The 72,089-nt window shown below is 37.4% G+C and overlaps 2 protein-coding genes and 1 pseudogene across 2 annotated transcripts; all 3 read right to left on the minus strand.

Moving 5' to 3' along the window:
• Positions 1-9,641: 9,641 nt before the first annotated feature.
• LOC127690047 (olfactory receptor 8B3-like) lies at positions 9,642-10,586 on the minus strand. Its single transcript, XM_052189607.1, has one exon. The coding sequence runs from the start codon at positions 10,584-10,586 to the stop codon at positions 9,642-9,644; it is 945 nt and encodes a 314-aa protein (XP_052045567.1).
• A 10,390-nt stretch (positions 10,587-20,976) lies between these two features.
• Positions 20,977-21,921, minus strand: LOC127689774 (olfactory receptor 8B3-like; annotated as a pseudogene).
• A 5,031-nt stretch (positions 21,922-26,952) lies between these two features.
• Positions 26,953-27,930, minus strand: LOC127689775 (olfactory receptor 147-like). The gene has a single exon (XM_052189376.1). It carries the CDS (start codon positions 27,928-27,930, stop codon positions 26,953-26,955), a length of 978 nt encoding a protein of 325 aa, XP_052045336.1.
• Between the last annotated feature and the right edge of the window lie 44,159 nt (positions 27,931-72,089).

Consider the following 72,089-nt stretch of genomic DNA (forward strand, 5'->3'; position numbering starts at 1 on the left):
CTCTCTTTCCCTCTCTCTCTCTGTGTGTGTAAAATCTGGCTGTGGGTCTCTGCATGGTCTGGGATCTATTGTAGAAAATCTTTCTGATAATAACTGGATAAAGCACTGATTTATGAGCATACTAGAATATCTTTAGGTAGCATTTAATTGAGTTTTCCCAGTCATATGGACAATAGCAAGTTGAGGGTTTTGTGATAGGTTTGCTATCCACAACAAGGTTTCTCTTTCCATAGCTTACAGAGTATCTGTTCTACCAAAGAGACTAGAATACAGGGGTGAAACCTTCATGTCTGCACCAGCTAAACCTCTCTATGTTCAATGACCAGTGTATCTGTCATGTATACTAGCATCAGCCTGAATTGCTTAGGGATTTCCCTGGACCTCCTCTGCCAACAACTAAAATGACTATAATCCACACACCCCCCACACACATACACACTGGAAGTGCTTCCTGGCAACAGCAGATAGGCAGTTCAGACCCTGTATTCTCTATTACTAGGAGTCCACACTATGGTCACCCTTGTAGATTCCAGGAAGTTTCCACTGCATTAAGTTTTCTCACTGTCCCTGTAATGCCCCAAATTCCAGCTGTCCCCCCCCCCGAATACTTTCTCTTTCCATCCCTCACCCACTAACTTAATCCCTCTAGCTCCTGTCCCCACCCACTTCCAGTCCTTTCACAAAATCTATTCTATTTCCCTTTCCCAAGGTGACACATACTTAAGTACTATACTTCTCTTTACCTAACATCTATGGGTCTGTGTATTGTAGCTTCATTGACTTTACAGCTAAAATCCACTTCTAATCTCATACATACCATGCTTGTCTTTCTGGGTCTGGGTAGCACATTCAAAATTATCTTTTCTACTTCTATTTATTTGTCTGCAAATTTCATTATACATACACTGCTGAGTAATACTTCACTGTATAAATGTACAATATTTTTGGAGGATTACTAGGCTCCTTGCTTCCTGTATCTGGCTATTATAAATAGAAATGTTATGAGCAAAGTTGAAATGGTGTTATTGAACAATGAAGCATCCTTTGTGTATTTTTCTAGGAATGGTATAGCTGAGTCATGAGGTAGATTAATTCCCAATTTTCTGTAGTTCTACTATATTGATGTCCATGTGGTTGTAGGTGTTTGCATTCCCACCGAAAATGCAGGCGTGTTTCCCTTGCTCCAAATCTTCAGCAGCATTAACTCTCCCTCCTGTTATTGATCTTAGGCATTATGAAAGGATTAATACATAACCTCAGAATCATTTTGATTTGCATTTCCCTATTGGCTAAGGATGTTTAACATTTTTTAAGTGTTTCTCAGTTATTTGAGAGTGCTCTGTTGAGAATTATGTTTAGAACTGTACCACATTTTTACTTATTTGTCAATGCTTAGTTCCTTGAGTTCTTTATATATTTGGGTTAGCCTTCTGTCATATTTGGTGTATTTCAAAATCTTTTCCCATTGTCTGGGCTGCTGTTTTGTCATTTGCCTTACAGAAATTTCACAGTTTCATGTGGTCCCTTTGTTGATTTCAGTTCTTAGTGCCTGTGTGATCTGAGTTCTGTTCAGGAAGTTGTCTCTTCTGTCAATGAGTTGAATCTAATTTTCTCTTCTCTTCATTTCAGTGTATCTGGCTTTAGGTTGTGGCTTTGTTTGGGATGATAGATATGCATCAATTTGCATTCTGATATATGTTAATATCTAGTTATACAACACCATTTGTTGATGATGCTTTTATTTTTCCATTGTGTGTTTTTTGATTCTTTGTCAAAAATCAAGTGTTTATAGGTATGTGGTTTTATTTCCAGTTCTTCAATTTGATGCCATTTATCAACGTGTCTGCTTTCACACCAGTAGCATGTAGTGTTTTGGTTGCTTATTTTTTTGTTATTATTATAATTCTTACCTTTGCTCTGAGGTTCAGCTGGAAATACAGCATTGTGATATATCCAGATGTTCATTTGTTGCACAGAAGATTTGTAGGTATTCTAGGAGTTATTGTTTTTTCATGTGAAGTTGAGCATTATTCTTTAAACGTCTCTTAAAAAACTGTGTTGGACTTTTGATGAGGATAACAATGAATCTGTAGATTGCTTTTGGTAGGATAACTATTTTTACTATGTTAATACAAACTGTCCCTGAATACATGGGATATTAAATTTATTTTTTCTTTTCTCTCTTTTATTTTTTTTTTATTTTTGGTGTTTTGAATTTGGTTTTCTTGAGACAGGGTTTCTCTGTATAGCCCTGGATGTCCTGGAACTCACTCTGTAGATCAGGCAGGCTTCAAACTCAGAAATCCACCTGCCTCTGCCTCCCAGAGGGCTGGGATTACAGCTGTGCAACACCACCACCTGGCAATTTATTTTTTCAAAGACTTAAAATTTTTGATTATACAAGTCTTTCATATTGATTAGAATTACCTCCAAGATATTTTCTATTATTTGTGGTTATTATAAAGAGTGCTGTTTCCCTGTATTCTTTCTCAATTGTTTGGTTATTTACATATAGGAAGAGTAGTGATTTAGTTTTGTTTCCAGCTACTTTGCTGAAATGTTTATCAGTTGTAGGAGTTCTCTGGTAGAATTTTGAAGGTAACTTCTACTATCATATCATCCTCAAAGAATGATATTTTGTACTTTTTGGTTAATAGTCACTAATCAGTGAGTATATACCACATATTTCCTTTTGAGTAAAGGTTACTTCAATCAGGATGTTTTTCTACTTTCATCAATTAGCCTACAATATTTACAATGTCCTCATTTTAATTGCTGAATAGTATTACATTTTTTAAATGAACCACACTTTCTGTATCCATTCTTTGTTTGAGAGAAATCTGGGTTGTTTCTATCTTCTGGCTATTACAAATTAGGCTCCTATGGACATAATGGAGCAAGGCATCTTTTGGGTGTATGCCCAAGGGTGGTATAGCTGGTTCTTCATGTAGAATTATTTCCAAATTGATGAGAGGATGCTACAGTCCTACTTCGAAGGGAAAAAGAAAATAATCACCACGGGAGACAGAGGGAAGGAGGGACCTGCTTGGAAGAGGGGAAGGGAAGATAAAAAGAGGAACAGGATCAGGTACAGTGGGAAGAGGAGAGAAGCACAGAACATCATAATGAATGGAAATGGAAATATTCAGTCTTGGTGTGTGTGTGTGTGTGTGTGTGTGTGTGTGTGTGTGTGTGTGTGTGTGTGTGTGTGTGTAAGGGCCCTCTAGAAAGTAACAGAGACCCAGAAGGTGAGAGATTCTCAGGACTCAATGGGGAGTAAACTTAGCCAAAATGCCCAACAGTGGGGAGGAGGAACTATGAGTCTACCTCTAGTAGAAAGGGCCTCAAGTTGGGGATCAGGTTTACTAACCCACAGTCAAAATTTCTGATCCAAAACTGTACCTATCTAAAAGAACTTCAGAGACAAACATAGAGAAGTGACCAAACACAGCTAGCATCGCTGTCCTATGAGAGTCTCTACCAGCAGCTGACTGATATAGGTACAGACACCTACACCCAAACATTGGACTGAAGCCTGGGACCCCTATGTTTGAGTTAGGAGAAAGACTGAAGAAGCTGTAAGGGTGGGCAACCCCATAGGAAGATTAGTAGTCTCAACAAACCAGGACACCTGGGAGGGCCCATAGACTGACCCATCAACCCAGCAGCATACAATTGAGGACCTGGCATGCACATATATTGGAGAGGACTTCCTTTTCTGTAGTCACTTGGAGATTCACCTAATTTTGGAGAGATTTGAGAACCCATGGAAAGGAGAGGAAGCCTGGGGGAGGAGCACCCTCTTGGAGGCAAGAGGAAGGAGAAGTGGGATGAGGATGTCTCTATGTAGTCCTGATTATCTTGGAACTTCCTACATAGACTCGACTTGAACTCACAGAAATGTACCTGTCTGCTTCCCAATTGCTGGGATGAAAGTTGTAGACAACCAAGTCTTATTTAAAAAAAAAAGAAAGCAAGAAATCATGAAAGCAAGAAAGCAAGCAAGCAAGCATAAAGCAAGAAAGCAAGAAAGCAAGAAAGCAAGAAAGCAAGAAAGCAAGAAAGCAAGAAAGCAAGAAAGCAAGAAAGCAAGAAAGCAAGAAAGCAAGAAAGAAAGAAAGAAAGAAAGAAAGAAAGAAAGAAAGAAAGAAAGAAAGAAAGAAAGAAAGAAAGAAAAAGAAAAGAAAAATAAGAAAAAGAAAAAGACAATGATAATTTTATGTATTCCTTTCAAATTTGCATTCCCCTTGATGTCTTTCAGTTGTCCTATTGCTCTAGGTATGACTTCAAATACTATCTTGAGTAGATATGGAGAGAGTGGACAGCTTTGTCTTGTTTCTGATTATAGTAGAATTATTTTGAGTTTCTCTTCATTTAATTTGATGCTGGTTATAGGCCTACTGTAAATTGTTGATTTTGTTAAATTTAGGTATGTCTTTTGTATTTCTACTTTCTCCAGAACATTTTACTAAAGGGTGCTGAATTTTGTCAAATGCCTTGTCTGTATCTATTGAGATTATCAAGTTTGTTTTTCTTTCAGTTTGTTTCTATGGTAGATCACATTTACTGATTTTTCCCATATTGAACTAAACCTGCATCTCTGAAATGAAGCCTACTTGGTAACAACTATTATTTTGCATCTAATTTGATAAGAAAATGTTGTCTGAAATTATTATTACTTATTAAGTCTTTAGATAGTATACCAGCATACCTGTGACCTTATAAAAGGAATTAGGTAATGTTTCTTCTGTTTGTATTTTGTAGTACAATTTGAAGAGTATAGGCACTAACTCTTCTTTGGATATGTGGTAGAATCTTGTGTTAAAACCATCCAGCTCGGGGCTTTCTTTGTTTGCAAGATTGTTATTGACCCTTTTTGTTTCACTGATATTTATAGGTCTATTTATATAGTTTTTCTGATTTTGATTTAGTGTTGGTAAGTGGTACCTATTGAGAAAATTATCCACTTCGTTGAGATTTCCCAACTTGGTAGAATGCAGGCTTATAAAGTATGTTCTTATAATTCTCTAGATATGCTTGGTATTGCATTTTTATGTCACCATTGATGTTTCTTATTTAATTAATTTGGATGTTCTCTTTTAGGCGTTATAGTTATTTTGAATCAGGGTTTGTTTAACTGTTTGGTTTTTCTCAAAGAAACAACTCTCTGATTTTCTGATTTTTCTTGTATTGTTCTTTTATTTATTTCAAACCTTAATTTGATTATTTCTTGCTAACTACTCCATTTGAGAGTGTACTTATTTCTTTCTGCTCTAGGTCTCCCAGGTGTGCTGTAAAGTTGCTAATAGGAGGGCTCTCCAATGTATTGTTCTTACTGTTATGTAGGAATTTGGTGCTACAGACTTTCCTCTTAACACTGCTTTCATTGTGTCCCATTAGTTTCCCTATGTTGTGATTCATTTCCACAGAATCTTAGAAACTTCTTTGTGTCTTTACCAATTTTTCTTTTAGTAGAGACTTGTTTAGTGTTCACGAGTTTGTAAGCATTGTGCTGTTTCTGTTGATATACAGCTTTAATCCATGGTGTTTTTATAGGATGATACCCATGATTATTTTTGTATATATTGAGATTTGTCTGGGCAAATTGTCAATTTTGCGAAGAGTTCTGTGAAGTACTGAAAAGATTTGGATTTTGTTTTCTGTTTTTTGGTTTTTTGTGTTTTATTTTTCTATTTTTTTACACTCCAGATTTTATACCTGCCCCCACTCTCCACCCTCTGACTGTTCCACATCCCATACCTCCTTACCAACACCCTGTCTCCACCCACTACCTCCCATCCAACCAGACCTCTAAACTTCCTGGGCAGAAGTTGTGTTATGTTTGGGTGGGTATAGTGTTCTGGAAATATCTGTTAGGTTCATTTGGTTTATACTGCCAATTAGCTCCAGCATTTCTTTGTTTAGATTTTGTCTGGATGATTTGTCAGTTGGTTAGATGGGGTATTGAAGTATCTCACAATGAATATATGAGGGTCTATTTGTGATTTAAACTGTAGTAGTGTTTTGTTTGGTTTTTTTTTTGGTTTTTTTTTTTTTTTTTGGCAAGTTGGGTAGCCTTGTGTTTTGGAGCATATATATTAAGACTAAAATGTTATCTTGATAATTTTTTCTTGGATGAATATGTAGTGTCCTTTCACATCATTTTTGATTAATTTTGATTTGCAATCTATTTTGTTAGATATTAAAATGGCCACACCAACTTGCCTCATACGTCCATTTAATTGAAATACATTTTTCTACCCTTTACTCCAAGGTAGTATTTAATGTTGATGTTGATTTGTATTTATCGTTTCTTTCCACACAGTGCTATATCCATCCCCCCCATTTCTCCTACCCATCCACTCTTTTGTTTCTCTTAGAAAAAAGGCCAGCCTTGATGGATATTGACCAGCCTGGGCATATCCCATTGTAGGTCGAATGTTTGTGGATGGGTTGGTGTCTCAGTTGTTCTACCAGAAATCTTGCCTGGTTACAGGAGATGGTCAGACAATGCATGCTCTATATCACCCATCACTAGAAGTCAATGATCATCCTTTTAGGTTCCTGGAAGAATCTATTTTTCTCAGTTTCTGTCCCATCCCAGAGTTCCCCACCCATTTCAGTTGACTTCCCCAGTACTCTCTCCATCCATCCTCCACAAATGTGATATTCATTGTATTCTTATACTGGCATTTAGGCATATTGTTCAGGGTGATTACAGGTCTAGGTGTTGAATTATGGGTTTGTTGTGGATGAGTTTGTGTACTTTTGCTTCATTTATGTTTTATTTTGGATTCTCAGAGAGTGTGTTATTTAAGTGTCACCAGCTTTAATGACCTGCTTGAGTGGGAAATTCACAGGTAGAATGCTTGTCAGTATTGTTGGATGGGAAAGGGAATTTCGAAGGGGGATGATCTAAAGGATCCACAGGAGATATGGACAAAGGAGATGAAAAAGCTGCAACTGGTAATCTCTGGCAGTGCTAAGGATGGGTATGGGGGGAGGGGATTAAGGCCATAAAATGGGTGCCTTAATAGGGGTTTTGTTGCTCTTAGGAGACACCAGGACCAAGGCAAATCCTACAAAGGACATTTCATTGGGGCTGGCTTACAGTTTCAGGGGTTCAATCCATTAACACCATGGTGGGGGGGGGGAATCATGACATCCTGCAAGCAGACATGGTACAGGAAGAGCCAAGAGTTCTATATCTTGATCCAACAGCACCCAGGAGGAGAGATTATGGTCTGTGGGAAGCTAGCATGAAGGTCTCTTTCCCCTGGGTCAAGATTGAGCACAGGAGTCTTCCAAAACATATCTATACACTTTTTTCAAGGAGTCCACATATACTCCACCAAGACCACACCTCTTAATAGTGCAAATTCCATTATCCAAGCATATTCAAACTACCACCCTGGATAAGATCTGAAGGCAGCCTAACAGGTCTTTGACAGGTGTTTTTTTGTGGTAAAGCAGAGAGTACCTGCTGATATTGCATATGTAGCAAGGATGGCCTTGTTGGACATCAAAGGGAGGAGAGGCCCTTGGTCCTGAGAAGGATCGATGCCCCAATATAGGGGAATGCTAGGACAAGGAAGCAGTAGTGGGTGGGTTGGTGAGCAGGAGGAGGGGGGATGAGAGTAGATATTTTCAGAGGGGAAACCAGGAAAGTAGATAACATTTAAAATGTAAATAAAGAAAATGTCTAAAAAATTTAAAAAAATATTAAACATTTCTATTGGTTGTACAATTTTTGTTTGATTCATTAGAACTTTGGACACAGTTTTATTGTCTCTATAAAAAGAAATCAATATTTCTCATGCTAATTTAGTAACAGTTGTTGGTTTTTCTTGCCCAATGAATGTGTCTAGAACTTACAGTTATATCTTGAATAGAAATTTCAAAAGATTGCCAATGTAATGATTAACACAGTGTTGAATGAGCTCTTTTCCTTTGTCCTTATTTTATGCAATTTTCTTATTTTGTCTTAATATTTTGATTTCCTTTTAGTATATCATTGTCAGAATTACTACTGTTCATTTATAGCATACTTTATTCATCACATTGAAAGATACATTTTATCAATTGATCATTTATTGTTAAACTGTCACACTAAGTCTATATGGACAAGACTAAACATAAAATATTTACTCTTACTCTTTTTGCATATGTGTGTGTGTGTACGTGCGTGTCTTTATGAATGTGTGGTCTACTTGTTTTTTTTACATTTGTGGTATATATTTGTGTGTGTGTGTGTGTGTGTATGTGTGTGTGTACTCAGGCACATATGTGTAAATGCATCCATATTCATAAAATATATAGAAAGGGGCTACATCCATTTTCTGTGCTTCAGTGTGTAAAATACTTCTTAACTAAAGTCTCGATGACCATATGATATTTATTCCTTGGCTTAGCTGTCCTCATGCTATTTGACAAAACAAATATGGCCTTTCTTTATATCCCAATAAAACAAACTTCATTACTGAAAACACTACTCATGTATAGTCAGAGTTGATGTGAAGGATAATCTGAGATTAATAAGCAAGGAAAATATTTACAATCATCAGTAGAAGAAAGTTAAAATTTACATAGAAATATGATTTTCAGAATACCTTCAGTGATTCTTTGAAGGAAAGGACTCTTATTTACTCAATATGTGTCTTCTTGGCCACTAGTCTAATGGTGGGTTTTTTGTTTGTTTGTTTGTTTGTTTGTTTTGTTTTTCATTTTTTGTTTTTTTGGGGTTTTTGTTTTTGTTTTTGTTTTTTGTTTTGTTTTTGGCTCTCTTTCTGTCCCAGATCTTCTTTTCTTGAAGTACTAGACCCTTAAAGCATTCAAATTATTCCATTTTTAAGTTTGTAGAATTCAACATCCCTGCTAGAAAAACAAAAAACAAAAGCATCATTCCAAAATAAAGTGACCACTTCTATACCCCAAGACATGTGTCCTTCACAGACAAACAATAATAAGATTTAAAAGATCAAACCTTCATATTTTCTAAACAATACCAATACCAGCATACAAAATGGTATGTGAATCAATGATAAGATTGAAACTTGCAACAATTACAAAATTATATACTTTTAATTAAGCTATTGATAATGAATGATTTGAATCTATCACATTGGCAATTGAAATGAATAAATATGTTGCTATACAATGGAAGACTTAAAAACAGGACAGAAATCACCTATTCAAATTACACATTCAAAAGTATACATTCAAAATGAGAAACTCACATCCACTAGAAACTGGCTCCTAGCCTTATTTCATTTGATATCTTGAAGATCTATTCAAGATTATTAAAGGAATAAAGATAAGTTTGCAATGACTGGACAGAAATATGTAAGCTGTTTCAGTCAAATTTTTAAATAAAAAACAGTAGAAAATGGTAGAAGTGACAAAATATAAAGAAAACAAACTCTGGGCATTATAATCCCAAACCTAGAAGATCCTATTTATGTTATAAAAGAAGAGAGAAAGCTATATAAAATTACAATAAGGGTTTCTGAATGTTCAAAACTGTAACTAAGTAGAATAGTTACTGGAAAAAATACTACATAAAATTTTGCATTTAAATATTGCTGATAAGTAGAAACTATCTTTGTGTCCAAACTAAGATGCATACAGACAACACCATACAGTCAAAAGTTCCTCTTCCTCAGGGTTTTCCTTAGGGCAACTTTAATGTCTTTGTTTCTCAAGCTATACAGTAAGGGATTCATCATGGGTATCACATTAGTATAAAAGACAGAAGAGATTTTTCCTTCATCCATAGACCCATCTGAGGAGGGTTGGAAATACATAAATGCCCCTGAACCAAAGAACAGAAAAGCAGCAATGATGTATGAGCTACAGGTGCTGAAAGCTTTGGACTTGCCCTCAGAAGAACGAATTTGAAAGATGCTGGAGAGAATAAAACCATAGGAAATAAATATTGTTGAAATGGGAACAATGATATTGATACTAGAAACAACAAACACTACAAGCTTATTGATATATGTGGTTGTACAGGAGAGCTGGAGCAAAGGAGGAATATCACAGAAGTAGTGGTTGATTTTGTTGGCATCACAGAAGTTCAGTCTCATTATGCAAACAGTGTGAGCTACAGACTCAGAAAATGCATTCAAGTAGGATCTAAGCATTAGATTCAAACATAGTTTAGAAGACATGACAAGATTATACAACAGTGGTTTACAGATGGCCACATAGCGATCATAGGCCATTGAAGTCAACACATAACACTCAGAAATAACAAAAAAAAAAAAAAAAAAAAAAAAGAAATAGAGTTGGGTCATACATTCCATGTAAGAAATTATGTTTTTCCTTGTTATAAGATTCATCAGCATTTGTGGAGTAAACACAGAAGAGAAGCAGAGGTCTACAAAGGACAAGTTAAAGAGAAAAAAGTACATAGGGGTGTGAAGGTGAGAGTTCAGCACAGTTAGAATTATCAAAAACAAATTTCCCAATGCAGTGACAAGATACATTGCTAGAAACACAAAGAACAGGGGCATTTGTAGATAAGGCTTGCCAGTTAATCCTACCAGAATGAATTCAGTCACCAAAGAAACATTTACTGAGTCCATTCTTCTCTAAGAGAATCTGTGGACAGAGAAAATAGAGCTGTATTAAACAATAATACACACACAATCCTGGCTTCTTCTCACCTATAAAGTGTATGTTCTCAATGTTTCTTCTAGTCATGACTATGTATACAGAATCAGCAGGTGAAGATTCAAATAAATTATCTTAAATCTCATATCAAATGGTACCAATTTTAGTGCTACTTATAAAAATTAAAAGAGAAAATGCACTAAAAAGATTCATTCTTCCCCCACTTGCAGTCTTCCTTCAATAAAGCCTTCACAGAACAATGAAAGCTGGAAGGTATAGTGTTGATTGCTACTGCATGTTCACACTTGCTGTAGTATAAATGAAAACCATATCCTTAATCTGAAACTGAAAGAATGGGTTATGGAAAGAAAGTCTCCTGCTACTATATAACAAAATGATGAATCTGAAAGACTTGAGTTCTGACCACAAAAGAGAACTACACTAGAGATGTTGCAACTCCAGTTAGAACTAACACCTCTTAAAATGCTTTGATCCCACTGTAGGCTCTCTTCTAAAGAATATTTCATTGGAGTCTCATTTTGCGCAGAAAAGGAAATAAACTCTCTGAATTTTTTCATACATTATGAAATACTTCAGACTGATGAGTTGTGAGGACACCAGAGGAGTTGGGGAGAGAGAAAATTATAATCCCAATATATTAATTGAAAAATATACATTTCCAAAATTAAAAATAAGAAACAAATATTCATTTTAAAAAAGTGAGAGAAACAGAGAGACAAAGAGAAAAAGAGAGACAAAGAGAGGCAGATAGACAGAGAGGCAGAGAGGCAGAAAGGCAGAAAGACAGAGAGTTTGTACACCTGTAATTCAGAATATTCACAATATTCAATCCAAATATTTGACGTCTCTTACTTTCTCATTTATCCATATTTGTCTGGAAAAATATTTCAAATTCAAAGATCCTTCAATTCAAGAAAGATATGGATATGCACAAGACTTAGTTTTTTTGGACCAATTTCTGAACTGTAGAACATTATTTGTGACTAAAGCTTTGAATCTTTCCTGGAAGAAGAGAAAAGAGACCTTAAAGTGTGGAATGTGTGCTTGTAAGCTGGGTTAGGAGATTGTCTTTTCTTCATAGGAGAGCATTTAGATTGAAGAAGTAGCTGAGGAAATTCTATTATACCTTTGATATTGATACTTATTCCCTGAGGGATCCACAATTATAGTCACAGTTTCCAATCACTCTAGAGAACCTGCATCCCCAGTGTAGATATATTAATTCTTGTCTTCCCAATTATCTTGAGTTCAGATGGGAAATCTAAGTTTATGGTTCTTCCTCTCTTGTATCCTCATGTTAATGAATTGCCCATGTTCCTGCTCTCGACTCATTAAATTCTAGTCTGAGTAATTTAGCATGTTTTAGTAAGTCACATCAGTGCTCTGCTACAAGAAATATCATACATACTATTTTAAAAAATACTTCTGAACATGGATATCACAAGCAAGGGGGACATCTCCAAAAACCTCACTACTAAAATGAGAGCTGAAGACAACTGAAGAATTCTGGTAGTGCAGCAAATATTCTTATTTAATAGAAGAAACATTGGATATCAAGCATCAGTGCTGAGCCATGAAGTCACGCAAAGATGTAACATTATATGGACAGAGAGTTTGTTTTTAATCCATTTATAATGACATATTAACATATATATCTCCACAATTAAGCAAAAAGAAGCTATGAATGTTACAGAGAGCAAGCACTTGTATGCATTGGAAAGGTTGGAGGCTAGAAAAGACAACTGGAAAATTATGCAATTGAATATTAAATAAAAATTAAAACAGATTAAAATAAATAGGTAAAACTCTTAAACAGTTTTAAGATAATAAATTAGAACACAACTGCATCATCTTCCCAGTTCCCCTTCCTTACCCCACCCAAACCCTCCCATAGTCACCAACTAATGATCGACTCCCTTTCTATTATTTTTACTGCTGATCTCACACACACACACACACACACACACACACACAACACATATATGTAAAAATATGTAAATTAATCAAGTTAAGGAAAACACCATGGTGCTTTTTGGTTGTTAAGTTTTATATCCACAATGCATTTATATATGTATATGATATGAATGTTGGTTACAGAGAGGGCCTATAAACACTGTGGTGCTGAGATCAAATGAGATGTAAAAAAATATGCAGGAAATATGCTTAATGAGTCATAGATTTTTTTTATTCGATTTATTTTTTATTTACATTTCAAATGATTTCCCCTTTCCTAGCCCCCCCCACTCCCCAAAAGTCCCTTAAGCCCCCTTCTCTCCCCCAGTCCTCCCACCCACCCCTTCCCACTTCCCCGTTCTGGTTTTGCTGAATACTGCTTCACTGAGTATTTCCAGAACAAGGGGCCAATCTTCCTTTCTTCTTGTACCTCATTTGATGTGTAGATTACGTTTTCGGTATTCCGTGTTTCTAGGTTAGTATCCACTTATTAGTGACTGCATACCATGATTCACCTTTTGAGTCTGGGTTACCTCACTTAGTATGATGCTCTCTAGCTCCATCCATTTGCCTAAGAATTTCATGAATACATTGTTTCTAATGGCTGAATAGTACTCCATTGTGTAGATATACAACATGTTTTGCATCCACTCTTCTCTTGAGGGATACCTGGGTTCTTTCCAGCATCTGGCAATTATAAATAGGGCTGCTATGAACATAGTAGAGCATGTATCCTTATTACATGGTGGGGAATCCTCTGGGGATATGCCCAGGAGTGGTATACCAGGATCTTCTGGAAGTGAGGTGCCCAGTTTTCAGAGGAACCACCAGACTGATTTCCAGAGTGGTTGTAACAATTTGCAACGCCACCAGCAGTGGAGGAGTGTTCCTCTTTCTCCACACCCTCTCCAACACCTGCTGTCTGGTGACTTTTTAATCTTAGCCATTCTGACTGGTGTAAGGTGAAATCTCAGGATTGTTTTGATTTGCATTTCCCTAATGACTAATGAAGTTGAGCATTTTTTAAGATGCTTCCCGCCATCCGAAGTTCTTCAGGTGAGAATTCTTTTTTTAACTCTGTACCCCATTTTTTAATAGGGTTGTTTGGTTTTCTGGAGTCTAACTTCTTGAGTTCTTTATATATGTTGGATATTAGCCCTCTATCTGATGTAGGATTGGTGAAGATCTTTTCCCAAATTGTTGGTTGTTGATTTGTCCTCTTGATGGTGTCCTTTGCCTTACAGAAACTCTGTAATTTTATGAGGTCCCATTTGTCAATTCTTGCTCTTAGAGCACATGCTATTGGTGTTCTGTTCAGAAACATTCTCCCTATACCAATGTCCTCAAGGGTCTTCCCCAGTTTCTTTTCTATTAGCTTCAGAGTGTCTGGCTTTATGTGGAGGTCCTTGATCCATTTGGATTTGAGCTTAGTACAAGGAGACAAGGATGGATCAATTCGCATTCTTCTGCATGCTGACCTCCAGTTGAACCAGCACCATTTGTTGAAAAGGCTATCTTTTTTCCATTGGATGTTTTCAGCCTCTTTGTCAAGGATCAAGTGGCCATAGGTGTGTGGGTTCATTTCTGGATCTTCAATCGTGTTCCGTTGATCCTCCTGCCTGTCACTGTACCAATACCATGCAGGTTTTAACACTATTGCTCTGTAGTATTGCTTGAGGTCAGGGATACTGATTTCCCCAGACTTTCTTTTGTTGCTGAGAATAGTTTTAGCTATCCTGGGTTTTTTGTTATTCCAGATGAATTTGATAATTGCTCTTTCTAACTCTGTGAAGAATTGAGTTGGGATTTTGATGGGTATTGCATTGAATCTGTAGATTACTTTTGGCAAAATGGCCATTTTAACTATATTGATTCTACCGATACATGAGCACAGGAGGTTTTCCTATTTTTTGACGTCTTCTTCCATTTCCTTCTTAAGAGTCTTGAAGTTCTTGTCATACACATCTTTCACATACTTGGTAAGAGTCACCCCAAGATACGTTATACTGCTTGTGGCTATTGTGAAGAGGGTCATTTCCCTAATTTCTTTCTCAGCCTGCTTATCCTTTGAGTATAGGAAGGCCTCTGATTTGCTTGAATTGATTTTATAAACTACCACTTTGCTGAAGTTATTTATCAGCTGTAGGAGCTCTCTAGTGGAGTTTTTTGGGTCACTTAGGTAGAGAATCATATCATCTGCAAATAATGATAGTGTGACTTCTTCCTTTCCAATTTGTATCCCTTTGACCTCCTTATGTTGTCGAATTGCCCGAGCTAGTACCACAAGTACAATATTGAAAAGAAAAGGAGAAAGGGGGCAGCCCTGTCTAGTCCCTGATTTTAGTGGGATTGCTTCAAGTTTCTCTCCATTTAGTTTGATGCTGGCTACCGGTTTGCTGTATATTGCTTTTAGTATGTTTAGGTATGGGCCTTGAATTCCTGTTCTTTCCAAGTCTTTAAGCATGAAAGGATGCTGAATTTTGTCAAATGCTTTTTCAGCATCCAATGAAATGACCATGTGGTTTTTTTCTTTGAGTTTATTTATGTAGTGGATTGCATTGATGGATTTCCATATATTGAACCAACCCTGCATTACCGGGATGAAGCCTACTTGATCATGATGGATGATCGTTTTGATGTGTTCTTGGATTCGGTTGGCAAGAATTTTATTGTGTATTTTTGCATCGATGTTCATAAGGGAAATTGGTCTGAAGTTCTCTTTCTTTGTTGGATCTTTGTGTGGTTTTGGTATCAGTGTAATTGTGGCTTCATAGAAGGAATTGGGTAGTGTTCCTTCTGTTTCTATTTTGTGGAATAATTTGAAGAGTATTGGTGTTAACTCTTCTTTGAAGGTCTGATAGAATTCTGTACTGAAACCATCTGGTCCTGTGCTTTTTTTGGTTGGAAGACTTTATTTGACTCCTTCTATTTCTTTAGGCATTATGAGACTGTTTAGATGATCTATTTGGTCCTGATTTAATTTTGGTATTTGGTATCTGTCAAGGAAATTGTCCATTTCCTCCAAATTCTCCAGTTGTGTTGAGTACAGGTTCTTGTAGTAGGATCTGATGATTTTTTGGATTTCCTCAGTTTCCGTTGTTATATCTCCCTTTTCATTTCTAAGTTTGTTAATTTGGATACTTTCTCTGTGCCCTTTGGTCAGTCTGGCTAAGGGTTTATCTATCTTGTTGATTTTCTCAAAGAACCAGCTCCTGGTTTTGTTGATTCTTTGTATGGTTCTCTTTCTTTCTACTTGATTGATTTCAGCCCTGAGTTTGATGATTTCCTTTCTTCTACTCCTCCTGGGTGAAATAGCTTGTTTTTGTTCCAGGGCTTTCAGGTGTGTCATTAAGCTGGCAAAGTATGCTCTCTCCATTTTCTTTTTGGAGGCACTCAGGGCTATGAGTTTTCCTCTTAGCACTGCTTTCATTGTGTCCCATAGATTTGTGTATGTCGTGTCTTCATTTTCATTGTGTTCTGAAAAGTCTTTAATTTCTTTCTTTATTTCTTCCTTGACCAAGGTATCATTGAGTAGAATATTGTTCAATTTCCACGTGTATGTGGGTTTTCTGTTGTTTTTGTTGCTATTGAAGACCACTTTTACTCCTTAGTGATCTGATAGGAGGCATGGGATTAGTTCGATCTTCTTATAATTGTTGAGATCTGTCTTGTGACCAATTATATGGTCGATTTTGGAGAAGGTGCCATGACGTGCTAAGAAAAAGGTATATTCTTTTGCTTTAGGATAGAATGTTCTATATATATCTGTTAAATCTAATTGGTCCAAAGCTTCAATTAGTTTCATTATGTCCCTGTTTAGATTCTGTTTTCCTGATCGGTCCATTGAGGAAAGTGCAGTGTTGAAGTCACCCACAATTATTGTGTTAGGTGCAAAGTGTGCTTTGAGCTTTAATAAAGTTTCTTTTAAGAAAGAGGGTGCCCTTGCATTTGGAGCATAGATGTTCAGGATTGAGAGTTCTTCTTGTTTTGGGTTACAAGCTTTTTGCTTTTTGCATTTTCTTTAACGGTTGAGTCCATGGTTTCTATGGAATCTTCAGCATCTGAGATTCTTTCTTCTATCTCTTGTATTCTGTTGTTGATATTTGCATCTATGTCCACTGATTTCTTCCCAAGGCTTTCTATCTCCAAAGATGTCTCCCTTTGAGTTTTCTTAGTTGTTTCTACTTCTGATTTTAGATCCTGGATGGTTTTGCTTAGCTCCTTCACTTGCTTGTTTGTGCTTTCCTGTAATTCTTTAAGAGATTTTTGTGTTTCCTCTTTCATGACCTCAGCCTGTTGACCAAAGTTCTCTTGTATTCCTTTAAGTGTTTTTTGTGTTTCCTCATTATTGGCTTTTGTATTCTCCTGGATTTCTTTCAATGATTTTGTGTTTCCCTTGCAAGGGCTTCTAACTTTTGATCCATTTTCTCCTGAATTTCTGTAAGTATGTTCTTCATGTGTTCCTGTACCAGCATTATGACCAGTGATTTTAAATCCAAATCTTGTTTTACTGGTGTGATGGGGTATCCAGGACATGCTGGTAAAGGAGAATTGGGTTCAGATGTTGCCATATTGCCTTGATTTCTGTTAGTTACGTTCCTGCATTTGCCTTTTGCCATCTAGTTCTCACTGGTGTTAGTTGGTCTTGTCAATGCTGGACTCACCAGTGCAAGCTGCGCCTTCCCAGGTGGCCTCTGGTGCACAGCTTACCTCCTGCACTGCCTGTAGACAGGGTGCTGTTGCCCAGGCTGTTCAGACCCTGAAGCAGACACCTGAAGGCTCCTGCTGGGGCCCGCTGGATTCACCAGAGCACACTGACTTCTCCCCGCTGGCCGCCCGGAAGCCCTTCTTGCCTCTTTCAGGACCTGGAGATGTGGTGTTGCCGCCCAGGCTGATCTGGATCCGGAAGCGGAGAGGTCTGAGGGCTACCACTAGAGGCCTCAGGATTGAAGCCTAAGCTCTGTGCCACAGGAATGAGCTGTGCTCTGGGCTCGAGTCATAGATTTTATACACAAGTCTTCCATTGTCTTGTGGTACTATTATGATAAATATATCCAATGCCAAATTTAAAGAGAAATAATCTTGACCTGACGTTATACAACAGCATATATGAAATATTCACATATTAAAACTTCAAACCATTTTATTAAATATAATCATTACAATTATTCAAAACAAGCCTTTCAATATTTTAAAAAAGTACAGATTTACAAAATGTGTATATTTTTATTTGGAATACTTCAGTCAACATGTATACACTTGGAAACATATATTCATAGGATATATTTCAAATTTGTGAGCCCAAACAATGCAAATAAAAGTATATTACTCAGGATAGAGAAGTTTTTCTTTTAATGTGAAGGACATTTTATTTTTTTTTTGTCTCTACAAATTTAATACAAGTGTGACACTTAATATTGACCTTTCTACTGTGAGGTACTATGCATTACAATGATGAAATAGACTGGCAGATCACTTGTCTTTTATGAATCCTTCTTCAAGGAACTCTTTCTGATATTCTTAATTAGTTTTTGGATAAAGCTTGCTCCCTGGCTATTTCCTGAACACTTTGGCTTTAGTTCATCCACCTGAGACTGAATTGAAGTTAAGAGAGAGAATAAGGATACAACTTATGTTGGACTCCACTGATTTTAAATCATATTGGCATACACAAATGAAAGATTTTAAATAGAAAATTAAGAGTCTAAAATTTGTATTATTACCTTAAAAATGCTAACTTCAAAAGCTTTTTTTTCTGCTCCAACCATAACAACAGTTCATCAAATGCTATTGTCTTTAAAGGGGGCACGACTAAGTCTCAAAAATATGACATCTTGTACCCACTTGAAATCCTACATAATACTCTCCTAGAGTTGCAAGTTTAAAGATGATCCATGCAGAAAAATTAACAATTTCAATGTAAACTGATTTGCCTCAATTGAAAAGTATGAGCTATTTTTAAAAATTATAAACCATTGTAGCTATTTATTATCCCCATTTTTTGTAATATGTAAAAATAAGTTATGAAATTTACCGAATTGAGATACTGTGGTCATTATCTTTAAGGATTGTAACATAAAAATCATAGAAGCGTATGGATTATTTGGATACAGTGGCAGCCCAGGGATCTTATTTACTGTATATAGATAGACAGAAAAATGGATCTATAGTCATATACACAAAAAGACAGTTAAATAGATATGAAATATAATTATATCAAAATCTTAATATCTGGTAACTATCAAAGTCAATATTGACTTGTACCCATGAATATCAATGCACACTGTCTTTCCAGTAAATATAAGGTAGTATCTCCATCTTTTGTTACCTGCCAATATTGGTGAGTTTGGCAACTATACAGTGTAAGAAAGGTCAGGTTGTTGAGCCTCTCAGAATGCTCAGTCAACAACTCCCACCATTCTCTGTTGGTATGTGCCTGCCCTACTACAAAGGACACGATCTTTTGTTTGCCTTGTCTTCTTCCTTAACATAGGGAATGTGACATTGGCACATTGCTTTAATTTTTTGTTTATGATGAATATACTCAGTTGTCCTCTGCATAAATTACAAAGGCACATTAACTTTAAGAGTTTCAAAGGTAACAGCTTTTACTAGCACCTTATTCGAATGGAAAATATGCATAAATAGAATATGAAGTACAGCTAGATGAAGGCACAACACAATCTTAACATTTCTACAATTCTTATTCTGTGTAACATGTTTTAACATATAATATTTTTATTTAAGAAGAATGTTAATGAAATCCATGTCTGTTTTCAAATTTTTAATTAGAAAACACACACACACACACATGCTAAATGACAGAAAATTGTTCCTCAAATGATATAGTAAATCTTCAGCAGTGTTGCCTTTTTCTATTGTTCATGTAGTTTCTTATTTTTGCACTAGTAATGTGGTTTTTTGAAAATGAAATTTCAACATCTGTCCTCTTCAGTGCATCCTCTGCTGGAAAGCTTCATACGTCCTTTCATTTCTAATGTGAGACATATGCAAGGATCTTTCAAGACCATCACATATACATCATTTTCTTCACCTGCATGCAATCTATTATAATCTTTGGTCAGAATTTTCATTCTTAGACATGACTAAAGCAGTATAAATTGCACTGTTATTACATGAAGACAAGTTTGCAATGAGTGGGCAGAAATTGGTAAGTTGTTGTAATCATATTATTTTAAATATTTAACAGAATAGCCTAATATAGCTGTCTCCTGAGAGGCTCTGCCAGTGCCTGACAAACACAGAAGTGGATGCTCACAGCCAACCAATGGACTGAACACAGGGTCCCCAATGGAGGAGCTGGAGAAAGGATGCAAGAAGCTGCATCCCCATAAGAGGAACAACAATATTAACCAACCAGTAGTTCCAGAGCTCCCAGGTACTAAACCACCAGCGAAAGAGTATACATGGAGGGACCCATGGCTGCAGCTGCATATGTAGCAGAGGATGGCCTTGACCTTGTCAGACATCAATGAGAGCAGAGCTTCTTGGTCCTGTGAATGCACCATGCAGCAGTGTAGGGGAATACCAGAAGAGGTAAGCAGGAGTGGATGGGTTGTTGAGCATGATGAAGGGGTATAGGATTGGGGTTTTTTGGGGGGGAAACAAGGAAGGGGGATAACATTTGAAATGTAAATAAAGTAAATATCTAATTAAAACAAATGAAAAAAGAAATTTATGAACGTGACAAGGACGGGAGAAGGGAGAATCTCTAGCCAATTAAACTCAAGCATTTAAATTTTCTTTTTATGAAAGAATGAAAAAGCAGACTAGCCTTCATAATTAAAACAAGGTGTTTGCTGGGTGGTGGTGGTGCATGCCTGTAATCCCAGGACTTGGGAGGCAGAGGCAGGCAGATTTCTGAGTTTGAGGCCAGCCTGGTATACAGAGTGAGTTCCAGGACAGTCAGGGCTATACACAGAAACCCTGTCTTGAAAAACCAAAAATAAATAAATAAATAAATAAATAAATAAATAAGTAAATAAATAAATAAATAAATAATTAATATAAAAAGAAAGAAAGAAAGAAAGAAAGAAAGAAAGAAAGAAAGAAAGAAAGAAAGAAAGAAAGAAAGAAAGGAAGAAAGGAAGGAAGGAAGGAAGGAAGGAAGGAAGGAAGGAAGGAAGGAAGGAAGGAAGAAAGAAAGAAAGAAAGAAAGAAAGAAAGAAAGAAAGAAAGAAAGAAAGAAAGAAAGAAAGAAAGAAAAAGAAAAACAAGGGGTTCTGCTTGATCAAAACTGAAAAAACAAAAAAGCAGCAAAAATTTGGCTAAAAAACAAGGTAATAAAAATCTTTCAATGAAATATTACCCATAAAAAGAAACTATCTCTATGCCTAAAAATAGAGTCATACACACAACATTATACAGTCAAAATTTCCTCTTCCTCAGGGCAACTTTAATGTCTTTGTTCCTCAAGCTATAGAGTAGGATTTATCATGGGAATCACATTGGTAAAAAAGACAGAAGATATTTTTCCTTAGTCCATAGACTCAACTGAGGAGGGTTTGAAATACCTGATTGCACCTGAGCCAAAGAACAGAAAAGCAGCAATGATATGTGAGCTGCAGGTGCTGAAAGAAGGTTTTGGACCTGCCCTCAGAAGACCTGATGCAGAAGATGCTGGAGAGGAAAAAAGCATAGATGACAAATAGTGTTGAAGTGGGAACAACAATATTGATGTTGCCAACAATAATAACGACAAACTCATTGACATGTGTGGTCGTACAGGAGAGCTGAAGCAAAGAAGGGATATCACAGATGTAGTAGTTGATGGTGTTGGCATCACAGAAGGTCAATCTAAGCATGCAAGCAGTGTGAGCTGCAGACTCAGAAAATGCAATCAAGTAGGATCCAAGCATTAGGTTCAAACGTAATTTAGAGGACATGACGAGACTGTACAACAGTGGTTTACAGATGGCCACATAGCAATCATAGGCCATTGAAGTCAACACATTAACACTCAGAAACAACAACAACAACAACAACAAAAAAAAAGCAAACAAGAAAAATAGAGTCAGATCATACACTTCATGTAAGAAAATGTGTTCTTTCTTATTATAAAGTTCATCAGCATTTGGAGCGTGAACACAGAAGAGTGACAAAGGTCTACAACGGACAAGTTAAAGAGGAAAAAGTACAGAGGGGTATGAAGGTAAATTTCAGCATACTGAGAATTATCAAAGATAGATTTCCCAAAGCAGTGACCATGTATATTGCTAAAAACACAAAGTACATGGGCATTTGTAGATAAGGCTGGTCTGTTAATCCTACCAAAACAAATTCAGTTACCAAAGAGACATTTACTGAGACCATTCTTTGCTAAGAGAATCTGTCAACACAGAAAATAGAGCTATATTAGAAGATAATCCACACTATGTACTCAATCCTTCACTCTTGTGAAGTGTATGTTGTCAATGCTTCTTCTAGTCATGACTGTATACAGAACCAGCTGGTGCAGGTTCAAATAAATTATCTTAAGTCTCATATCAAATTGTACAAATTCTAATGTTATTTATAAAATATCACAAAATAGAAGAGAAGAATTCTTTATAAAGATTCAGTCTTCTACCTCAAAAAATAGGAAAACCGCCCATGCTCATGGATCGGTAGAAACAATATAGTTAAAATGGCCATTTTGCCTAAAGCACTATACAGATTCAATGCAATACCCATCAAAATCCCAACTCAATTCTTCACAGAGTTAGAAAGAGCAATTATCAAATTCATCTGGAACAACAAAAAACCCAGGATAGCTAAAACTATTCTCAGCAACAAAAGAAAATCTGGGGGAATCAGTATCCCTGACCTCAAGCAATACTACAGAGCAATAGTGTTAAAAACTGCATGGTATTGGTACAGTGACAGGCAGGAGGATCAATGGAACAGGATTGAAGATCCAGAAATGAACCCACACACCTATGGCCACTTGATCCTCGACAAAGTGGCTGAAAACATCCAATGGAAAAAAGATAGCCTTTTCAACAAATGGTGCTGGTTCAATTGGAGGTCAGCATGCAGAAGAATGCGAATTGATCCATCCTTGTCTCCTTGTACTAAGCTCAAATCCAAATGGATCAAGGACCTCCACATAAAGCCAGACACTCTGAAGCTAATAGAAAAGAAACTGGGGAAGACCCTTGAGGACATCAGTACAGGGAGAAAGTTTCTGAACAGAACACCAATAGCGTATGCTCTAAGAGCAAGAATTGACAAATGGGACCTCATAAAATTACAAAGTTTCTGTAAGGCAAAGGACACCATCAAGAGGACAAATCGGCAACCAACACATTGGGAAAAGATCTTCACCAATCCTACATCAGATAGAGGGCTAATATCCAATATATATAAAGAACTCAAGAAGTTAGACTCCAGAAAACCAAACAACCCTATTAAAAATGGGGTACAGAGTTAAACAAAGAATTCTCACCTGAAGAACTTCGGATGGCGGAGAAGCATCTTAAAAAATGCTCAACTTAATTAGTCATTAGGGAAATGCAGATCAAAACAACCCTAAGATTTCATCTTACACCAGTCAGAATGGCTAAGATTAAAAAGTCACCAGACAGCAGGTGTTGGAGAGGGTGTGGAGAAAGAGGAACACTCCTCCACTGCTGGTGGGGTTGCAAATTGGTACAACCACTCTGGAAATCAGTCTCGTGGTTCCTCCGAAAACTGGGCACCTCACTTCCAGAAGATCCTGCTATACCACTCCTGGGCATATACCCAGAAGACTCCCCACCATGTAATAAGGATACATGCTCTACTATGTTCATAGCAGCCCTATTTATAATTGCCAGATGCTGGAAAGAACCCAGGTATCCCTCAACAGAAGAGTGGATGCAAAAAATGTGGTATATCTACACAATGGAGTACTATTCAGCCATTAGAAACAATGAATTCATGAAATTCTTAGGCAAATGGATGGAGCTAGAGAATATCATACTAAGTGAGGTAACCCAGACTCAAAAGGTGAATCATGGTATGCACTCACTAATAAGTGGATATTAACCTAGAAAACTGGAATACCCAAAACATAATCCACACATCAAATGGGGTACAAGAAGAAAGGAGGAGTGGCCCCTGGTTCTGGAAAGACTCAGTGAAACAGTATTCGGCAAAACCAGAACGGGGAAGTGGGAAGGGGTGGGTGGGAGTACAGGGGAAGAGAAGGGGGCTTACGGGACTTTCGGGGAGTGGGGGGGCTAGAAAAGGGAAATCATTTGAAATGTAAATAAATTATATCGAATAAAAAAAAAACAATTCAGTCTTCTCTCACCTCCAGTCTCCCTCCACTAGAGCCCTCAACACAACAATAAAACTAGGAAGCAGATACCTGGAAGGGATACTGTTGATTGCTACTGCACATTCACATTTGATGTAGTAAGAATGAAAACCATATCCTTAATCTGAAATTAAAAGGACATGGAAAGAATGTCTCCTGCCACCATATAACAGAGTGCAACTCCAGTTGGAACCTTCACCTCTTAAAATGCATTGATCCCACTGTAGGCTCTCTTTTGAAGAATATTTTACTTGTGTCTCATTTTGCACAAAAAAGTAAATAAGTTCACTGAATTCCCTCATACATTAATAAATACTTTGGACTGGTAAACTGGCAGGTAGAGAGTACCTCAGAGAAGTTGGTGGAGAGAAAATTCTAATCACAATATGTTTAATAAAAAATATTTTCAAGAAAATAAAAATAAAACATTAAAAATAAAAATAAAAGCAAATATTCATTTAAAAAGGAGAAAAAAGCATAGAGAGAAAGACACAGAGAGAAACAGAAAGAGACAGAGAGAAACAGAAAGAGACAGAGAGAAACAGAAAGAGAAGGACAGAGAGACAGAGAGAGAGAAAGAGAGAAACAGAAAGAGAGAGAGAAAAAGAGAGAGAGCTATAGGTGTACCGGTAATTCAGAAAAATCATAATTTTCAGCCTAAACACTTGAGGTCTTACTTTCCCATTTATCCATGTTTGTTTGTATAAATATTTCAGATTCAAAGACTCAGATCCATCAATTTAAGGAAGGTATAAACAAGACAGTTTTTCTGGACAATTTCTGAATTATACAGCATTATTTGTGATTAAGGCTTCAAGTCTTTCCTGGAAAAAGAGAAAAGGCGCCTTTAACTGTGAGATGTGTGTCCTTCTAAGTAGGGTTCAGACATTATCTAGGCTTTTCTTCAGAGGATAACATTTAAATTGGAGAAGGAGCTGAGGAAATTCTATTGTTTCCTGATATTGATACTTATTTCCTGAGGGACCCACAATTGCACTTATACTTTCCATTCACTCTAGAGAACATCCATCCCCAGTGTAGATAAATAGTCTCTTGCTTCCTTAATTATCCTGAGCTCAGAAAGGAACTCTGAGTTTATGGTACTTCCTTTCTTGTTTCCTCGTGTTAAGTGGATTGCCCAAGGTCTTGCCCCAGACTAATTGAATTCCCTGTAAATTTTAGCATCTTTCAGAAAGTCACCATCAGTGCTCTGCTACCAGAATTATCATAGATGTTTAACAAAATATTTCTAAACAAGGTTGACAAAAGGAAGGGGCAGTGCAACAAATATTGTTTTTTATCCAAGAAACATTGGTTATCAAACATCAGTGGTCAGCCATAAACTCAGGCAAAGATCCAACATTATATGGACAGAGATTTGTGTTATCTTGTTAGGAATATATATATCAATATATATGTAATGATAATTAAGCAAATAGAAGCCTTGTATCTTAGAGAGAGCATGGTCATGTGCATTGGAAAGGTAGAAGACATGAAAGGACAATTGGAAAATTATTTAATTATATTTTTATTAAAAATAAAAAAATTAAAATAAATGAGTAAAAACTCTAAATAGTTTTGAGAAAATGTAAGAGAACACAACTGGATCATCCTCCCAATTCACCTTTATTACCCCAAGCTCTTCCATAGTCACCAACTACCCCTTGTCCTCCTTCTCTTATTCTTATTCCTGCATGCACACATACACAGAATTCACTGTTTCTAAACATAATTTTACCATCTCCACAATTTTTCATTTTGTGTAATATGTAGTATTTAAGAATAATGTTAATGAGATCCTTTTCTATTTTCCCCATTTTTATTTAGAACATGCATACATTTTTTGTCAAATTATGGAATATAGTTCTTCAAATGAAACAGTAAATCTAAAACTAGGGTTTAATTTTATTATTATTCATATACTTGTTTTTTACTGTGCACTAATAAATGTTTTTGAAAATGTGATTTTAAACATCTGTCTTCTTCTGTACATCCTCCATTGGAAAGCATATTTCCTCTAATTGCTAATGTGACAAATATATTAGGCTCAATATATAATTTTTCAACTGCATGCAATGTATTATATTTCTGTTGGTCAGAATTTTCATTCTAGATATAATTAAACCAGCAAAAACTATACTCTTATCATGTCTTTTCTGTATCTGAAGGACGGCAGTCAGTGAGGAATTAAAAATATTGAAAATACTGAATAATAATGATACTAAGTATTGGGAAGACCTCCCAGGAGCTCATCATTCCTAAGCAGACTATAGATTTAATGAAGCTTTCATCTAAGTTTTAATCCAATTCTCTACAAAAATGTAAAACCCATGAACACCATTCCCATATACATACGTATATTAAGTAATTTAAATAAATGTTGGTTAGTGTTTTGGGTAGAAATTATAACTATTCATAAAATGACCTTAAATGAACTTTGGGAGATTTGTCTAATTTACATAAAGAGGTCATTTTTATAAAATAAAAGTACAAAATCTGAAGTGTTAAACATGGTCTTGTGCTGGAATGGTAATCATTCCTTTTAGATATGACTTGTTATATATTAAAAACATAAGTGCACCTGTGTCATAAATATTTGAATTTGACCTGAGGAAAAAAAAGGATCTACATTTCAGAAAACTGCTCAATACAGTTGCCTCCTTTGATGGTGGGCTGAATTTATTCTATAAGAGTTTGTAGTCTATATCCAAAGATAAATTATATATTATATTTTATTGTTAGTTATACTAGAAAATGTTTGTTGTTATTCAAACAAGATACAACTATTTTTATGGGCATAACTTTAACTAATATGTACCTGCAATCCTTAAAATAGAGATTGGAAAATTATAGAAAGTCTAGAGTAATGATATGGCACAGCCTTTGTGTTATACATAATTGTTATAATACAAATATGTAAGAATATCGATAGCAACTTTTAACATAAAAGTAATGCATATTAAAGCCACATGGGTATGAACAAAATATATTCATAGAAACAGCAGTAAAGCTGAAGAATCTTTAAACTTAAATTTTAGTTCTTTATATTATTTGATTTCTACTCAGGGTACGAATCTGCTGTGGACTTTCATTGTAACTTTCTTCAGTGCTATTTTGACATCCTTGTTTCTCAAACTATAGATCAAAGGGTTGAGCATGGGAACCACATTAGTATAGAAAACAGAAGAAACTTTTCCCTGGTCCATAGATCCAGAATGATTAAGATACATGAATGCACCTGACCCAAAAAACAAAGAAATAGCCATGATGTGAGAGCTACAGGTGCTGAAAGCTTTTGATCTTCCTTGTGTGGATTTGATGTTTAGAATGTTGGCAAGGATGAAAACATAGGAAACGAGGATGGTACAGCTGGGGACTGTGATGTTAACACCCACAACTATGAGAACCACAACTTCGTTGACGTAGGTGCTGGTGCAGGAAAGTTGGAGGAGGGGCAGAATGTCACACAAATAAAAGTTGATGACATTGGCATTGCAGAAGGTCAGTCGGAGCATGCAGCCTGTGTGGGCAGAGGCTCCAGCAAATGCCATACCATAAGAAGCAAATGATAACATAGAACAGACCTGAGGGGACATGGTGACCTTATACAGCAGTGGATTACAGATGGCCACATAGCGATCATAGGCCATTGAGGTCAACATGTAGCATTCAGAGATGACAAAAAAGAGAAAGAGAAACAGCTGAGTCATGCACCCCTCATAGGAGATGGAATTCTTCTCAGAGACAAAGTTCATTAGCATTTTGGGACTGGACACAGAAGAGTAGCAAAGATCAATGAAGGAGAGGTTGAAGAGGAAATAGTACATAGGGGTGTGCAGGTGTGGATTGAGGCCAATCAGGGTGATCAAGCCAAAGTTTCCTACAACTGTGACGATGTAGATCAGTAGAAACAGGTAAAAGAGAGGCAGCAGGAGCTCTGGACGATCTGTCAAACCAGCAAGAACAAACTCAGTCACAAAGGAGCCATTTCCAGCCAGCATGCTTATTATTGAAGATCTGGGTAGACAAAAATATTTCATCAGCAGATGTCTTTGTCTTCTGTTTCCAAGATGTTGTTCGTGACAGAGGGGCAAAGAAAATTTAAACTCTCCTTTGTTTCATGGCATTGAAACTTACTGCAACAACACACCTACCTTTAGATCAATATCGCTTCTATCTATGTGATATCTATGCGATTTTTAATGGAAAATAAAGAGACAGAATGACCAAGTTAAGCCCTCTGGCAAACTTCTTCAGGCTATCTTCCAAAGTTTCTAGTTATCTAACATTTCACTTCCTGATTCCTACCCCTGCTTAAGTTATTTACTAAACACCTCAGTTCTATCATAAAAGCCAGAAGAAAAGCATTCATGTAGAAGGGCCGTCCTCTTGTTCTGATTCCCTGAAGGACCAGTCTGTTGGGTTCTAGATGTACTGCTTCAAACTGCTAAGGTATCAGTCATTGGTAATAACTTTGGGGAATATCTGTAACCTCAGATTCACATGTAACCACATGATCTTCTTTTCCACACATTCCCTTAAAACTGTAGTCTAAATTAAAGAGTTAATTCAGAGCCATAAATATGCTTTCAAAGATGTATAAGAGAAAGAAAGGTAAGTGAACATGTCAGGACTGGTTATAGTGTTTATAAATAAATTCATAAATATTATTTTCAACATCTATTCTTATGTAATCTTTCTGTATTTATAGCACACACCAGCGTTTCATGAAAGAGATAATCTCTCCTTTCTGGATGCTGCTATATTGTTGATGTGTCTTCTGGAGCTGCTATACTTGTAATGCTCCCAGAATGAGGATGAACCAAGATAAAAAATGAAAAAATAAGGAAGTACAGTAAAGGCCCTCCTGCAATTTTGACTTATTAAATATCATAGCTGCCATTTCTAATATACATGGATAAATACAGAAGATTGAGACCAGAGAAACTTGCATTTTTTTCTGCTTAATCAACTCAGTGCTGATTCTTCTCGAGACTCACCTTTGCTAATCTTGAAGAACTAATTTTTTGATATGTTAGAGCTAAACCAATGCAACTAAAGAGTCTTGTTTCCTTAATTTGTCAAAGACCTTGCAAACAGGATGTTCCAGGAATCACTACCACAGTAGCTCAAATTTATAGTTAAGAATTTACCAAATGTATCTGAAGGAAAGCAATATACCCAACCTCAGAGCCACCATGTCCTCCAGCACACTGCAATTTTTTGAGGCTTTTTAATCTTTCTGATCTCATTAACTATCCAGAATGCATCTCCCTTCTGACTACCTCTTAGGTAATCAAGTAGAAAGAGAAGAAATAATGATTTGTGCTTATATCCCAATTCATGATAATGGATGTGAACTTCTCACCGGGGATTAAACAGGCCCCAGAGTATGTAAGAATGGAGTCTCCAAAGTCATTCATAAATTTGTACCTAGACTTGTTGACATTAATATTGATTAATTATTATTTGTGTGTATTACTTTATTAAATGAAGTATTATTAGATTATTTTTTATAAAATTTTAATATTTTGAACATCATTAAGTGTTCAATAACAAATTTTGTTTATTTTCTAGGGACAAAAGCTTTCATTCATATATTTTTAATAACAAATGTTACCTATACAGAGTAGTTGGTTTTATATGACATTTTCACATATAAATAGCATATACTCTCATCATACTCATCTTTTTGGTTTTACTTTCTTACCTCCCATCCTATTTTCCTCTTCTGCATAACTAGTAGTTCTCTTTAATGTACCCTCTTGCCATACTCTACATCTGAACAGAAATATCTGATACTTCTTCTTGTGAGAAAGGCTTATTTCACTTAATATATGAAACTTCAGTTCAATCCATTTTCTTACGAAGGACATTTTATTCTAATTTATAACTGAATAAAACCTTGTGTTGTACATATACCTCAATTAGGCTGGCCTCAAATTCATTATTTATTGCAAGTTAGTTTTGAACTCACAGTCCTCCCACATCATTCTTATTCCTTTTCTTTTATTAGAAATTTTCTTCACTTACATTTCAAGTTTTATCATTTGGAACATCCCAACTCCATGCTGCCTCCCCCTTTTTCTATGTGGGTGCTCTGACCCATACCTGCCTCCTGGCCCTGGCATTCTCCTACACCCTGGCATCGAGCCTTCCTAGATCAAGGGTCTCTCCTCCAGTTGATGCTAGACAAGACCATCCTCTGGAACATATGAGGCAGAAGCCAAAGGTCCCTCCATGTGCACTTTTTGGTTGGTGGTTTAGTCCTTGGGAGCTCTGGAGGGTATGGTTGGTTGATACTGTTGCTCTTCCCATGGGGTTGCAACCCCCTTCAGCTCCTTCAGTCTTTTTTTCCAGTTCCACCATAGGGGGACCCCTTGCTCAGGCCAATGGTTGGCTATGAGCATTTGCCTCTGTATTTGTCAGGCTCTGGCAGAGCCTCTCAGAAGACAGCTAAATCGGGCTCCTGTCAGCAAGTACTTCTTTGTCACTACTTTGTTTCAAACCCAATTCCCCAGTAAAAATTTCTCAACTCAATCAACAACAAAACAAGCTATAAGCCTAGAATGGGCAGATCTCTCACTATACTATTATATTTACATCTATATTATCCCATATAACTTGTGGTTTCTCCAGGCCATGAAGCCATAGAGGTTTCTCTAGGTAGCCTCTCCTTCAATCCCTCATAGCTCCTCCCCATCCTCTTGATCCTCTGTAGCTCCTCCCATAAACTCTAAGCTCCTCCCCCTTTCTCCTGCCCAGGCATTGGCTCAAGACTTTATTTGAAAAGTTAAGATGGGGAGAAGGTTCACAAGGCAACTCCTCATCTGCAACCCCTCTGAGGAGTGGAATTAGCATCAAAATACAAACTCAGGGATATCAACAACACTTCTTGGCATCTGCAATAGTCTGGGTTTGGACTGTATATGGGATGGATCTCTAGGTGGAGCAGTCTCTGGATGAACTTTCCTTCAACTTTACTCCATACGTTGTCTCTGAATTTCCTTGGGCATTAGGTTTCACCTTCTAAGAAGAAATATTCAATCCACACTTTTTTCTTCATTCTTCTTGAGTTTCATGTGGTCTGTGAATTGTATCTTGCGTATTCTGAACTTTTGGGCTAATATCCGCTTATCAGTGAGTGTATACTATGTTTTTTCTTTTGTTACTGGTTTACCTCACTCAGGATGATATTTTCTAGTTCCACCATTTGCCTAAGAATTTCATGAAGCCACTGTTTTTCATAACTGATAGTACTCCAGTGTATAAATGTACCACATTTTCTGATTGCATTCCTTTGTTGAAGGACATCTGGTTTTTTTCCAGCTTCTGGCTATTATAAATAAGGCTGCTATGAACATAGTGGAGCAGGTTTCCTTATTATATTTTGGACAATCTTTTCGGTATATACTCAGAAGTGGTATAGCTGGGTCCCCAAGTAATACTATGTCCAATTTTCTGAGGAACCACCAGACTGATTCCCAGAGTGGTATTACCAGCTTGTGATCCCACCAACAATGAAAGAGTGTTCCTCTTTCTCCACATCCTCTCCAGCATTTGCTGTGCCCTGAGTTTTTGATCTTAGCCATTCTGACTGGTGTGAGGTGGAATCTCAGGGTTGTTTTGATTATTATTTCCCTGATGATTAAGGATGTGGAACATTTCTGTAGGTGCCTCTCTGTCATTCAATATTTCTCAATTGACAATTCTTTGTTTACCTCTGTACCCCATTTTATATAGGTTTATTTCATTCTCTGGAGTCTATCTTCTCGAGTTCTTTGTATACATTGGATATCATCACTCTATTGGATATAGAATTGGTAAAGATCTTTTCCCAAGCTGTTAGTTTCTATTCTGTCCTATTAAAACCTTACCAAAGCTTTGCAATTTCATGAGGTTCCATTTGTATATTGTTGACCTTAGAGCATAAGCCATTGCTGTTCTATTTGGGGAATTTTTATCTGTGCCCATTTGTCCCAGATATCTTGTTCTATGTGGAGGTCCTTGATCCACTTGGCCTTGTTCTTTGAACAAGGATGAATTTGTATTCTTCTACCTGTTGACTCCCAGTTGAACCAGCACCATTTGTTGAAAATGTTGTCTGGTTTCCTCTGTTAAAGCTCCTTTGTCAAAGAGAAAGAGATCATAGGTGTGTGGATTCATTTCTGGGTCTTCAGTTCTATTCCATTGATTTACCTGTCAGTCATTGTACCAATACCATATAGTTTTTATCATTATTGCTCAGCAATGTACCTTGAGTTCTGAGGTAGTGATTTCCCCCAGAAGTTCCTTTATTGTTTGGAATAGTTTTTGCTTTCCTGTGTTTTTTGTTATTCCAAATGAATTTGAAAATTTCTCTTTCTAATTCTATGAAAAATTGAGTTGGAATTTTGATGGAATTGCTTTGAATCTGTAGATTTGCTTTTAGAAATATGCCCATTTTTATTCCAGGGATGCAGGGCTGGTTTAATATATGGAAATTCATCAATGTAATCCACTATATAAACAAACTCAAAAAACAAAACAAAAAACAAAATAAAGCAAAAAACCACATGATTATTTTATTAGATACTGAAAAAGCATTTGAGAAAATCCAAAACCCCTTCATAGTATAAGCCTTGGAAAGATCAGGAATTCAAGGACCATACCTAAACATAGTAAAAGCAATATACATCACACCAGTAGTCAACACCAAGCTAAATGGAGAGAAACTTGAAGCAATCCTATTAAAATGAGGGACAAGACAAGGTGGCACAGTCTGTCCCTACTTATTCAATATAGTACTCAATTCATACTCAGAGCAATTCAACAAACAAAGGAGGTCAACAGGATACAAAATTGCAAAGAAAGAAATCAAAATATCACTATGATAGTATACTTAAGAGACTCCAAAAATTTTACCAAAGAACTCTTATAATAAACTCTAACTGCCTGTGGCTAAGGGAACCAAGGTTACCTGGAAGGAAAGCTGGGGATGAAATAGAATGGGTTTGCAAGAGAAATAATGAGCCAAGACAAAGGGTTTTCTGATCAAGGCTAGAAGTTGAATGGAGGGAGGCTCCAAATATACAGATGGGAGATGGGGGAGAGACCCTTCCTCCAAAGGCTGGAAACTTGTCTGCAAAACTGGTTCAGTTGCTCAGCAGGTGTTAGCTACACTGCTCACCAGGTTGCCTGCTTAATTCCCCAAATTGTAGATATGGAAGAACAATAGACTTCACCTTAGTTCTAGAGCTCCACCCTAGGTTGGGGAGATTGGGACTAGCACTGAGGTCTGGAATTCCAGCTCAGAAGGCTGAGAGGGGAGGGCACAATAAACAACTTCAGCAAAATGGCTAGATATAAAATTAACTCAAACATATCAGTAGCCTTCCTCTACTCAAAAGATAAACAGGCTGAGAAAGAAATTAGGGAAATGACACGCTTCACAATAGTCAAAAATAATATAAAAAACCTTAGTCTGACTCTAACCAAGCAAGTGAAAGATCTGTATGACAAGAACTTCAAGTCTCTGAAGAAAAAAATCGAAGAAGATCTCAGAAGATGGAAAGATCTCCCATTCTCGTGGATTGGTTGGATTAATATAGTGAAAATGGCCATCTTGCTACATCTTTAAAGTACTGAAGTGACAAGCATTTACCATCAGACCCTACTCACTCCATTTTCTTGATTGATATTGACATGTACACTGATTAAGAGTCATCTCTCAATCAAAAATGACTTTATGAATGATGTCTCAGTGTAAATCTATATCTTACAAATCCTGACATTGACACTGTAAAACACAGTCTTGGGGTATTTCTGGCTCATTTGAAAATTCAAGTTTTTACATCATTAGAAGTCTTCCTATATTTGTTTTTATTATAACTGCACTAATTCACATTTCCAAAAAGAGAGTAATATTGTTCCTTTTTGCACAGATACTTACCAATGTTATGTTTCTTTTTTGAGGATAATGGCTTTGGTTACAATAAAATGGCCTCTTGGAGTAGTTTTACATTTCCTCATGGCTGAAAACACTATTTTCTCATAATTTTATTGACTATTAGTGTGTCAACTTTTGAAAATTTAAGTTCATGTTGTTTGCTCATCTGATAACTGGATATTTTTTCAGTTGGTTAATGATATTTATTGATTTGTTTATTATTTTATTTATTTACATTCCAAATATTGTCCCCCTTCTAGGTCTCAAAATTGCAAACTCCCATCTCATTCCTGTACTGTTTGCCTCTAAGAGGGTTCCCCCCTCTTCCTCCTCACCCCTCTAGCATCCCTGCACTGTGGCAACAAGGCTCCATAGGAACAAAGGCCACCCTTCCCATTGATGCCAGATAATGTAATCCTCTGAAGCATATGTACCTGGAGCCTTGGATCTGTCCATGTGTACTTCTTAGTTAGTGGCTTAGTCCCTGGGAGCTGTGGTTAGTTGATACTATTGTTCTTCCTTTGGGATTTCAATTCCTTTCCCCTAACTCTTCAGTTGGGGTCCCAGATGGTTGGCTGTGAGTATCTGCATCTATTTTAAGTCAGATGCTGGCAGAGCCTCTCAGAGGACAGAAATACTAGGCTCTTAGACAAGAGTAGTTTTTGGCCTCAGCAATAGTGTAGGCATTTAGTATATGCAAATGGGATCAGTCCCAAGGAACTAAACCATCAACCAAGGGGTACAAATGGTTCCAGGCAAAAGTCATTGTTTTTAATAGCTTAATGCTAATCCATTGTGGAAATAGACCCTATTTTCTTTATCTATTTTTTTCATTTGAGGGACATTTGGGTTGTTTCCAGCTTCTGGCTATTATGAATAAGGCTGCTATGAACGTAGTGAAGCACATGTCCTTGTTATATGTTGCTATCTTTATGCCAAGTAGTGATATAGCTGAATTTTCAGGTAGAAGTATTTTTTAATTTTCTGAGGAAGCCCCAGATTGTTTTGAAGAGTGGTTTTAACAGATTACAATCCCACTAGCAATGGAAGAGTTGTTCCTCTTTCTCCACATCCTCAACAGCATCTGTTTTTGTCTAAGTTTTTGATCTTAGCAATTGTGATTGGTTTAAGGTGTAATCTCATGGTCCTTTAGATTTGCATTTCTCTGATGAGTAAAGATGTTGAATATTTCTTTAGGTGCTCCTCAGCCATTCAAGAGTCCTCAGATAAGAATTCTTTATTACTGTACCCTATTTTTAAAAGGGTTATTTGGTTGTCTGGAGTCTAACTTCTTGAATTCTTTGCATATTTTGGACATTAGCCCTCTATTGGATATAGGATTGGTAAGGATTTTTCCAATCTGTAGAGTGCCTATTTGTCCTGTTGACACTTTTCTTTGCCTTAAAGAAGTTTCTCAATTTTATAAGGTTCATTTATTCAAATGTTTATCTTAGAGCCTGGTGTTCACTTCAAGAAATTTTCCCCTGTACCAATGTGTTTCAGTCTATTTCCCACTTACTCATCTATTAGATTTAGTGTATCTGGATTTATTTGGTAGTTCTTGATCCACATGGACTTGACCCTGGTACAAGGATACAAAAACAGATTAATTTGCCTTCTTCTACATGGAGACTGCCAGTTGAATCATGACCATTTGTTGAAAATGATTTTTTTTTAACCACTGGATGGTTTTGGCTTTTTTGTCAAAGATTAGGTAACTATAGATATTGGGTTTATTTCTGGGTCTTCAATTCTATTCCATGGATGTACCTGTCTGTCTTTGTAGCAATACCATGTGATTTTTATTACTGTTGCGCTGTAATACAGCTTGAAGTCAGGGATGGTGATTACCATAGAAGTTCTTTTATTGTTGAGAATTGTTTCACTATCATGGGTTTTAGTTATTCCAATTTGAGACTTTCTCTTTCTATTTCTGTGACAAACTGAGTTGGAATTGCCCTTCTGCCAGCTTCAGCAGAGTAATCAGACCTTAATTGTTTACCATAGTCAGTCCACCACCAACCTAGTCCACATAGGGTAGAGTCTTCTGAGCCTTGCACCTGCAATTTCCTACAGAAGCAGACTTGCCACTAAGATTGTTTTGCAACAGAACCCAGCTGAAACAAAGGATGGGTCTTTGGGTTTATCCCCATATATACATAAAGCAAAAAATTAAACTTTGAGCTTTGATGAGAACCTTGGTCTTGGCCCCATATTTCTCTCATCTGCTCATCCTATTTCATCCCTAGCCCGGCTTTCAGGTGTGTACCCAGTTCTTCATGTCTACTGGACTGCTCCTGATAGGGATTGCATTGAATCTGTAGATTGCTTTTGGTAAGAAGTTTATTTATTTATTTTTTTACTGTGTTAATTTCGCTGTTCCAGGAGCATAGCAGATCTTTTCATCTTCTGAAATCTGCTTTCTTTCTTCAGAGAGTTGAAGTTCTTGTTATACAAATCTTTTATCTGCTTGGTCAGAGTTAGACCAAGGTATTTATAATATTTATGACTACTGGGGAGGGCATCATTTCCCTATTTTCTTTCTCAGCCTATTTGTTCTTTGTATAGAGGAAGACTACTGATTTGCTTGAGTTAATTTTATATCCAGCCACTTTGCTGAAGGTGTTTATCAGATATAGGTGTTCTTTGGTAAAATGTTTGGGGTCACTTATGTATATTAACATAGCACGTGCAAATAGTGATATTTTGACTTTGTCCTTTCCAATTTGTATCCCTTTGATCTGCTTTTGTTGTCTAATTCCTGTAGCTAGAACCTTGAGTACTATATTGATTAAATAGTGAGAGAGTAGGCAACTTTGTCTTTTCCTTGATTTTAGTGGGATTGCTTCAAGTTTCTCTCCATTTAGTTTGCTGTTGGCTGTTGCTTTGCTATATACTATTTTACCTATATTATGTATACGTATGTGCCTTGAATTCCCTTTCATTCCAAAGCTTTTAACATGAAGGGGTTTTGTATTTGGTCAAAGGCTTTTCCAACTTCTGACCATGCATTTTCTTGTTTGAGTTGGTTTATAAAGTGGATTACTTTGATGGATTTCCTTATACTGAACCATCATTGCATTCCTGGGATGAAGCCTATTTGATCATGGTGAATGATCATTTTGATGTATTTTTGGATTTGCTATGTGAGAATCTTATTGAGCATTTTTATATCAATATCCATAAGGGAAATTGGTCTGAGTTCTCATTGTTGGGTCTTTTTGTAGTTTAGGTATCAGCATAATTCTGGCTTTATAGAATGAATTAAGCAGTCTTCCTCCTTTCTCTATTTTGTGGAATAGTTTGATAAGGTTTGGTCTTAGGTCTTCTTTGAATGTCTAATAGAATTCTTCCCTAAAATCATCTGGTCCTGGGCTTTTTCTGGTTGGGAGACATTTAATGACTGCTTCTATTTCTTTGGGGATTATGAGACTATTTAGATTGTTGATATGATCCAGATTTAACTTTGGTACATGGTATCTATCTAGAAAATCATCTTTTTCACCTAGATATGGCAGTTTTGTTGACTGTGGGTTTTTGTAGTAGGATCTGGGCTTTTTTGTTTGTTTGTTTGGGGGGATTTTTTGTTTGTTTGTTTTTAAATTTCCACAATTTCTGTTGTTATGTCGCTCTTTTCATTTCTGATTTTGTTAATTTCGATACTGACTCCAGGCCCTCTAGTTTGTTTGGGTATCTATCCTGTTGATTTTCTAAAAGAACCAGTTCCTAGTTTTATTGATCTTAAAATGACAAACTTTTCACTTTAGAGTTTTTTTAACTAATTAAGTTTATTTTAATGTTTTTTTTTTTGGTGGGGGGCGGTTATTGCAAAAAGGATTTCTCTTAAATAGAGTTTCTGTTGTGATGAAACACAAAGTAACATGGAGATGAATAAGTATATTTGGTTTATTCTTCTACCTCATTGTTTATGGACACCACAGGGATGCAAACAGGGAAGGAATCTGGAGCCAGACCCTGATGTGCAGGCCATCAAGAATCATTGATTACTGCTTTGCTCTTTATGACTTGCTCAGGTAGGCTTTTATAGAACCCAGTACCACCAACCAAGGAATGGCACTGGTGCCATCAAACACTACAAACTTATGCCTATTTAGTGTTTGACAAAGAAACCAAAAATTTACCATGGGGGAAAAAAAGCATCCTTGATAAATGGTGCTGGTCTACCTGGCTGTCTCTATGTACAAAAACAAAAATAGATCCATATTTGTCACCTTGCACAAAGCTCAATTCCTGGTGCATCAAGGACCTCAACATAAAACCAGATACACTCACTCTAGTGGGAAAGAGCCTTGAACTTATGCACAGGGGGGAATTTCCTCAACAGAACTCCAAATGCTCATACTTTAAGATCAAGAAATGATAAGATGAATTGGATCTCATGAAAATGGAAAGCTTCTGTAAAGCAAAGGACATAGTCAATAAGACAAATCCACAATCTGCAGATTGGGGAAAAATCTTCACTAACCCTACATCTGATAGAGGGCTAATATCCAAAATATATGAAGAACTCAAGAAGCTAACCACTAAAAAAAACAAACAACCCAATCAAAAAATCGGGTATAGAACTAAACCAGGAATTTATAATAGAAGAATTTTGCATGGCTGAGAAAGGCCTAAAGAAATGTTCAAAGTTATTAGTGATCAGAGAAATGCGAATCAAAATAACTCTGAGATTCTACCTTATACCAATCAGAATGGCTAAGATCAAAAACTCAGGTGATAGCATATGTTGGAAAGGATGTGTAGAAACAGGAACACTCCTCCATTGCTGGTGGGATTGCAAACTGGTACAAGGACTTGAAAATCAATCTGGAGGTTCCTCAGGAAATTGAAATTCGTCATACCTAAAGATCCAGCCATGCCACTCTTGGGAATATATGCAAAAGATGTTCCACAGTGCCACAGGGACATGTGTTTCACTATATTCATAGCAGCCTTATTTGTGGTTGCCAGAAGCTGAAACAACTCAGATGTCCCAGAACAGTAGAATGGATACAGAAAATGTGGTTCATTTACACAATGGATTACTAATCAGCCGTTAAGAAAGAAGACATCTTAAGTTTTGCAGGCAAATGGATGGAACTAGAAAATATTATCCTAAATGAGGTAACACAGAACCAAAAATACACATATGGTATGTACTCACTAATAAGAAGATATCCTCCCCCCCCCCAAAAAAAAGTACAGAATACCCACAAAACAGTCCACAAAACTCAGAAAACATCATCAAGCTGAAGGGCCAAGTGAGGATGCCTCAGTCCCACTTGAGAGTGAGAAGAAAGCAGCCACGAGGGAAAGGGAAAGAGGGAACTGTGAGGGAAAGGGGCTGGGAGCTGGGGAGAGGAAAACATGATATAGTATTGGGTAGGAGAAAAGACCTGAAGCCTTGAGGGCCAACAGAAAGAAAGGAATCAGGCAACGTTGGGAGGTAGGAGGTTTGTTTATTTGTCTGTTTGTCTGTCTGTCTGTTTGTTTGGGGGTGCTCCAGAATGTACCAGGGAGTTGGGATGTAAGAGACTCTCAGGACTCAAAGGAAGAGACAATAGATGAAATGCCATACAGTGGGGAGAGGGAACTTATAGAGTCCACCTCCAGCAAAAAGATAGGGCAAAGGAAGGTCCAGTGGCAGGCCCAAAGTAGGATCCAGCTAAAAGGGAGGCCCCAAGGCCTGACACTATTACTGAGGCTCACAAAAAAAGGGACCCATTATGACTGCTCTCCAAAAGACCCAACAAGCAGCTGAAGGAATCTCATGCAGTTATTTGCACCCAACCAATGGACAGAAGTTTCTGACCCCTGAAGTTGAATTAGGGAGAAGCTGAAAGAAGTTGAGGAGGAGGGTGACCCTGTAGGAGGACCACCAGTCCCACTTAACCTGTACTTCTGAGATCTCTCAGATACTGAGTCACCAACCAGGCAGCATACAGTAGCTGTTATGAGGCCCCAACACATATACTGCAGAGGACTGACAGATCTAGGTTCAGTCAGAGAAGATGCACCTAATCATCAAGAGACTGGAGGCCCCAGAGAATTTAGAGTGGAGTATTTGAGGGTGCAAGGCATCCTTCTGGAGACAGGGGGTGGAGACAGTATGGAATGCTATTCAGTGGGAGCATTGACCAGGAGGGAAAAAATCCGGAGTGTTAAAATTAATAATAATAATAATAATAATAATAATAATAATAACACTAATAATAAAGAAAATGCCATACAGCCAGATCTAAAGGAGGAAATTTTTAAAACTGAGGACTGCTCCTTTCAGATAATTCTAGATTGTTCCAACTTGACATAAACTAGCCAACACAGAATTTATTTCTCTTTTGGTTCATTTTTCATTTGTATATAGAAAGACTATTGGTTGTCTCTGATAATTTTGTGTCTTGAAATATTGGTATTCATATCAGCTCTAAAAGGATTCTTGTGAGAATGTAAGGCTATTTATCATTAAATATATAAACAGGTGTAATTAAACTTCTTCATTCATATTTATACTACTTTTATTTCTTTCTTGCCTTATTGCTATTTTTATTAGATATTTGCTTCATTTACATTTCAAATGTTAACCCCTTTCCATGTTACCCCACCAAAAATCCCCTATCCCATCTCCCCTCCCCATCCTCACCCCCTCCCAATTTGCAGACTTGCATTCCTTTCTCTACTCTGGGGAAACGAGCCTTCACAGGACCAATGGCCTCTTTTCTCATTGATGTCTGAAATGGTCATCTTCTGTGACATATGTAGCTGGAGCCATGGGTACTCTTTGGTTCGTGGTTTAGTCCATGGAAGTGCTGGGGGTGCTGGTTGGTACATAAAATTGTTCCTCCTGTGGAGTTGCAAACCTCTTCAGTTCCTGGGGTCCTCTCTCAAGCTGCTCCATTGGGGACCCTATTCTCATTCTATTGGTTGGCTGTGAACCATGGGTGTTTTGATCCACTTTCCCATAAAGGTCAAAGAATTCACAATTTGGTCTTCCTTCATCTTGAGCTTCATGTGGTCTGTGAGTTGCACCTAAGGTATTCTGAGCTTTTGGGCTAATATTCACTTATCAGTGATTACATACTGTGTGTATTCTTTTGTGATTGGATTAACTCACTCAGGATGATAGTTTTCAGCTCCGTCCATTTGCTTAAGAATTTCATGTATTCATTGGTTTTAATAGCTGAGTGGTATTCCATTGCGTAAATGTACCACAATTTCTGTATCCATTCTTCTGTTGAGGGACATCTGGGTTATTTCCAGCTTCTGGCTGTTATAAATAAGGCTGCTATAAACATCGTGGAGTATGTGTCCTTATTACATGTTGGAGCATCTTCTGGGTATATGCCCAGGAGGGGTATAGCTGGATCCTCAGGTAGTGCTATATTCAGTTTTCTTAGGAATTGCCAAACTGATTTCCAGGGTGGTTTTACCCACCTGGGTCTGACTCTAATCAAACAAGTGAAAGGTCTCTATGATAAGAACTTCAAGTCTCTGAAGAAAGAAACTGAAGATCTCACAAAGTGGAAATATCTCCCATGCTCATGGATTGGCAGAACTAATATAGTAAAAATGGCCATCTTGCCAAAAGCAATCTACAGATGCAATGCAAACCCCATCAAAATTCCAACTCAATTCATAGAGTTAGAAAGAAAAAATTACAAATTTATCTGGAATAACAAAAAACTCAGGATAGTGAAAATTATTCTCAACAATAAAAGAACTTCTAGCAGAATCACCACCCTGATCTCAAGCTATACTACAGAGCAATAGTGATTAAAAACTACATAGTATTGGTACAGGGACAGGCACATAGATGAATGGAATAGAATTGAAGACCCTGGAATGAACCCTCACACCTATGACAAAAAGCTAAAACCATCCAGTGCAAAAACAAAAATAAAAACAACAACAACAAAAAACCCCACAGCATTTTCAACAAATGATGCTGCGTCAACTGCAGTCAACACATAGAAGGATGCAAATTGATCCATTCTTAAAGATCAAGTCCAAGTGCATCAAGGACCTCAAGATAAATCCAGATACACTGAATCTAATAGAAGAGAAAGTGGGGAAGAATCTGGAGCACAGGGGCACAGGGGAAAATTTCCTAAACAGAACACCAGTAGCTTATGCTCTAAGATCAAAAACTGACAAATGGTACCTCATAAAATTGCAAAGCTTCTGTAAAGCAAAGGTCACTGTCAATAGGACAAAGGGGCAATCCTACATCTAATTCAGGACTAATATCCAATATATACAAAGAACTCAAGACGTTAGACTCCAGAGAACCAAATAACCATATTAAAAGGCGGTACAGAACTAAACAAACAATTTTCAACTGAAGAATACTGGATGGTACAGAAACACCTAAAGAACTGTTCAACATCCTTAATCATCAGGAAAACACAAATAAAAACAACCCTGAAATTCCACCTCACACCAATCAGAATGGCCAAGATAAAAAACTCAGGGAACAGCAAATGCTGGAGACGATGTGGAGAAAGAGGAACATGCCTTCTTGATATTTTTAAAAATGTTAAGAATTATGCTAAACAATAAGTGAGAGAGTAAACATTCTTATCTCATTAGTAATCTACATGTGAAGGCCTTGAGGTTTTCTCTATTTATCATGCTGCTGGATATAAGCTGATCATATATAGATTTTACTATGTTAAGGCACGGTTTGGCTATTCTTTCTGAGTTCCAACCTTTATTTGGATCACATGCATAACTACCTCCTTTAGGGTAGAATATCTGGTCCAAAGTTACTTGTTTATTTCTTCCGTGGAAGAGATCACCATTTTACCACAAATATTATATAACCATCTATTTGATGCTATGTTTAAACCATTCCTCTCTGTTTCATGATCCAAGTCTTTTTTTCCTACTGACCAAATCATGTCATCTTCTTAATATCTTTCTAACTAAGCTGACTCTTTAATGCTCCTACCTCTGTTCATTCATATTCATAAAGACCTTCTTAAAATTCATATTGCATCCTTATATTGTGCATAGCTGACGGGTTTGTGGAAGAGTAACTAGGAAAGAGGATATCATTTAAAATGTAAATAAATAAAATTATTAATAAAAAAGAGAAAAAAGAAAATACTATTAAAATTTTTAAGAGAGAAATCTTGTAAAAAAAAATATAGTTCCTGCACTGATATATGTATTCTTTTGTTTTGCATTTTTATTCAATATATTTTTTATTTACATTTCAAATGATTTCCCCTTTTGTGGCTCCCCAGTCCCCGAAAGTCCCATAAGCCCTCTTCCCTCCCCTGGTTCTCCCATCCACCCCTTCCCACTTTCCTATTCTGGTTTTGCCCTATACTGCTGCACTGATTCTTTCCAGAACAAGGTCACTCCTCCTTTCTTCTTGTACATCATTTGATGTGTGTATTATGTTTTGGGTATTCCAATTTTCGACTTATTAGTGAGTGTATACCATGATTAATCTTTTGAGACTGGGTTACCTCACTTAGTATGATGTTCTCCAGCTCCATCCATTTGTCTAAAAATTTCATGAATTCATTGTTTCTAATGGCTGAATAGTACTCCATTGTGTATATATACCACATTCTTTGCATCCATTCTTCAGTTGAGGGATACCTGGGTTCTTTTCAGGTTCTGGCTATTATAAATAGGGCTGCTAGGAACATAGTGGAACACGTATCTTTATTACCTGCTGGGGAATCCTCTGGGTATATGCCCAGGAGTGGTATAGCAGGATTCTAGAGTTCTTTCCTACATCTTAAGGGTTGTCCTGAAAATCACAGCGTCACAATATTGCTAGGATCATCAGACCTAATCTTGATTTCTGGAACCATGCTGTTTCTGATTATCATGGTGTCAATAACTTGGCAAGGAGAACATTCCCTGATATTCTTGGCTGGGACATTTACCAAAGGAGGAGCATGAAGTTAAATACGTACATTGTTATATAAACAAGTTTTACACGTACAACAACCATTAGTACTCAAGAAGACTCATGTACTGCTGGCTCTGCTCCAGAGGTGGAAGCAGGTATGTCAGACCATACCTTCCATCACCATGGCAGACCTGGCATATTCTTGGCCTTTTCATAACATTTATCACAGAGGTACATTGTATTTTGTCAAAGCCTTTAGTATTTCTGAAGATAATATTCTAATTTCTGTCTATGATGAATACCTTTATTAATTTTATATGTTCAACCATTTAAGCTTCTTTGGAATAAGACAAACCAAGTTTTTATAAGTAATTATAAAAGTGATTATATAAAAATTATATAAGTAATTTTTATATAATCTTTATTTTATTTTTAAATGGAAAATCAATTCTTCTCTCTACAATACACCATAATCATAGCCTCCTCCTGCCTCCTAGAACTCATGTAACAACATGCTCTCCTAGTTCCACTGAACTCCATTTTCTTTTCAGGAAAGAGCAAGCCTCCAAGAGATGACAGCCAAACAGAAGAAAACATACAATAAGACAAGGTAAAACACTTCATAGAGAGACTGGAAAAGGCAACCCAATAGAAGGAAATGAATCTCAGAGAAATCAGAAAAGAAACACCTACTCCTACTATTAGGAGTCCCACAATAAACTATGCTAACAGCCATAACATATCATACAGACAACTTGGTGCATACATGTGTTGATCCTGTGATTGCTACTTCAGTCTCTGTGAGCCATGGTTAGTTGATTTGGTAGGCCATGTTTTTCTTGTGTCTTGTATCCCCTGTGATTTCAACAGTTCTTTTTTTCCCACTCTCTCTACAGGGTTCCCAGATCTCTAAGGAGGGTGACCAAATGGAGACCTCCAATTTAGAGTATCTCTCTGTATGATATTTTGCTGGAATCTCTGCACTGATCCCCATCTGCTGCTTGAAGAAACCCCTCTTATGATGACTGGACAAAGTCCTGATCTTTGACAATAGTTGAATATTATTAGGAATTATTTCATTGATATTTATTCATTTATTTATTTGATTATTAATTACTTGTTTAATATTTATTTTTATTTATTTAGCCATTCATGTTTGGTTCTACCCTAGGTTACTTGGCTATCCATTTTCTGGTTCCTGGCTATCCAGACAGTGTAGGGCAAAGGTTCTTTCTAGGGGCTTTAGTGATGTGTACTTTAAACATTGATTTGCCATTTCCACAAGTTCTATGCCATCATTGACTCGACATATCTTGTAGGCAAAATAGATTATAAATTAATGTTTTTGTAGTTGGGTTGGTCTTCAGGTTTCTTCCAGTAGCCTGTAGAGTGTTCTTCCATGCCAAAAAGATTAGAATGTAGGTATAAAGTTTCTAAGCCTGCATCAGCTTGACCTCTTTATGTACAATGAGTTGTGTAGAAGTTTTCATTAGCAATGTGCCCCAATGACAGTTTTCAAGGAGTGACTATCTATCCTAACACCAGACTAGATTGTTTTTAGATCTCTACAGGAATTCTTCAGTCATCAACTATTGAGAATTTTAAAAGTTCCAGACACCAAACATCCAGTAAATCTTGAACAATGTAAAAACACCAAATTTAACAGTAATAGGAATAGAAGACTCCCACCTCTACTGCCCAGAAAATATTTTAAATAAAAAATTAGAAGAAAACTCCTAACCAAAAGAAAGAAATGTTAACACATATACAAAAGGCTTACCGAACACAAAATAGATTGGAAAAGAAAAGAAAATCCTGAAGCTACAAAATAATCAAAACTTTTATAGAAAAAAGAAAGAATACTAAAATCTGCAAGGTGGAAAAGTCCAAGTAACATATAAAAGCCAACATATCAGAATTATACCCAATTTCTCAACAGAGATGAAAATACCAGAACATCTTGGGCTGATATCTTGTACTCTTTAAGAAACTACAGAACAGCAGCAGCAGCTGGTCCAGAGGAAGGGCTATCAGCAGTGGAACCAAGGTGACAGGGTCCAGGCAGGCCTTGCGCCCATAACCACTAACCATCGCTTGCCAGCTGGGATGCAAGCAGCAGTGGAATTACAGCGCTTTTCACCACACAGAAGCCACTTCAGACCTCTGCCTCCCACCAGTCAGTTACAAGAGACTCGCCTCCATCTTGGTTCGCAGACGCAAGAGAGATCAGACAGCCTGAGGTACTGAAACATAACCGGAGGCCAACATCTCGGGGGTATAAGCCTGACGGGCATTGGCCTGCACCCAGGCCCTGGGCTGTTCGGGGGGCCATCGGGGTGCCAACCCAGCCAGGAAATTGTTTGCCCGGCCTGGTGTGCACTGCCATTTTGCCTATGGGAAGCCAGAGAGTTCTAGGAGGCAAAGCCAGCTAACAGGCGTAGCCCGAGGCTAACATAGCGGGGGGGGGGGGGTCTAGACACAACAGGCCCTGGACTGCCCCCAAGACCTGGGCTGCTCGGTGGGCCATCTGTGTGCCAACCCGGCCAGGAGTTTGTTAGCCCAGCAGACTCTCCCTGCACTTTCAGGGAGTGCACGCATGCCCCCATCCTGGAAACCTGACAGACCCAATTAACACTTATAGCCTGAGGGGAACTTTGCTCAGAACTTGGTCTGCCAGGCTTTTGCCTAGATTCAGGGCTTGAGCAGCTTGGCCAGCCTTGTGTGCACCAACCCTGTTGGGAGATCAACTGCCAGCAGAGTGATCAGCACTCAGAAAAGGTCCCAGAGCATACACCCTCAGCACTCCCTGAATGAGCAAACAAGCACCATCTGGTTCACAGACACAATCTGGGGCAAAACAAACTAGGGCTGCAAGGGCACCCAAGAGGAGCACAGCACATCAGCAATCAGCAACAAGGGAAACCCAGCCATCCAGCATTGCAGAAATAGCCCTAGAGCGTCTCAGGAGGCTCAAACACCAGCCAGAGACAAGACCAACTAACGCCAGAGAACAAGATGGCAAAGGGCAAATGCAAGAACACTAATAACAGAAATTTAGGCAATATGGCAGCATCTGAACCAAACTCTCCAACATCAGCAAAATCCTGGTTATGCCAACACACCAAAGAAACAAGATTTGGATTTAAAATCACTGGTCATGATGCTGCCTAGAATGCAAAAAGGACATAAATGAATCTCTTAAAGAAATACAGGGGAACATGAATAAGCTAGAAACCTGTATAATGGAAACAAAAAAATCACTTAAAGAAATGCAGGAGAATAAGGCTCAAGAGATAGAAGCCAATAAAGAAGAAACACACACACACACACACACACTCACACACACACACACACACACACACACACAAAAGTTAAAGAAATGCAGGAGAACTTAGGTCAACAGGCAGAAGTCATGAAAGAAGAAACACAAAAATCTCTTAAAGAATTAAAGGAAAACACAAACAAACAAATGATGGAACTGAGCAAAACCATCCTGGATTTAAAAACAGAATTAGAAACAACTAAGAAATCACAAAGGGAGACAACTTTGGAGATAGAAAACCTTGAGAAGAAATCAGGGGCCATAGATGCAAATATTAACAACAAAATACAAGAGATGGAAGAAAGAATCTCAGATGCCGAAGATACCATAGAAACCATTGACTCAACAGTCAAAGAAACTGCAAAATGCAAAAAGCTTGTATCCCAGAACATCCAGGACAACCAGGACACAATGAGAAGACCAAACCTAAGGATTACAGGTATAGATGAGAGAGAATATTTACAACAGAAAGGGCCAGCAAATATTTTCAACAAAATTATGGAAGAAAACTTTCCTGACTTAAAGAGAGAGATGCCCATGAATGTACAAGAAGTCTACAGAACTCCAAACAGACTGGACCTGAGCAGAAATACCTCCCGTCACATAATAATCAAAATCCCAAATGCACTAAACAAAGAAAGAGTATTACAGGCAGGAAGAGAAAAAGGCCAAGTAACATATAAAGGAAGACCTATCAGAATCACTACAGACTTCTCACCAGAGACCATGAAAGCTAGAAGATCCTGGGCAGATCTCATGCAGACTCTAAGAGAACACAAATGTCAGCCAAGACTACTATACCCAGCAAAACTCTCATTCACCATAGATGGAGAAACCAAGATATTCCATGACAAAACCAAATTTACACAATATCTTTCCATAAACCCAGCTCTGCAAAGAATAATAGGTGGAAAACCCCAATACAATGAGGGAAATTATATCCTGGAAAAAAGCAAGATAGTTACCTTCCTTCATCAAACCCAAAAGAAGATAACCAAGTCAAACCCAAAAGAAAATAATCAAATATAAAAATTACATCAAAAACAGCAGGAAGCAACAATCACTATTCCTTAATATCTCTTAACATCAATGGACTCAATTCCCCAATAAAAAGACATACTAACAGACAGGATAAGGAAAAAGGACCCTACATTTTGCTGCATACAGGAGACACACCTCAGTATCAAAGACAAGACTACCTTAGAGTAAAAGGTTGGAAGAAATTTTGCAAGCCAATGATCTTGGGAGTAGCCATTCTAATATCAGATAAAATTGACTTTCTCCCCAAAGTTATCAAGAGACACAGAAGGACACTTCTTGCTAGTCAAAGAAAAAATCCACCAAGAACGTTCAATTCTGAACATCTATGTGCCAAATGCAAGGGCATCCTCATTCATAAAAGAAACTTTACTAACGCTCAAAGCACACATTGCACCTAACACAATAATTGTGGGTGACTTGGACACTCCACTCTCCTTAATGGACCGATCGGGAAAACAGAAATTAAACAGGGAGACAATGAAACTAATTGAAGCTTTGGACCAATTGGATTTTACTGATATTTATAAAACATTTCACCCTAAAGCAAAAGAATATACCTTTTTCTCAGCACCTCATGGTACCTTCTCCAAAATCGACCATATAATTGGTCACAAGACAGACCTCAACAAATATAAAAAGACTGAACTAATCCCATGCCTCCTATCAAATCACTATGGAGTAAGAGTGGTTTTCAATAGCAACAAAAACAACAGAAAGCCCACATACACATGAGGCTGAACAATACTCTACTCAATGACAACTTGGCCAAAGAAGAAATAAAGAAAGAAATCAGAGACTTCCTAGAATTTAATGAAAATGAAGGCACAACATACTCAAATCTTTGGGACACAATGAAAGCAGTGCTAAGAGGAAAACTCATAGCCCTGAGTGCCTCCAAAAAGAAAATGGAGAGAGCATAAACTAGCAGCTTAACAACACACCTGAAAGCCCTGGAACAAAAAGAAGCCAATTCACCCAGGAGGAGTAGAAGACAGGAAATAATCAAACTCAGGGCTGAAATCAATCAAGTGGAGACAAAGAGACCATACAAAAAATCAAGGAATGCAGGAGCTGGTTCTTTGAGAAAATCAACAAGATAGATAAACCCTTAGCCAGACTGGCCAAAGGGCATAGAGAAAGTATTCAAATTGACAAAACTAGAAATAAAAAGGGGGTTATAACAACAGAAACTGATGAAATCCAAAAAAATCATCAGATCCTACTACAAAAGCCTATACTCAACACAACTGGAGAATCTGGAGGAAATGGACAATTTCTTAGACAGATACCAAATACCAAAATTAAATCAGGACCAAATAGATCATCTAAACAGTCCCATAATCCCTAAAGAAATAGAAGCGGTCATAGAAAGTCTTCCAACCAAAAAAAGCACAGTGCAGATGGTTTCAGTGCAGAATTCTATCAGACCTTCAAAGAAGACTTAACACCAATACTCTTCAAATTATTCCACAAAATAGAAACAGAAGGAACACTACCCAGTTCCTTCTATGAAGACACAATTATGCTGATACCAAATCCACACAAAGATCCAACAAAGAAATAGAACTTCAGACCAATTTCCCTTATGAACATCAATGCAAAAATACTCAATAAAATTCTTGCCAACCGAATCCAAGAACACATAAAAATGATCATCTACCATGATCAATTAGGCTTTATCCCAGAGATGCAGGGTTGATTCAATATACGAAAATCTATCAATACAATCCACTACATAAACAAACTCAAAGGAAAAAAAAACACGTGGTCATTTCATTGGATGCTGAAAAAGCATTTGACAAAATTCAGCATCCTTTCATGCTTAAAGTCTTGGAAAGAACAGGAATTCAGTGCCCATACCTAAACATAGTAAAAGCAATATACAGCAATCCAGTAGCCAGCATCAAACTAAATGGAGAGAAACTTGAGGCAATATCACTAAAATCAAGGACTAGACAGGACTGTTCCCTTTCTCCTTATCTTTTCAATATTGTACTTGAGGTACTAGCCAGACAATTAGACAACATAAGGAGGTCAAAGATATACAAATTAGGAAGGAAGAGGTCAAACTATCATTATTTGCATATGATATGATAGTCTACCTAGGTGACCCAAAAAACTCCACTAGAGAACTCCTACAGCTGATAAACAACTTCAGCAAAGTGGCAGGTTATAAAATCAACTCAAGCAAATCAGTAGCCTTCCTATACTCAAAGGATAAGCAGGCTGAGAAAGAAATTATGGGAATGACACACTTCATAATAGCCACAAACAATATACAGTACCTTGGGGCGACTCTTACCAAACGTGAAAGATTTGTATGACAAGAACTTCAAGACTCTGAAGAAGGAAATGGAAGAAGACCTCAAAAAATGGAAAAACCTCCTATGCTCATGGATTGGCAGGATTAATATAGTTACAATGGCCATTCTGCCAAAAGCAATATACAGATTCAAAGCAATACCCATCAAAATCCCAACTCAATTCTTCACAGAGTTAGAAAGAGCAATACTCATATTCATCTGGAATAACAAAAAATCCAAGATAGCTAAACTATTCTCAACCACAAAAGAAATTCTGGGGAATCAGTAACCTTGACTTCAAGCAATACTACAGAGCAATCATGTTAAAAACTGCATGGTATTGGTACAGTGACAGGCAGACGAATCAGTGGAACAGGATTGAAGATCCAGAAATGAACCCACACACCTATGGCCACTTGATCCTCGACAAAAGGGCTGAAAACATCCAATTGAAAAAAGATAGCCTTTTCAAGAAATGGTGCTGGTTCAACTGGAGGTCAGCATGCATGAGAATGTGAATTGATCCAATCTTATCTCCTTGTACTAAGCTCAACTCCAAATGGATCAAGGACCTCCACATAAAGCTAGACACTCTGAAGCTACTAGAAAAGAAACTGGGGAAGACCCTTGAGGACCTCAGTACAGGGGGAAAGTTTCTGAACAGATGACCAATAGCGTATGCTCTAAGATCAAGAATTGACAAATGGGATCTCATAAGACTACAAAATTTCTGTAAGGCAAAGGATACCATCAAAAGGACAAATCGGCAACCAACAAATTGGGAAAGATTCTTCACCAACCCTACATCAGATAGAGGACTAATATCCAATATATATATATAAAGAACTCAAGAAGTTAGACTCCAGAAAACCAAATAACCCTATTAAAAATGGGGTAGAGAGTTAAACAAAGAATTTTTACCTGAAGAACTTTGGATGGCGGAGAAGTATCTTAAAAAATGCTCAACTTCATTAGTCATTAGGGAAATGCAAATCAAAACAACCCTGAGATTTCACCTTACACCAGTCAGAATGGCTAAGATTAAAAAGAGACAGCAGGTGTTGGTGAGGATGTGGAGAAAGAGGAACACTCCTCCACTTCTGGTGTGGTTGCAAATTGGTACAGACACTCTGGAAATCATTCTGGGGGTTCCTCAGAAAACTGGGCACCTCACTTCCGGAAGATCCTGCTATTCCACTCCTGGGCATATACCCAGAGGATTCCCCACCATGTAATAAAGATACATGCTCTACTATGTTCATAGCAGCTCTATTTATAATAGCCAGAAGCTGGAACGAACCCAGATATCCCTCAACAGAAGAGTGGATGCAAAAAATGTGGTATATCTACACAATGGAGTACTATTCAGCCATTAGAAACAATGAATTCATGAAATTCTTAGGCAAATGGATGGAGCTGGAGAACATCATACTAAGTGGGGTAACCCAGACTCAAAAGGTGAATCATGGTATGCACTCACTAATAAGTAGATATTAACCTAGAAAACTGGAATACCCAAAACATAATCCACACATCAAATTAGGTACAAGAAGAAATGAGGAGTGGCCCCTTTTTCTGGAAAGACTCAGTGAAGCAGTATAGGGCAAAACCAGAACAGGGAAGTGGGAAGGGAGTCAGGTGGGAGAACTGGGGGAGGAAAGGGGGCTTATGGGACTTTCGGGGAGTAGGGGGCTAGAAAAGGGAAAATCATTTGGAATGTAAATAAAAAATATATCGAATAAAAAAAAGGGAAGAAAAAGATCCTCATCTTAGCTTACTGGAAGCCTTCAGATGAGGATGTAGAAAAACCTCTCAGCTCTGCCTGCCCCATGCCTACATAGGTGTTTCCATGCTCCCACCTTGATGCAGCCTCAGTTGTTGTTTTTTGCTGAGGACTCAAGGGGTCATGCAAAGGAGCTGAGGATTGGCACCAGGAAGAGAGCCTATGAGAGGTTATTGGTGAAGCCTAGTTGCAGCAGAAGATCTCAGGGTACTAGAGATGCCAGTACCATGGTTTGGAGTCAACCAGAGCTTACATTGCTACAAAGGGCAGACAGAGCTGGAGGAGTGGCACAAGCTCTTTGGTGTATCCCAGAAGATAATGTGTATATCCCAGACATTTAAATAAGAAGCTGTAATATTGTAGTTGCAATGGATACCCCAAGATTTTCAAGGTGTCAGAGCCATAGGGTACCTGCTGAAGAATTCTAACAAGTATTGGAACCTACCCAGGGAAAAATAATGTTGCATTCAACATAGACGAAAAAGGGGTTGAAGATCTGAAGACTGCTTTGACATCAGAGATGCAGAGTTTGGACTCTACCCAGATGGTTTCCTGTCTTGATTTTGGGATTACAGTTAAGCAATTGGATGGGTTTCAGAAGAGACTTTGAACTTTGGACTTTTAACATTGTTGAGACTGCCATAGACTATGGGGACTCTGGGCAGTTGGATTAAATGTACTTTTTATCATGCTATAACTAGATATGGCCCCCATAGACATGTGTTTGACCAAACCTATGGTGGCCATGGGGATGGAATGTGATGGTTTCTATATGCTTAGCCTTGGGAGTAGCACTATTAGGTGTGCCCTTTTTGGAATAGGTGTGTCACTGTGGATATGGGCTTCAGACCTCATCCTAGCTTCCTGGAAGCCAGTCTTCCACTAGCAGCCTTCAGTTGAAGATGTAGAAAACTCTCAGCTCTGTCTGTCCCATGCCTGACTAGACACTACCATACTCAAACCTTGATGATAATGGACCTGCAAGCCAGCCCTGATTAAATGTTGTCCTATAAAAGACTTGCCTTTGTCTTGGTGTCTTCTCACAGCAGTAAAATCCTAATTAATACAGGGCCCTAGAGAATTAAAAAATGCTGAGGTGTTTAAAAAAAAAAGAAACTACAGATGTCAACCAAACTACTAAAACAATCAAAAATTTTTATCACCATAAATGGAGAAAAGATGATGTTCTCCAACAAATTTAAACAATATGTATAAAAAACAGCACTACGGAAGATACTAGAAGGAAAACTCCAAAACAAAGAAATTAACTATACCTCCACTGCCCAAAAAAATAAAACAAAAATCATACTACCATAAATATAACATCAACACCAAAATAACAGGATCTAATAATTATTGGTCATTTATATCTCTCAACACCAATTGACTCAATTCTCCAGCAAACTAACAGAATGGATATGAAAATAGGATCCATCATTCCCCTGAAAAAAAAGCACACTTCAGCAGCAAAGGTAAATACTACCTCATAGTACAGAGCTGGAAAAGGTTTTCCAAACAAACAGACCCAATAAACAAGCTGGAGTATCCATTCTTATGGCTAATATAATAGATTTTCTATCAAAATTAAACAAAAAAGATATAGGAGGACACTTTATTACCATCATAGGAAAAATTCAAGGTGACTTCTCAATTCTGAGAATCTGTGCCCTAAATGTAAAATCACTCAATTAGGTTAAAAAAAAATTCTAAAGCTTAAATCACATGTTGAACCTACACCTTTAGAGTGGGAGATTATAGCATCCAATTCTCACAAATAGGTCATCACAAGAATTAACGAAACTAACAATGATTATAAATCAAAAAGACCTAACAGATATCTACAGAACATTTCACACAAACAAAATAGAGTCTTGGCACCACATTGAATCTTCTTCAAAATTGATCATATACTCGGTTAAAAAGCAAGTTTCATGAGGTGCTGAGAAAAAGGTATATTCTTTTGTTTTAGGATAGAATGTTCTATATATATATCTGTTAAATCTAATTTGTCCAAAGCTTCAATTAGTTTCATTGTGTCCCTGTTTAGTTTCTGTTTTCCTGATCGGTCCATTGAGGAAAGTGCAGTGTTGAAGTCACCCACAATTATTGTGTTAGGTGCAATGTGTGCTTTTAGTATTAATAAAGTTTCTTTTACGAAAGAGGGTGCCCTTGCATTTGGGGCATAGATGTTCAGGATTGACAGTTCTTCTTTTTGTATTTTTCCTTTGACCAGCAAGAAGTGTCCCTCAGGGTCTCTTTTGATGACTTTGGGTTGAAAGTCAATTTTATCTGATATTAAAATGGCTACTCCAGCTTGTTTCCTGAGACCATTTGCTTGTAAAATTGTCTTCCAGCCTTTTACTCTAAGGTAGTGTTTGTCTTTGACCCTGAGGTGTGTTTCCTGTAAGCAGCAAAATGTAGGGTCCTGTTTACGTATCCATTCAGTTAGTCTGTGTCTTTTTATTGGGGCATTAAGTCCATTGATGTTAAGAGATATTAAGGAATAGTGATTGTTACTTCCTATCATTTTTAACGTTATTTTTTAAATTTGAATGCCTAACTTCTTTTGGGTTTGATGAAAGGTTACTATCTTGCTTTTTCCAGGGTGAAGTTTCCCTCCTTGTATTGGTGTTTTCCTCCTATTATCCTTTGTAGTGCTGGGTTTGTGGATAGATATTGGGTAAACTTGGTTTTGTCATGAAATATCTTAGTTTCTCCATCTATGGTGATTGAGAGTTTTGCTGGATATAGTAGTTTTGGTTGGCATTTGTGTTCTCTTAGAGTCTGCATGAGATCTGCCCAGGACCTTCTAGCCTTCATAGTCTCAGGTGAAAAGTCTGCTGTGATTCTGATAGGTCTTCCTTTATATGTTACTTGGCCTTTTTCTCTTACTGCCGTTAGTATTCTTTCTTTGTTTAGAACATTTGGTGTTTTGATTATTATGTGACGGGAAGTATTTCTGTTCTGGTCCAGTCTGTTTGGAGTTCTGTAGGCTTCTTGTATATTCATGGGCATCTCTCTCTTTAGGTTAGGGAAGTTTTCTTCCATAATTTTATTGAAGATATTTGCTGGCCCTTTAAGTTGTAAATCTTCACTCTCATCTATGCCTATAATCCTTAGGTTTGGTCTTCTCATTGTGTTCTGGATTTCCTGGATATTTTGGGTTACAAGCTTTTTGCATTTTGCATTTTCTTTAACTGTTTAGTCCATGGTTTCTATGGAATCTTCAGCATCTGAGATTCTTTCTTCTATCTCTTGTATTCTGTTGTTGATATTTGCATCTCTGTCCCCTGATTTCTTCCCAAGGCTTTCTATCTCCAAAGTTGTCTCCCTTTGAGTTTTCTTAGTTATTTCTACTTCTGATTTTAGATCCTGGATGGTTTTGCTTAGCTCCTTCACTTGCTTGTTTGTGCTTTCCTGTAATTCTTTAAGAGATTTTTGTGTTTCCTCTTTCATGACCTCAGCCTGTTGACCAAAGTTCTCCTGTATTTCTTTAAGAGATTTTTGAATTTCCTCCTTGTTGGCTTTTGTATTTTCCTGGATTTCTTTCAATGATTTTTGTGTTTCCCTTGCAAGGGCTTCTAACTTTTGATCCATTTTCTCCTGAATTTCTTTAAGTATGTCCTTCATGTGTTCCTGTACCAGCATCATGACCAGTGATTTTAAATCCAAATCTTGTTTTACTGGTGTGATGGGGTATCCAGGACATGTTGGTAGAGGAGAATTGGGTTCAGATGTTTCCATATTGCCTTGATTTCTGTTAGTGACGTTCCTGCGTTTGCCTTTTGCCATCTAGTTCTCACTGGTGTTAGTTGGTCTTGTCAATGCTGGACTCACCAGTGCAAGCTGCCCCTTCCCAGGTGGCCTCTGGTGCACAGCCTACTTCCTGCACTGCCTGGAGACAGGGTGCTGCAGCCCAGGCTGCTCAGACACCAAAGCAGGCACCTGAAGGCTCCCGCTGGGGCCTGCTGGACCCATCGCAGCACACCGACTTCTCCCTGCTGGCCACCCGGAAGCCCCTCTTGCCTCTTGCAGGACCTGGAGATGTTGTGTTGCCGCCCAGGCTGATCTGGATCTGGAAGCGGAGAGGTCTGAGGGCTACCACCAGAGGCCTCCGGACTGGAGTCTAAGCTCTGTGGCACAGGACCAAACTGTGCTGTGAGCTCCCAGACTGCCTCTGGGTGCACACCAGGTCTCCCGCACTTCCTGGAGACCAAGTGCTGTGGCCCAGGCTGTTCAGATCCCAAAGCAGGCTCCTGAAGGCTCCTGCTGGGGCCCACTGGATTCACCGGTGTACACCGACTTCTCCCCGCTGGCGGCCCGGAAGCCCCTCTTGCCTCTTCCAGGACCTGGAGATGTGGTATTGCAGCCCAGGCTGATCTAGATCCGGAAGCGGAGAGATCTGAGGGCTCCACTAAATATATTTTTATCTCGGCTTCCCTAGATCCAATTGGGGGACTGGCCTGTGACCACTTTCCTAATACTTCGATGCCTGTGGGCTCTTAATTCTGATTTCTCTGCTTCCATATTATGATGATTCTCTTCCTTTGTCTTCCCTTTGCCCCTTGTCTGGGAATTCTAAAAGTCCTGCCTTTATCTCCCATTTACTCTTAGTACCTTTATTGATTAATCAAAAACCACTTTGGGACTGAGTCCCACAGAGTCTGGACATGTAGATTTCCTTGTGCTTTTGTGACCCTTAGTATGACAAAGTATTATAACCAATCCCTTACATAGAACCTCTAGAAAGATTTAAACCCCTTCAAAGCCTTCTTGTGGAACCCTATTACTTTGAAGTGAGATTTATTCATCTTCCTGGGGAAATATTTTTGGTTAGTATGACTTGATAGTTTCAATATTTACTCTAGTTAGCCTTTTAAAAATTAAGTCTACTGACAATCATTTCTGAATGTGATTTCTAAAATAAATTATCTTAGTAAAATGTGTATATTTAAAACATAGTCCCTGATTCCTACTAGTATGTAAAGCTGTACTTGGGAAATGGAAACCTGAGAAATAGCTCCTTCTCACACGTAAGTAACCCTGTGTGAGACTTATCAAAGCTCGGTGTGACCACATATATTTCCCACAATCATACACACTATGCACCATTCATCCAGTTTTATAGTTTGTTTTGCTAACTGTTCTGTACCACTCTTCCCTGTTTCAGAGAATGAGTGAATTATTAGAAAACCAAATTTTAGAATGTTTTATTCAGAAGTTTCTTTCTCAGCACTCTTCTGAGACAGGGTTATACTGTATAGCCCTGGCTGGCCTGTAATGCAGTATATATAGACCAGGCTTGTTTGAAACTTGCAATGATCTACTGTTTCTGCATTTGCTGATATTAAAGGTGTGTGTTCCATCACATCTGCCTTTTTTGCTTGCTTTGTTTATATTCCTGTTTTTTTTCTGTTAGTTACAAATGTATTTGTGTGAGTTATTCATTCATACAAACACAGTAAATCTGCGACAGTCTTCTCACTGAAGGAGTTAACACACATCCACTGAATAGCCATTCTGAAAATATATTTTATATTAAGGGACTACCACTCTAATAAAATGTTTCCTTTCATAATGCTCAAGCATTAGTGTTGAAGCCGCTCACTCTGCATCTGTCATATCAGATATCTCTCTTATCAGGCATAGGGAAGTGATGGCTATGTTATCAGCTTGTTTCAAGTATGTGACAGGACTAAAGTTACTTTCATATAGTTTGTATTTTTGTGATAAGATCTGGGTTAAGTGACTTATTTTGTTAGCTGTAAGTCTGATGTAGATACAACAAGTTAAGGCAGAAAAGACAATGTGTGTGCAGGTTGGGTCTAGAGATTGGAAATGCCATGGGTGGAATAAAGTCATTTAGGCAGAGGCAATAGTGTTAGGGTATGGCGAACCTTCTGATCCTAATCTATAGGTGGTTGTAGATCTGGTTAAATAGAATGGTTGTATCTAGTGTAGGACTGCGCCAATGTGTTGGGACAAAGGTAATGAGAATCCTGGTAGAATACTAAAAGTTAGCTGTGGTACAAATTGTTGTTGTCAAGACTAGATTGGGGTACTGCATGTGGTACTTGAACTAGATAGGTAGAGATGGGGAGCAAACTTGGATAGGGAGTTAGAGAGACTCACCTGGTGTAGCTGCCCGCAGCCACATGTAAACCGGGTTACCTGTTGAGAGAATTTTGGGGTCATAGGGAAGAGCGGCGAAAAGAACGTACGGCCAAGTCAATGTTCACTGATCAAAGCCGTAAACTTTAATGGCGCCGGACCTTTTAACAGTTCGGGCAAACCCTTCCCCCCAGACTCCAGGCTGAGTTCCGGTGGAAGTTGTCTAGCTTCTCTTGGAGGTCTTCGTCTTGACTGCTCCGGCAGCTGGGTGGGTCACTTGCTTAATTCAGGAATCCCTATACCTGGAGGAACAATGGACTTAACCTTTACTACGAGTGCTCCACCCTAGGTGGAGCAGGATCCTGGCTAACTGGGAGAAGTTAACCTTGACCAAAGTCAAACTCTGACCAAGTGCAAGACTGCCCCAATATGGCTCTGTACATGTCCTCCCTTTTTTTATTAATTTGAACACGAGGAGGTAGAAAACAAGTGGATAAATATCCTTCATAAGAAGGCGGGCCTTAACCAGGAGGGGAAGCATTGACCGTAATTCCTCTTAAATATTGTATAACGTCTTTTTCAGAGGAGGGGTAATAGGCTCCCTTATAATTTTAAGGACAGCCTCTCGACGTTAACCCCTATGCAATTAGGTGTACTTCCTGGGGACTCAGAAGCAGAAATTCACCTCCCCATGCAGTGCTTTGCCTCGCACGTCTCGCTGGTACCCATGTTTGTTCATAAACAAACACACATAGATCTGAGTTCTATGTGGCTCCCTCTTTGGAGATCCACTTGTGTAAGTTTTGAAGCCAGGGGGGTCTGCAAGTGTCTTTAACAGACATGTAATCTCTCCATCCAGGTGAGCCTGGGTGGAGACAGCCAGTCTGCTTAACAGACAAGGTCAAGAGTTAAAGGTGGAATAGGATTAACTTGTCCCAGAAGTATCCAATTCAGTTGTAAATTAACAACTTTAAGGATCCAAAGCTTGGCCTCTGAGGTGGGAGAGGTAGCCTTGTGAATCAAGAATTAAGCTGTTACTTCTCAGGAAAAGTGGAGACTATATGTTAAATTAACACAGCTGGCTGAAGATTGTTAGCCATCCTCAAAATTGGAATCTTCAATATTGGAATTATTTCTAGACCAGTCTATGGTTGAGTCAGCTGAACACAATAAGGAGAAGAGTCATTTTAACTCTTCTAATTAATTTTTCCTAAGCTAGCATAACAGTCTCCATGTTCTGTCCCACAAAGTCTAAAAGCTTGAAGCTAGGCAATTTATCTAACCTGGGACATTTAACAATTGAGGTAAGTCAAGAACATATACCCAATATAGCTCTTATGTTACCATGGTCTGGGCATTCAGCAAGCACACAGTCAGCATATCTTCTGCAGCATTCTGTGGAAAAAACAGAGGACATGCCTTCTCCCCCAATATTAAATTAGGATCATGGCATATGTTAGTAAGTGAATTCCTTCATTTCACTTAGACATCAATATGTCTAATTACAAGATGTCATATACATTTAGCAAGGAGTTTCTTGGCATCTAAATTTTAAATTTTTTTTTTTTTTAAAAAACATGTAAGCATAATTTAAATTATATGCACAGGGACACAATTTCCCCTCTCTTCTTTCTTCCAAGAAGATATTGTTTTATTAATTTAAGTTGGAACACAAAGTATAAACCATAACATAGGCAATAACTATGTAATTATATAAAATATAGTTGCTTTTTCTGTTAGAGCAGTTGCAACTAGACAGCCTAAAAATGAATCATTAGTCACATGTACATATTTTTTTTAATCTTTTAAATTAGAAATATGAATATCATTTATCTGTAATAACTAAGTCCTCTAGGATTAACACCATTACGTGGTAGAGGTAGAAATTGAGGACATCAAGAACAAATCTTTACAATTTGATGTGCACAAAATATAAAATTATTTCAAATACCTAAAGGACAGTCATTTAGAGAACATATCCTTTGTTCTTAGAAATTTGAATCACATTTGTATAAACTGTAAATATTAAGAATTAGCAGTATTAAAAATGGACCAATTTTAAGCAATTATAGACCATGAGCTATGTATATCTACTATTATTAAAAGCTTGACCTTTAACATCTTAAAAATAGCTGCTATAGCACCCAATTCAGGTATCTGTGTTGAAGCAGGGAGAAACTTAAAGGAATAAACATGTGATCTGATAGTACAAATTATCTTTTGGATAACAATTATTAATTTTGTCTAAAAATGCTTGCCATGTAATAGACCAACCATTAATAATAAATTTGATTGTTGCTTGAAGCAAGGAACAAACGTTTCCTACCTAGAAAACAGAGGTTTAAGACCTTCTGTGGCAAGCTTAAAATGAGGTAAATATAAGATAAAGCCAATTAATATATCCTAACAACCTTTGAAAGCCATTTACCTAAAAATTCTAAAAGTCTATAGGAGCAAGGGCCTGTAACAAACATTCTATGAACATTATACACTGAAAATTTTAAGATCTTAACTTCTAGTATTGAAACAGAGACAAAACACATTTTTTTCTTTTTTCTTTTTTTTTTTTATTTGCCCTAGGATCCACCTTTAGTCCTTGGCAAGGACTAGACCTGAGCCTTTTAACTAAGACCAGACCCAAACCTGCTAGGACGTTTTCAGGATTAAACAAAAGAAACCTGTAACTTCATGGTCAAAGGAACCTACTTGATATCAAATACATTTCTACAGAGATCTCCTTTTTAATCTTGGAGGGTTAAATTTTGCTCCTACCATTGTAGCCTATAAACTTGTGGAAAAGAGGCAATGGGCCTCTAAAACCCATAGCTGCATCACTCTCAAAATTATCTTAATTACAAAATGTTAACAATTACGAGCCTGCAAACTGAAAACTGTAGCCAATGACACACTGATTTTTATTGTAACTCAATGTTTTCTTGCAATATTAGAGCACAATTGTAATTTTGGAAGCAAATCTCAATTTTAAACAATCTATTTTCTTTAAAATTAATGGCAAACACATATTTACAGCACAAGGTTTGTATGCCAGTTCTTATGTTCAAGTGTATAACAGTGTAACTTATTAAAGAGACAATATTTTAGATCTTAATCTTCATTAAGTCTAATCTCCAGGCCAAGATTCACATGACACACCATGCCAATTTAGGAGCGTCCCAAAGGCCTGTATTTCCTGGATTGCGTCATGCCACGTGGTGTTCAAAATGGCGACTACCCTAAACTACCAGCCTTAATCGTCATGCCACGTGTTTGTTTCAAAATGGCGACTACCCTAAACTACCAGCTTTCACCTAACATTTGTTAATAACATTATACCTTTTAAATCATGTCCAGTGACTTAAGCCAATACTCTATAGTCAAGTCATGCAAAATATACCTTTAAATCCAATTATAAACAAGAACAAGGCATGAGTGGCGTTAGGCCACGTGTAGTTAGTTAAGATAGCTCTAACACTGAATCACCAGTTTTAAACTAACCTTTTCTTAATAACACTATACCTTTTACATAATAACCAATTAATTTATAACTCTTTAGTCAAGAAATGTAAAGCCTTATATCATTAAAACCAATTAGAAACAAGTATAAAGCGACTACATGAATTTCACAAGCCAAACCAAGGTCTTCCCAAATCTCGAGGTTTCTGGGCTTTTAAGAGCGGCTTTTTCCCCAGCCATGTTTCTGTCTTGGGTGAGTGAGCTACGCTGCTGCAGCGTGGCTTTGAATCAATCCCCACACAAACTGTGGCTAGCTCAAAAGGTTACCAGCAGATGTAATCTTTACCAATTTTTTCTTTTTAACATGAAACAGTCATTCACACAAAGACACAGAGAGGACATAAACATACACATAGACAGTCGGTGCACCGGGACAAACACGGAAAGATACACAGAAAGTTAAGCGTGCTTGTTAAGCAATTGCATCCATTTTCCTCTTTAAACAGCTCTTAGAAGCTGTGGACATATGCCTATTTTTAAAAACCCCTTTCTTTTCGCCGAAATCAGCTCTTACGAGCTTTGGGCAAATGCCTACCAAATTCCTTCCCCATATTTCCCTATCTTATCAACCCAAGCAGTCCTGCGCTGGGTCCACGCAGTATGCTTGAAAAACTGTATCCATTCCTGCACTCACAACAATAGACACGAATTCACTAGCGCTAGTTTTGACTTCTATGTTGCTTACCGTGCGGATACCATTAATTTTCAACTTTTCCGCGAAGCTTCGCTGGATAGGGCTACCTCAGGAAATTCTCTCGTGCCAGGTCTTCCCACGTTCAGGCGCCACTATGTAGCTGCCCGCAGCCACATGTAAACCGGGTTACCTGTTGAGAGAATTTTGGGGTCATAGGGAAGAGCGGCGAAAAGAACGTACGGCCAAGTCAATGTTCACTGATCAAAGCCGTAAACTTTAATGGCGCCGGACCTTTTAACAGTTCGGGCAAACCCTTCCCCCCAGACTCCAGGCTGAGTTCCGGTGGAAGTTGTCTAGCTTCTCTTGGAGGTCTTCGTCTTGACTGCTCCGGCAGCTGGGTGGGTCACTTGCTTAATTCAGGAATCCCTATACCTGGAGGAACAATGGACTTAACCTTTACTACGAGCGCTCCACCCTAGGTGGAGCAGGATCCTGGCTAACTGGGAGAAGTTAACCTTGACCAAAGTCAAACTCTGACCAAGTGCAAGACTGCCCCAATATGGCTCTGTACAACCTGGCCAGAATTTGGTAAAGGAAATGGGAGGTGTTGTTCAGTAGTGAGGATGAATGCTATTCAAAGGGGACTTGTTGGTGGCTGTAAGTATGAAGGGCCCTGATGGATGCCTAGAAGTTAGTTGCAGTTCAATCAGAGGTAGGTAGACTAGGATTAGACCCTGGATATGGATATTTGTCTCTATATGGAAAGTTGGAAAAAAAACATGAATATGGAGTTCTTGCTTTTGGAAGTATTAATTCTTTCCATATAGGCTAATTAATGATTACAAAGTTATATTCTGTGTTCTGTTATTTTCAGCATCCTTTACAGGATCATGGGTTTGTGCATATTGATTATCACTACTCAGGTCATTATAAAAAAAGCCATATTGTAGACTACACCTTCCACTCTTTCAGAAAGTATTGGAACCTGGTTTAATCTTAGTGCAATAAGGCAGACCTCAAAATATTTTACTCAGAAAACATGCATTAGAGCCAGAAAGTTTGCAGGTCCAAATAGTTCCAAAGTGCTTGAGCTTTGCGGATAACAGTTGGAGACCTCCTTGCTTTGATACCACCAACATCCCAGAAATAATAGGGTAATGTTAAATGATTATAAATGATTCCACCACTCTAGGCCTCAGCACCAAGTCCCGGTGTATCCTGCTCAGGGCTGCTCTCACTGTTGCTGCTGAGCAAATTTTTCCCAGCTAGCTCTCACAGCATCTCAGCTGTGTTTTCTCTCCACCATAGATTCTGTAAATCATGGGAATTTACAGAATCATTCTCCCACTCTACACCCAAATACCTGGTAAAGCATGACTCTTAAACTTAAATAGTTAACCAAATATCCTTATGTATATAAACTCCCAATTACATAATGCCAATTTACAATGATTAAATCTTATCCCAATATTTCTAACCTCCCCAAAACACCAGAATTACATTTGAAGCCATCCAGATATCCAAGTCACTCTCTCTCTGCTCCTCTTGTGTCCCTGATAGAGCCTCTCTCCTTCCTTAGCCCCTCCTCCTTTCTCCCCTCTAATCACTGGCCTCTCATTTCGTGAATGTGAATGGATAGGAAATACTTTGCAACATAATAGGAATAAGCATTTGGGATTATTAGTTCCAAATCTACAATTTATGATATTTTCACAATATTAAACCTATTTATGCATGGGGATGGAAAGTGTTTCAATCTTCTCATTATAACTTAGTTTTATTCAATATTTTCAAGTTTGTATTATATGTATTATGTCTGTCACTTGCTTAGAGTTATCCCATGATATATTGGGGAATTATAGTAGAAGATTGTGTGTCCCTAATTTCTTTCTTAGTCATTTTGCCATTTGTAAATATGGAGTTTACAGTGCGTGCGTGTGTGTTTGTGTGTGTGTGTGTGTTTGTGTGTGTGTGTGTCTGTGTGTGTGTGTGTGTGTGTATGTATGTATTAATTTTGTCTTCTGAAGTGTCTTTGTAGGGTCCTTTGGGTCTCTTATCTATAAGATATTATCTTCAAATAGAGATATTTTGGCTTCTTTTTTTCCTATTTGTGTGATCTTAATCTTCTTCAATTGTCTTATTGTTATGATTTGAAATACTATATCAAATAGGGATGGAAGAAGTGGATAGCCTTGTCTTGGTTTTAGTGGATATGCTTTGAATTTTTCTTCATTGGCTGTAGGTTTTATACATAAATTTCCTTTATCATGTTGAAGTTTTTGCATTGCATCCTAGTTTCTCCAGGACTTTTATCATGAAGAAACACTGATTTTTGTCAAAGGCTTTTTCTATATTTATATGAGATTATCACATTTCCTTTGTTTTACTTGTTGTTTTGCTGTGCTTTTACTATGTTTCGTTTGTGTGGTTCATTCTTTTGATTGATTAATGTATGTTGAACCATCCCTGCATCTCTGGAATGATGTCAATGTGATCACAGTGGGTAATTTTTTGATGTGTCTCCCTAGGTGGCCTGTAAGGCAGTATATGTAGACGAGCCTGGTATGAACTTGCAGTGATCTACCATTTCTGCATCTTGAGTGCTGAGATTAAAATTGCATGCTCCATCACATCTGCCTTTCTTGCTTGTTTTGTTTATATTCTTGTTTTTTCTGCATTAGCTTACAAATGCATTTGTGTGAGTTATTCATTCATATAAACGCAGTATATCTATGACAATCTTCTCACTGAAGTAAAGTAATGCACATCCACTGAATAGACATTCTGAAAAAGTATTTTGTATTCAGGGACTAGAATTCTAATAAAAATTTTCTTTTTCATAAAAATTTTGCCTCGTCACTCTGCATCTGTCATATCAGATATCTCTCTTAACAGGCATAGGGAAGTGCTGGCTTTGTTATCCACTTGTTTCAAGTATGTGATAAGACTGATGATTCTTTCATATAGTTCGTATTTTTGTGATGAGATTTGGCTTAAGTGACTTATTTTATTAGCTATAAGTCTGATGTAGACATAGCAAGTTAAGGCAGAAGAGACAACATGTGTGCAGGTTGGGCATAGAGGTTGGAAATGGCTTGATTGGAATGAAGTCAGGTAAGCAGAGGCAACAGGGTTAGTGTACCTTCTGGTCCAAATCTAAAGAGGGGAGTAGATCTGGCTAAATAAAATGGTTGGATCTAGTGTGGGATGTGTGTATGGGTTGACACCATAAGATAATAAGGATCCTGGCCAAATACTAGAAGCTGGCTGTGGGGCGACTTGGGATGGTCAAGACTGGGTGGGGGTATTGGATGTGGGACTTGAGCTAGATATGTAGAGGTGGGGAGCAGGTTTGGATAGGAAGTTAGAGAGACTTACCAGGCCAGAATTTGGTGAAGTAAATGGGAGGTATGTATCAGTAGTGAGGTTGAATGCAGTTCAGAAGGGAACTGTTGGTGGCTGTCAGTAGGAAGGGACTTGATGAATGCCTAGAGGTTAGCTATAGTTCAGACAGAGGTAGCCAGACTAGGCTGAGATATTGGATATGGATCCTGATCTAGATGTGGAGGGTTGAAGAGAAAGCATGAATACGGAGTTCTTATTATTGAAAGTATTGATTCTTTCCACACAAGTTAACTAATGAATGCAGAGTTATATTCTGTGTTCTGTTACTTTTAGTCACCTTTACAGGATAATGAATTTCATACATATCAATCATCAATACTCAAGGTCATTATGACAAAAACCATGTTGTAGACTACACCTTCTACTCTCTTTCAGAACGTATTGGAACCTAGTTTAATCTTCGTGCAATAAGGCATACCTCAAAAGATTTTACTCAGGAATCATGCATTAGAACCACAAAGTGTGTATGTTCAAGTACTTCCTAGGTGCTTGCATTGTGAGGATTCTAGTTGGAGAAACCCTTGCATTGACACTACTAAAACACCCCAGAAATAATAGCAATAAAGCATTTGGGATTATTAGTTTCAGGCCTATAAACTATGATATTTTCACAATACTAATTCTAATGATTCATGAGCATGGAAAGTTTTTCCATCTTCTCATTACAACCTAGGTTTCTTTAACAATATTTTAGAGTTTGTATTATGCCACAATGGCTCCAGTAGATTCTGTGAGACAAAGTTTTACAGACTGAGGTGAGAAATGTCTCCTGGAGCCCTTCAGAACACCTCTATTCAGAAGCCGAAAATCTCATTTCCAGTTTGCTTTACTCCTGAACTCTCCCCCTTCTTAGTAGCCAGGACTAAGAAAAACCAAGCAAATTAAGATATAAAAGAATCCATCTTGAAGTCATTAGCCAGAAAATTCTGCAATGCTTTGCTCCAGTTGTTTACATAATTACATTTACCTCCCAACAGTATATAAATGAAGTATGGCTCTGACACTATGGTATGAAAAGCATTATTTAGCACAGTGGTATAAATATATTTCATGTGTCTTGACTGTATTTTGGCTTATAAGTCATTGGACATAATATAAAAGATATAATGTTATTAAGAAGAGGTTAGTTTAACAAGTTTCTTTTGTTTTTTTGACCCTCATAGTTACCCTTGCAGGACAGTTTGATTTGAAACAATAGGCCCAGACTAGAAGATATTTACATCTGAAGAACCTTATACATTGTCCTCACTGAACATGTGGGTGTTAGGCAAATTAGAAATAATTTACATTTGAGTTCTTGCAAAGCTCAGTGCTGCCTTAATGGAAGCTTGTGAGAAACTGCTTTTCTCTTGTAGACCCCACCTAGGGGATCTTTGGCCAAAACAACATTCTTAACTTAACCAGGTGTGATTCAGGATGCAGTTCATACTTATTACTCAAGGAGACTCATTTAGACTTGGAGTTTGACAAAACGTCCTTAAAAATCTCTTTAAAAGTTTATATCAAGAAGATTGATGTTGTCTGTGTCTGTGTTCGAGCTTCTAAATTTGTTTCAGGAGAAAACATTTTTCCTGGTTGATTTTATACTTCCTTGTGCCAAATGGTTATGCTAATTGTTCCTTTAGTCTGTTTTAATGTATACATCTTTTGATATGTAAATGTCAATCCCTCATGCTTAAAGGCTCTTATCTCAAAACAGACAAATACACTCAGATCCAAAAACCACCTCTGCATCTGGTGTCTGTGTGTCATTTCTGAATCTGTGCCTTCCTGGACGAAAGGAATCCTGGTTATCCTGCAGCTGAGTTTGGATTGCAGCAGTATTATGTCTTTTATGTCTGTCATTTGCTTAGAGTTATCCCAAGATATATTGTGGAGTTATAGTGAAAGATATTGTGTTTCCAGATTTCTTTCTTTATCAGTTTGTCATTTGTATATATTCAGTTTACTTGGTGTGTGTGTGTGTGTGTGTGTATGTGTGCTAATTTTGTATTCTGAAAATGTTTATCAGATATGGAAATATCTTTGTGGGGTCTTTGGGGTCTCCTATCTATAAAATATTATATTCAAATAAAGGTATTTTGGCTTCATTTTCCTACTTGTATGACCATAATCTTCAACTGTCTTATTGCTATGATTTTAAATACTATATTGAATGGGAATGGAAGAAGTGGCTAACCTTCTCTTGATTTTAGTGGATATGCTTTGTATTTTTCTTCATTTAGAGTGATGTTAACTATGGACTTGTGGAATTTCTATATAAATTTCCTTTATTATGTTGAAGTTTGTGCATTGTATCCTAGTTTCTCCAGGACTTTTATCATGAAGAGACGCAGGATTTTGTCAAAGGCCTTTTCTATATTTAACGAGATGATCCGATTTATTTTGTGGTTTTAGTTGTTGTTTTGTTTGCTTTTTGTGGTTCATTATTATGATTGATTAATGTGTGTTAAAACAGCCCCGGAATCTCTGGGATGATGTCAATGTGATCATAGTGGACAATTTTTTGATGTGTTCTTGAATTTGATTTTATTATATTTTACTGATATTATTTTGAACCTATATTTGTGAAAAATATTGGTATATAATATTCCTTCTTGTCGAGCCTTTAAAATTTTGGTATCAGGAAAATAAAGTGGCTTCATAAAAAGAATTCAGAAATGTTCCTTCAATTTCTTTTTTGTAAAATAATTTAAGGAGAATTAGTATTAATTTTTCTTTCACTTTCTGATAGAATTCTGCACTGGATTTGCCTAGTTCTTGGCTTGTTTTCAGTCATGAGATTTTTAAAACTCCCACTGTTTCTTCATTACAAGTTATTGGTTTAATTTGTTTACTCGTCGAAAAGATATGGGAAATAAAAATGGTCTAAACATTTTTTAAGCAGCCAATTTCACAACAAGTTTATGAAAATATCTGGTAGTTCTGTAAATGGGTAGAAACGGAGATAATCACATGATCTAGCAGTTATACATAAATATATACTAAAGAGTTGAACATAAATGTAATAACATTCATAACACCATCAATCTTAATGCATGAAGCATAAATTCAAGCCAAATTTGCATTATTTAATGAATGAAAGAACAAATTATCATGTCACCATATATTAGAATTCTATTCTGGTTTTAAAATATTAAATATTGTTTTACTCTTTAGTATAAATGAACTTTGAATATATATTGCTAATATATTGAGAAAACCCTACATGTATCATTTAACTTAATAGATTTTTCACAATTAAAAAATACACAAAAATAAAATAAAACAATAGTAAGATTTATTTTGCCTTGGGTTCATAGTAAACTGGAGAACTGTCTTCAAATTAATCTAGACTGTATCTGATTGGAAAGGTTAGCTTTTCCAATTGTAAAATGGAACAACAATACATTGTAAAATGATGTTTGTAAGTATTTCAAGTGTACCAATTTTCAGCTTGGAATATAACCACAGGGAATGAGCTTTCTCCTTTTCCCACATCTTCGGGACTTGCCTTCACTGCCTATGCAGCAACAAGTCACATACAGCCATTTATCCTCTAACACTCAATTAAAAGGAGCAGATTAATATATATGCACATATAAATATATTTAATGTAATAACAATTGATAAAGAGTACATGAATTTGAAAGAGAGCATGGAGAGGTCTAGAGAGGGTCAGTAGGAAGGAAAAGGAAGAGAAACATGTTGTATTTAAAATATTAGGTCAAAAATAAACAAACAATAATCCAGATTAATGGTGCGTGCCTTTAATCCCAACACTTGGGAGGCAGAGGCAGAGGCAGAGGTAGAGGCAGGTGGATTTCTGAGTTTGAGGCCATCCTGCCCTACAGAGTGAGTTCCAGGACAGTCAGGGCTACATGGAGAAACCCTGCCTTAACTCCCCACCCATCCCCTCAAAAAAAGTGAAAAGCAGAATATAGAGTCCATCCAGTGAAGCAAGTATGGGAAGATGGACAAACAATTTTGGTGAGATTTGCTCCCCAAAGAAAATCTAAATATATTTAGACCAAACTGCTAACTACATCAACTCAATTGTTTCTTTAAAAACTTTTCAGACCTTAAACAATGAATTGTGTTAGAGTTTTTACATCTGCAACAGTAAAAGCACTAATAACTGCATGTATCAATTGACAATATTTAAAAATAATATATTCATGCCCAGGGTAGGAAGGAAAAAACACAGGCATAATGTAAGATTCATAATTATTTTCAGGTGTTAGACATGACTGGTGTTCCCCAAAGACATGCTGACAACCCAGGATTATTTTTAAAGATGGAAAAGTATTCTTTATATTATAAGATAATATATAATGATAATTAATAAAGCATATATTGAAGATGAAGGGCATGCAAACAACATAACTTCCAATTTAAGTACACATAGCAGAATGAAATGGGACAAAAAAAAAAAAAGCTTCCCTGAAAAAGAGCTACCCACTGAGAATTTCTTTGTTGTTTAAATGCAGAAAAAGTTAAACTGAATTTTGATCAATACATTTTCCTACTCAGGGTTTTTCTAAGGGCAACTTTAACATCTTTGTTCCTGAAGCTATAGATTAAAGGATTCATCATAGGAACCACAATAGTGTAAAAGATGGAAGAAATTTTTCCCTCATCCATAGACCCAGCAGAGGAGGGCTGAAGATACATAAATGTGCTTGATCCAAAAAACAGAGAAACAGCAAATATATGAGAACTGCTGGTACTGAAGGCTTTGTATCTGCTCTCAGTGGACCTCACTTGGAATATGTTACAAAGAATGAAGCCCTAAGAAGTAAGAATGATGGCAGTAGGAACAATAATACCCTTTCCTGCTACAATGAACAGCTCTATTTCATTGACATAAGTGCTGGTGCAGGAGAGCTGCAGTAAAGGGAGGAGGTCACAGAAATAGTGATTGATGGTGTTCCCCTCACAAAAGGTTAGTCGAAGCATGCAACCAGTGTGAATCATGGCACCCAAAATCCCATGAAATATGAACCAAACATAAGATAGCAGCCAAAAAGAAAATCAGAAGTAGAAACAACTAAGAAAACTCAAAGGGAGACAACTTTGGAGATAGAAAGCCTTGGGAAGAAATCAGGGGACATAGACGCAAATATCAACAACAGAATACAAGAGATAGAAGAAAGAATCTCAGATGCCGAAAATACCATAAAAACCATGGACTCAACAGTTAAAGTAAACACAAATGCAAAAAGCTTGTAACCCAAAATATCCAGGAAATCCAGGACACAATGAGAAAACCAAACCTAAGGATTATAGGCATAGTTGAGAGTGAAGATTTACAACTTAAAGGGCCAGCAAATATTTTCAATAAAATTATGGAAGAAAACTTCCCTAATCTAAAGAGAGAGATGCCCATGAATATACAAGAAGCCTACAGAACTCCAAACAGAATGGACCAGAACAGAAATACTTCCTGTCACAAAATAATCAAAACACCAAATGTACTAAACAAAGAAAGAATACTAAAGGCAGTAAGAGAAAAAGGCCAAGTAACATATAAAGAAAGACCTATCAGAATCATAGCAGACTTTTCACCTGAGACTATGAAGTCTAGAAGATCCTGGGCAGATCTTATGCAGACTTCAAGAGAACACAAATGCCAGCCAAATCTATTATATCCAGCAAAACTCTCAATCACCATAGATGGAGAAATTAAGATATTCCATGACAAAATCAAGTTTACCCAATATCTATCCACAAACCCAGCCCTACAAAGGATAATAGGAGGAAACCACCAATACAAGGAGGGAAACTTCACCCTGGAAAAAGGAAGATAGTAACCTTTCATCAAACCCAAAAGAAGTTAACCAATCAAATTTAAAAAATAACATCAAAAATGAAAGGAAGTAACAATCAGTATTCCTTAATATCTCTTAACATAAATGGACTCAATGCCCAATAAAAAGACATAGACTAACTGACTGGATACATAAACAGGACCATACATTTTGCTGCTTACAGGAAACACACCTCAGGGTCAAAGACAAACACTACCTTAGAGTAAAAGCCTGGAAGACAATTTTACAAGCAAATGGTCTCAGGAAACAAGCTGGAATAGCCATTTTAATATCAGATAAAATTGACTTTCAACCCAAAGTCATCAAAAGAGACTCTGAGGGACACTTCTTGTTGGTCAAAGGAAAAATACAACAAGAAGAACTCTCAATCCTGAACATCTATGCTCCAAATGCATGGGCACCCTCTTTCGTAAAAGAAATTTTATTAAAGCTCAAAGCACACATTGCACCTAACACAATAATTGTGGGTGACTTCAAC

The sequence above is a fragment of the Apodemus sylvaticus genome, chromosome 7, assembly GCF_947179515.1.
Source record: "Apodemus sylvaticus chromosome 7, mApoSyl1.1, whole genome shotgun sequence".
Taxonomy (NCBI): domain Eukaryota; kingdom Metazoa; phylum Chordata; class Mammalia; order Rodentia; family Muridae; genus Apodemus; species Apodemus sylvaticus.

Bases quoted from the DNA above. Each gene is read 5' to 3' on its own strand.
- LOC127690047 (XM_052189607.1), bottom strand. From the start codon at position 10,586: ATGGACTCAGTAAATGTTTCTTTGGTGACTGAATTCATTCTGGTAGGA.
- LOC127689775 (XM_052189376.1), bottom strand. From the start codon at position 27,930: ATGAAATATTTTTGTCTACCCAGATCTTCAATAATAAGCATGCTGGCT.